The 72,089-nt window shown below is 44.4% G+C and overlaps 2 protein-coding genes across 2 annotated transcripts; both read left to right on the plus strand.

Annotated features, from left to right (window-relative positions):
• Positions 1-4,388: 4,388 nt before the first annotated feature.
• LOC142803083 (membrane metallo-endopeptidase-like 1) lies at positions 4,389-30,927 on the plus strand. Its single transcript, XM_075888190.1, has 10 exons — positions 4,389-4,443; positions 5,228-5,404; positions 11,410-11,502; positions 15,705-15,901; positions 17,542-17,721; positions 18,349-18,435; positions 22,102-22,232; positions 29,280-29,511; positions 30,358-30,468; positions 30,922-30,927. The coding sequence occupies exons 1-10, from the start codon at positions 4,389-4,391 to the stop codon at positions 30,925-30,927; spliced, it is 1,269 nt and encodes a 422-aa protein (XP_075744305.1).
• A 1,203-nt stretch (positions 30,928-32,130) lies between these two features.
• On the plus strand, positions 32,131-57,685 carry LOC142803460 (phosphate-regulating neutral endopeptidase PHEX-like). Its single transcript, XM_075888573.1, has 10 exons — positions 32,131-32,204; positions 32,274-32,383; positions 38,294-38,352; positions 41,642-41,693; positions 42,391-42,458; positions 45,348-45,478; positions 46,862-46,927; positions 49,000-49,107; positions 49,431-49,507; positions 57,500-57,685. Exons 1-10 carry the CDS (start codon positions 32,169-32,171, stop codon positions 57,621-57,623), a joined length of 831 nt encoding a protein of 276 aa, XP_075744688.1. The 5' UTR covers positions 32,131-32,168; the 3' UTR covers positions 57,624-57,685.
• The last annotated feature ends 14,404 nt before the right edge of the window (positions 57,686-72,089 follow it).

Raw genomic sequence — 72,089 nt, forward strand, 5'->3', positions numbered from 1 at the left:
AACGATTCAAGAAAAACGAGTATTTGTTTTAGACGAGAAAACAGGAATGGTATTTACAGTTTTTAGCAGTACCAATGACGTGAAAATATTCTAGAAGGTATTATCCCACTAGCACCAATTCAATGGCGTTGTCAGCAGTGTCTACATCATTCATGGCTATTATTACCCATGCTTTCAAAAGGTTCTGGTGTAACGATATTGGTAATTGTGACGGTCTTGTGATGGCCATAATTTTGACCTAACTTTTATATCAACTGTCCAGCTCTATTTCAGAAAAGTAAATAAAAGGTAAAGTAAAAAGGCATATTTCTAATTATTCGACTCTAACACATTCAGCTATGCCGTGGCACGATATCTCGTAGTTGCAAAATGTTCCTCACGTTTCTTCGCGCAAATCACATGCCAACGAGCCTTCATGTGTTTGTTTGATGTTAAGCAATTACGCACCGATGAAAAACATTTACAATCACAGCTTTATCAATGTGAAACAGGGCAAAGAAAACGGCTTCGGCAAAGCCGACTGCCCAGTCAGAATAACGGAATTAACTGAAGAACACAACAAAGTGAACAATGCAAGACAAACCAACAAAGAAGCGTGCAATGCATCCATGCATCACGTTCTCTGGCATTGCGTTATAACATGCACACAAATCCGCTCGCTCTGTCAAAACATCTTTCTTTAAAAAACTATTCGCCGTTTCTTTGAACACGCATAGAATCTCAGAGAAACATGTGAAGCTACATTAGTTAAAATTCAGGGTATAGATTCTTGATGGCATCTTTTAAGCTGCTAATTTCTGTCTCAAACAATGCCCTTCTGCGCGGCAGGCGCCAGAGTGGCAGCGGTGCCACGACCGACACCAAGGGCCACTCGAGCGGCACATCGTACTGGTGGTTCGTGGTTGGCGCCGTCCCAGTGGCCACATTCCTGCTCGTCACCATACCCATCGCCGCTTTCCTCAAGAGCTTCGTGGGTGAGTGCCAGAAAATGGCGTCTTATCATCGAGCATTGCTTATTTGCAGTCACGCAGTGCGTTCCTAATAAATATTTCTAAAAGTTCCTAATGTTCAGATGTACAAGCAAACTTTCAGGCATTTGAATAGCTCTATGTGTATACTGTGTAAAGCTATGTTATAGACACCATAATTTTGTTTGCATCACTCTCCTCTGCGGCGTCACTAACCAACACTTATAGGCCTACTCTTGCTCTGAAAAGAAATAAAGAAAAAAATACCTCTTCACAAGGCGCTGAGGTGTGCGTGCTGCAAAATAGCCCCAAAATTTCACATTTTGGACGTGGTGAAAAGCTTTGGGTCATAAACGAATTTAGGTAATTGATTTTTGTCAATTAACCACGTATTAAAATTATGTCATTAGAGCAGCGGAGAGCGCCTACATGGCCGGCAACTCCATAGGTGGTTTTTGATCAAATATCCAAACGCGCCTGTCTACACCCACTACTAACACCCTGTTAGTCATGAACATAGCCTGCGAGGGGGGTGGGGTGGGTTCAGCCATTTTTTTTTCTTCGAAAGCTTTCAGTGTTGCTTGCGCATATATGCACGCACACATAACGCCTGCACGAACATACGCATAAAGTATGGTTGAACCTACCGCCGAAAATAATTTCTGCATACGCCACTACTGTGTGTTTTTTATTCGTCATTGCATAGCGGCAGTTTCGCTGCGTCATGATTACCACATCTCCGCAAGCTGCCTGTTTCAGCCATTTTCAAATTTGTTGGTATAGTGTTTTTTGTCGCTTGATTGGTTGTACTTGCGCAATCACTTCGTCTTATCCTTCGGGCTGCCTCCTGCAGAATCTCGTCGCGTCTTATTTTTGTTTATGCGGGACGAAACTTACTGATGGCGCACGGCAAAACGTAAACTGTGGCTCTGCTTCTCGCCATGATTGTTTATTTTTTGCACTAAATTGGGGCTGCCTGATATTTTCCTTGATTCAGGATTCGACAGAGTACGAATATGCGAGAGCCGGGCTTGCAGGGAAGCCGGTGAGTAGCGTTTTCTTTTTTAAGTCACTACTTAAGCACTATATTAGTGAGGGTCAAAAGAAGTCTATAGCTTTGTGCGTAGTAGTCTGAATACAGCTAACATTGTTAAAATACTGTCGTTAATGTGGCACTTTTGCAAGAATTCAGCTTATGCAATATGATAAACACCTCAATTCGAAAAACATTCCGCATTGTTGCAATCGCATTCATTGTTTTACCCTTGACGTGATACAAATCAAATTTATGTTCAATACTGCTATTTTATGAGTATTCTATGCAGCTTTGTGCTAAAACTTATATAGAATATGTTTTTATCAAATAACAAAAACTCATAACGAAAAGACGTTGCGTATTTCAAAAATTTAGCGCAAAGGAACAGAGAAAAAGGCAAGAAATCTATACAACTAGCAAATAGTCGCAACTCGAGTTTTCTTGATGTGAACGTAACATATATATGATTACGAAATGAGGTATGCTAAAAATATCTCATGGTGTAAAATAATATTTAGAAGTGCCAAAATTACGAAATATACTCCCGCGAATACCTGGTACAGTGACGAGCAGGGTGGGAGGGTGGATGAGCGAACATATTCATATTTAGTGGATGTTTACAAATGTTTTGATTTGAAAGAAAGTTTCTCCTGTACACATCTCGCATAGGGGTCACTTTTTAAGGATATTCGGCGTCTTGATTGCAGCAACATCTTCCTAATGAGTAAATTGTAGGCGCTATTCTTGAAGTGTCCCGTTTTCAGTCCGCAGTTACGTTTCAGTCCAAGGTGTCTGACAACAAAAAAGGGGTGTCTCACAACAAAAAAGCCTATGATAAGGCTCGTCTGTGTAGCTAGCCCTAACAAATCGTGATCAGTCACAATAGAAGGGACAATATTGCGAGCACCCTATAGCAATACTACCGAGTGATCACGCAGTAAAAAAAATAAGAGACAAAAAAATCTCATGAGCCATCCACGAGAAGGTGGCGAAAGCTCAATGGGCCACGTGTTTAGTACTCCTGAAATATAACATCGCCTAAGCAGGGCAGGAATTTGGCGAACAGTCCTGTTTTGTCGAACGTTACTAATGATTCCTTGCATTAGAAAACTATAGCAACAACTATACGAATTGCGAAACAAATGGCACATGAATGAACGCTACTGATGTAGCAGAACACCGTATGTTCCGCTGATGTTTCAAGTGCATGGAAGAAGAAAAAGCACAGTATAGACTGCGGACATCAAGAAAAGACCTAAGCCAATGAGTGTATCGGCGGGTCTTTTCATTTGTAGGCTACGATTGCTTGCTCCATATTTATAGAAGTAATTTATTCTGGGTTTTTATGGGCTTCTTTCTATTGTTTTCAAACAATGCGCAGGGCTCCTCTATTGTCCCTTATCTTTCACGATGGACAAAACTATTCACAACATGTCTTTGGAATGTCGTGTATGGTGCTTATTTTCATTGCTGTCATCATTATGCTCAAGGTAGTGACTTGCTGCTTGTTTTCTTCATAACAAAAGAACATGAAAGACAAGCTTACAACCATCAATCAATAGCCACAATAATCAAGCCACGCGATTGAATTCTTTCTGGTCAGTCGCACTCCACGATGCTTTTCTAGGGAAAATGTAAATGTTGGATATTCGAAGGCTATTTTTGAATGATTTGTTTTTCCACAGTTGTAGACTAGAGATCTTTTACCCAAAGCATTTGATTAGTCTGACTGTGAGCGTTTTTTGTGACATGATATTTGGGGCAAACTTTACTTAATGAAACACACGAGAATCTTTCTGTAGCAGCCAATGAAACCGAGGTAAAAGAACGGCACGTGAAATCACACTTCACTGAACGCCATTAGCACCTGAGATCACCTGCCCGCATGTAGCCGACTTAATTCACTTAAAACTCGGTCTTTCTTTTTCATGTACTAGCTTTAGTAACCAAAATAAAACTACGAGTTTTAGGTAAATATATGTGAGCAGGTTGGTGTTGCCTACTAGAAGGCGTTACGATGCGCAAAAAACACAATAAAATAGGAGGCCGTATAGGATGAACTAGCACCAACTGCTATAAGCTGAAGTTTAATAATGGAAACACAGAAATCTGCTTGTCAAAACTGACGTCACTATCATCACGTGCTCAAACTCTATTGCAACATGAAGATAATCACGTTTTGTTCAAGGGCTACTGACGTGTCAATAATGAAAGTGCTTTTTGCGCACGAAATTCAAAGTGCTTCGAGAATCTTCCTCTCTAATCCATAGGTGAAATTTGCTGAGAATTTTGCCCAATTAGAAGTTAGAAACCCGCCTCGGTGGTCTAGTGGCTAAAGCGCTCGGCTGCTGACCCGCAGGTCGCGGAATGGAGACCCGGCCAAGATGGTTGCGCTTTCAGTGGAGGTGAAAATGCTTGGGGCCATGTGCTTGGTTTTAGGTGCACGTTAAATAAATCGAGGTGGTCGAAATTCCCGGAGCCTGCACTACGGCGTCTTTCATAAGCATATGGTTAATTTGAGACGTTAAACCGAACAATTTTACATTATTAGGAGTTGGACTGTAGTTCCAGCGCTTACAGGGCTCAGCCAAATGCCCGCCAGCGTTTGGTTTACTGCCTAGTTGCACTTTTGCGCCCTGTCATTTAAACTTGGTTTGCGCTAGTGTGTTTTAAGTGTTTCTTTCTACATATTTTTGCGTAGCATTACATCTTCCGATTTAAAATATAACTCCTATACAAACTCAGTCACGAAGTGCACCAGGAACTCTAGGTGGTAATATTTGATAACAAAATTTCTTGACGTTGCCTGCACCAAGGCTTTTATTTCAAGACAGTTTGACTTGCCCAGAGCGTGGGTTTGCTTATGTCATGTCGTGTCATCACTGACTGGTGGATGTGGTAGCATGAAAGCATTATTCTCAAGCACATAGAAATGATCAAACTACCTCAACTTCTTCGCAAGTGCATACCTCCAGCAAACCCGTATCTCTGTAAAGTGCCGCTTCTATTGCGCAGCCAGTGCCAAGTACGAGGAAAGTTTGCCTGAAAATGTTGTACAACTTTACGCGCGAGCGCATCAGCTTGTGAAAGACGGTGCACCGAGCTATCCAAGCCTCGATATTGCCGCACTAGTGCTCCTTTGTCAAGTTTCGTTATCACCTGACAGTATAATGGCGGATCTCTGTACCATCTCTCAATAAATACTGTTTTTTTTTAATTGCAGCCCAGTTCTATGAGGCGATCATAGAGCGTGGACGCACGGACCCGTGCGAAGACTTCTACTCGCATGTGTGCCGGAAGTGGTCTCACAACGCGCGCATTCCCCCGTACGCGAGAAAGTTCTCGTTCGACGACTGGATCGTCTCGGACATCGAGAAGACGCTCTTCGCGGAGATCGAAGGTAAGGCGCTTCTACTGTACGGACGGGTTCACGGGTAAAGGGAACACTTTCGTGTGCCTCATGCTCAGATTTCGCTCCCTGGTCAAAACACAAGTGGCTTAGATTTGCCTTAGACTCCTGTTGGTTGGCTTTCCCCACTATTTTTATTAAACTAGTACTAGTCACAAAGTATTTTTGCTCGCCCACAATGAGACAGATGCTCATTAGTGTGTCCCCTTTAACAAATGCTGGTACTGTGCCTTTATATCTGTGCCGCAGCCTGTATCACAAACTAGACAGTTTAAAGGCACTGATGCATACTTGCTCTGCTGATGTTATAATCGGTACTGAAACCTGGCTATCCAGCGACGTCGCGGACAGTGAACTAGCTCTGCACCCGTCTTTTAAGATATTTCGCAAAGACAGGGAAAATTCTCGAGGAGGCGGAGTCATCATTGCTATCAGAGGAGATTATAATCCATCACTTTTGATTGTCGATACTCCCCTAGAACTAGTTGCGATTACCGCGCGTATTGGTCATGCGCAGTGTGTGATTGTTGCATGCTATCGCCCGCCTGACAATCGGTCAGACTTTGTACACTTATTTAATACCGCCATTGAACATATTTTTTCTCAATATCCGAAATGCATTTTGATAGTAGGGGGAGACTTTAACTACCCTTATATCGACTGGTCAAACTCTTCTCTGAAAGAAAACAGCAATAGATCTGAATGTGTTAATTTCTTGCATACTCTGCATTTTCATCATTTATCTCAAGTTGTACAAAAACCAACACGAGGCAATCATATCTTAGACTTAATCTTGACAAATCATCCAGAATTCAGTGAAGTCCGAGTGCTTGATCCAATAAGTGACCATAATGTCGTGCACTGCTCGTTTGCACTGAAATCCACCGTACAAAAGAAAATGAAGAAGTGTATTCTCAGTTACGCTCGCGCTAATACTGAAAAAATGATTGCCATTTTAGCACCATTTGCCGCAGACTTTTCAAATGAATTTCAAAATAGATCTGCAAATGACAATTGGTGTTTGTTTCGAGACAGACTGAAGGAAGTTGAAGCTAACTGTATACCTAAGATAACCATCACCTCAAGGCAGAACGACCCCTGGTTTAACCACGATGTAAAAAAATGCATAAACAAGAAAAAAAGAGCTTTCAGAAAGTTTTCTCGGACAAAGACTCAAACAGACTGGGAAAACTACAAGAACATATCACGTCTTACAGAAACAGCTATTGCTAATGCCAAAAACGAATTCTTCAACTCTATCCTTCCAAATATGCTGAAAACTGACCCAAAAAAGTTTTGGCAAGTTGTTAACCCCAAACATAATCATGCAGCTCCCTTACTTACTGAAAATGGCGTGACTTTGAGCATTATAGATAGCGCAAACAAGTTTCGTAAATGTTTTTCCGACGTTTTTACTAGGGAACACGCACTTCATGATGCTCATATATCTCATCAACCGCTCATCCAGTACCCTTTCTTGCCCATCGTAATATCACAAAATGGCATATCTCGTGCCATTGACAGGCTCCCTAATAAAACCAGCCCCGGTCCGGATGGTATAAGCGCCAAACTTCTAAAATTTACGTCCCATTACTCGTCTTTATTGTTATCTTTAATATTTCAACAATCGCTGGATACAGGATGCGTACCAGAAGATTGGAAATCTGCCTTAGTGATTCCAGTTTTTAAATCAGGTGACTCCACAGATCCCACCAACTACAGACCAATTTCTCTAACATGCATCTCCTGCAAACTGCTTGAGCATGTCTTGTATACCCACATTATAACTTACCTCAACCAAAACAACTTGCTTCTTGACAACCAACATGGATTCCGTCAACATCGCTCATGTCAAACTCAATTGTTCGAACTCGTCACAGATATTCACACTTCAATAAACAATCAACTTTACATAGACGCCATCTTCATTGACTTTTCTAAAGCATTTGATCGCGTACCTCACAATCGCCTCAAACTTAAAATCAGAAATTTACAACTTGATTACAACTGTACGCGATGGATTGAAGAATTCCTTAGTAATAGATTTCAGGTAATCAGTTTGCAAGATTGCTTTTCTACCCGTGCTGACGTCATCTCGGGAGTTCCCCAAGGCTCCGTCCTTGGCCCATTACTATTTTTGATATACATAAATGACATAGCCGTTAATCTCGCATCTCAAATACGCCTTTTCGCAGACGATTGCGTCATTTACAAACCCATAACCAGCAACAGTGACGTCATTTCTCTACAATTAGACCTAAATAGGCTAACAGAATGGTGCAACATATGGCAAATGGAAATCAATATTTCAAAGACTAAACACGTGCAATTCGCTTCAACTATTCGCCAGAACGCTAATCAATATAAAATACGTGGTGCTAACATTGGCTCAGTATCCTCGATTAAATACCTTGGTGTACTTTTTACGTCAAACTTAAACTGGAATGCGCACATTGAACACGTCACCTCCAAAGCATGCAAAAAACTAGGATACCTTAAACGACGCCTACATGTCGCAAACACTGATACGAGGCTTCGTGCGTATATCTCACTCATAAGGCCTTCTTTGGAATATGCCTCTATAATTTGGCACCCACATCACGCTTACTTGGCCAATCTACTCGAATCAGTTCAAAATAAAGCAGCCCGATTTATCATGTCTTCATATTCTCATTACGTAAGTGTATCTGACTTGAAGAAAAGGCTAAATCTTGTCAGTCTTGGCTCACGCAGAAAATTTGCACGTCTGGTGTTTTTTCATAATCTTCATCATGGAAACTCCACATTTGCTCGAGCTAACCTTCTGCCTGCTCCCAATGTATCTACTCGGCGAGACCATGTTCATAAAATAAAACCAATATTTGCGCGAACGAACTTGTATCAAAATTCGCCGCTAGTGTTATCAATTACAGAATGGAATTCCTTGCCCTCATCTCTAGTGTCGCTTACAGAACCAACTCTATTTCAAGTTGCCCTAACAGTGTTTTTCGATGGAAACCCTCCTTAGCCTAATATATTCGCATATCTTGTAAAAAAAAAAAAAAAAAAAAAAACTACAAAAACATCGCCCACATTTAAATTGCCTAAACGCAAACTTGTCACTACTGTTGTATTTGCCTTGTGTATTTTTGTCCCAAACTTTCTCGTTACCGCTTCGCATTGTGCTCTATTTTTATAATGTCACTTAAAGTATTTCATGGTTTTGTGTGCATTTTTTACCATTATATGTACACACCTCGTTTTTGTAAACTCACTTGCATCCCCCCCTATGTAATGCCCTCTTTGGGCCCTTAGGGTATTTGTATAAATAAATAAATAAAATAAATATATAGGAAAACAACTCATAGTATAGGCGTGTACGAGGAGAGAAGGGAGGCTACTTTTTTTTAGAAAAAAAATTATCTTTGTGTGCATATTTCATGATGATCGCGCGCCCGGCACCAATTGTTTCAATTTTGAACTTATCGTCAAGCTCGGTGATCAATATCTCAAACTACGTGCAACATTTGCGATTTCTTAAAAAATATGCATGCATAAATTAGCACGCGCTACATCTTTGTAGTATAGGAGTTACCCTCAAGTTCCTAGTCAACAAGTTAACAAAGATTTTGTTAATTTACTCGCAACACTCACGCTAACTGCGGCAAAGTATTTCCGTATCGACATAGAGTGCGCGCTCGAATACGAAAAAAAAGCCTTGCTGTCACGTGATTACAGGGAACAAAAATACCAGGTATATGTCGTCACGTCAGCAGCCACATTCGGAACTCACCTCTTGGTATTTCGCGAGTGTCGAGTGAAAAGCAACGGTCTTTATCAGAAGTGCAGCACATATGATGAACAAAAAACCACAGAGCCAATTTTCGCAGTAAAGTTCTTGTCTATGCCTAAAAATAGGTAAAAATAATTCACAATTTCCACGGGCCGATATACAAAAATATTTTGGGCAAATGGTTATTACTTCTTGTAAAAGAAGTTATTTGCATGCTTTTATATCTTAAATGTGGCACTGTTGACTGTGTCTGCGCTATAGGTCCATAACCGTACACATTTCTGTGTGGGACGTAGAAGCCTCGCCAGCAAGGTATACAATTAGGCAGCCTTAGCATAAAACTTTCTACATTTTTGAGTTGCCCCTTAAAACCTACAGACAAGGTTGTTAGGGATGTATTGGCACGGCCCTAATCGTAGCATAGTCTGCACGCGTATTAAGAATATTCGTATTTCGCTAATTTACCAAAGAAATAACCGTTGTATCCTTTCCTGTGAATGTTGAATAATTCCGAAAAATATTCCGCAGATGCTCAGCTTACATTATGGTGGTTTTGAAGGTAGGAAATGTGTATAGTCAAGAATAAATAAATGAAAAATTTAGACACCGTACTTATTATCAGTCAGAACTGTATATCGTTCAACTGTACTTCGGTGCATGGAACTCCTTGAAACACGGGTCTGGACACCGCGTCTTATGAAAGTCTGCACATATAAAACGCGTCACGTGCTGTGTTGGTGCATACGCAAGGCATCTTCTCTGCATTCGGCTACCTTGGAATGAGTAAACTTAGTTAATAAGGATAACGAGAACACCCCGTGAGTTTCAGTGAAAAGCAAGGAGCAGTGCGAATAAGGATGGAAATAGGTTCCGGCACCCCTGCTAAGAAGTATCAATAACGCTAAAGGCATGGCTGATCCCTCTCTCTTTCTCATTCATTGGAAACTTCATAACACGGAAACGAAACACAGCTTCGCAGAATTAGCTGAGCATTCATTGTACCTTTTTTCGCCTAAAGAGAAAAAGAATGATTACCTTAAACACTTAGCACAACGAATAGTGTTTTGAGGCGCAGAACGGCAAGCAGCTACAAACATGCCATGTCCTTCTCAATCAGCAGGGGCATGCGGGATAAACATACACAGAAGAAGCGTGAATGAACAGACCTCATAGATCGACACCTCAAGCGCGCTGCTCTACCGCAAACTATCCGCCTGAAATTAAGGCCCAGCTATACCAAGGATGAGCATGGACTTAAAACTGTTACAGTTGTTACTCCTATGTCTGAGTGGCGCGCTCTTTTCGTAAAAGCGTCCGCTAAAGTGAGCGAAGTGACCGCCGTGCACTCTCGAACTTGCTGTGAGAGCACAATACGTAGGAACTGCTCCCACCATGACATTATAGCGTGCGCCCATGGCTAAACGCGGGGCAATGTTCTTTAAAGCGCGCCCTTCAAGCCCATCGCGTCATCTCGCTAGTGATGAAGAAAACACGCTGAGACCAACGAGCTTTGAGAACCGCCGACAGCAAATGGTGAAGATGAATGGCTTGCGGTTAGTATGCACACAAATGCTCACTTTATGGCCGAGTCGTTTCACACCACGTGTTCAGAAGTGAGAGGTCATAAGTTCGACTACTGGTGGCAAAATTTTTTTAGTATTTTCTTGGCCGTCTGCTAGGGCATATGTTACAACGTCTTATACGTGACGGAAATATGTCAGTAGAGCTGTAGCGGACTCCGGCATAACACACTTGTTAAAAATAATGTATCGCGTGCCACCGTTTTGATTACGCAGCGAAACTGAAACAACAAAATGGCGTTGATCATTGGCCTCACCGTCATCCACGCGATGAGCTGAAACTATAAACAAGTTCTGTTTATCTCCACATAAAGTTATTGCAATCATTTGTAACGCTTTTTTGTTCCTGGGAAGTAGCATCGCGTCCCAATGATCATGCATCATTACGGGGTGATATTTAAAAGAAAGGTTCGAAGATTCACCCGAGCAGCAAAAGCACTGCAGAACGGAAAACCGCCGCCGAACATACACGGCAAGAACACTCGAAGGGTTAACTACACGCATTCGCACTGCGACACTTCATACTTGCAAGGTACATGTCCTCTGTTACGATTCTATGTCATAACGCAATCAAACGAAGATTGCGCTCAGGATCAAATAGAAAGCATTCAGCATTATTTGTGCGTTTTTGTCGCGTATTTCAGCTTCTATTACGGAGCAGGGCCAAATCATGAACCAAATGACTCACATTCCCGTCCGGAAGTTCGAGGCGATCTTCGCAGCATGTCAGAACGCAGGTAAGGAAAAGACCGAAAAGCGCTTTCTTGAAGTGTTGCTCTATTTTTTTTTATTATGAAACCTTACTGCCGCAAAGTAAGTGGAGATCATAACCTCGCACCGAAAATGACAGCGCATACATACGTCAGATATTTTATGAAAATCAAGTGACCGTTTGGTGTACACACGTACCTAATAAAGTATATAGCGATGAAAAGTTGACACAAGGCAGGCGACAAATTGCGGAACTACTATCAGATTACACTTTGTCGCGTTCCACCTATGTGCACAAGAAATCCAACAAAAGTATAGTAAACGATACGCAAAGATAATAAATGCGACGGACCGAGCCTACACGCTTCACATAAGAGCGTACATAGTATGTTCTTCTTTCAATGTGTCATATTTGTGCGCATGCTCCAAGACTTTCTTTCTTGAATATCGGCGTGGGACGTAGCAGAACGCTTTCAGCTACGAACAGCGCCCGATAGCATTACTTGAATATCGCAGTTCATGCCACATGGACGTCACTGAAGACAGAGAGAAGGAGCAAAGACAGAGCAGGAAAAAAGATTTTTTTTTTCAACACTGCTTTGAGAACCCTCCGTTCTCTGTGGTGTTGAAAGAGAAACAATTCGGCAGATCCCACGTACAGTAGGAATCGATTATATGCGAAGCACGAATGAAAAACGATTATATGTCACTTTAAAATCAGCGCAACGTTACGAGGTGGAGGTCACTTATGCCGTACATGACTTCCGTGCCATGATTATTATGTTCGGATGTGTCGTTTACCTTCGTCATCAATTCACGCCACGTGATACCAAATTTAGTATATGTGGAGCTAGCGAAACGGCCGCGAGCATGCTATGAGCGTGGTATGTTGTCATGTTCTTACATGGCGCATGTGTCAGGATTATTATGTTTGCACCAGTCAAATATTTCGTCATCCATTGACGTCACGTAACACCAAATTTGGTATATGTGGAGCTAGCAAAACGGCCGCGAGTGCATCATGAAGGGCTCAATATACTCCAATGTAGCATTGACGCGCACGCACGCTGGGCAGAGCAACGCAACGTTAGCAAAACGCGAGCGCTCTATAGTCTGACGCCAGGCGCGACCACGACAACCGTTGCGAAATGCGACATGCTGCATTTCGCACCGCTGCGCTACCCAGACAACACTGCGTCTCCCTCATTTCATGACGGAGGGCTGCCGGACGCGCTGTAACGCGCATGCATCAAAGCAACGCAGCGCGGCGCGCGCCAGCGAGTAATATGGCAGGACCGGCGCCTGGCGTTGCAACCCCGGCGTTACGCGACAAAATGAACGCTGGCGAGCGCGCACATCACGTCACGTCGAATCGTATTGGCACCTTGACTGCGGCATGTAGTCATGTTTTCACATGATACGCATCTCATGATCATTACGTTTTCACTATTCACATACCTTCATCCTCCATTGGCGTCACGCAATACCAAAATTTGGCACACGTGAAGCTAGCGAAACGGCCGCGAGCGCATCATCAGTGTATCATGTAGTCATGTTGTTACACGACACGCATATCCTACTTATTATGCTTTGATGTTTCGTTTACCTATGTCGTCTGTTCGCGTTGCGTAATACCGTGTTTCGTACATGTGGAGCTAGCGCAACATGTGAAGCTAGTGCAACATGTGAAGCTAGCGCGAGCGCAACATGCACTTAGCATGTATACTCTGCTTTAGAAGTTCCGTGCAGCAGAGCCAAGGCTACACGACTCTCGAACGCAGGTTGTTGCGAAGCGAGATGTAGGGCCCCGTATACGTAGCCCATTGTTTGTCCTTGTGGCTTTTGCAAGTAGTCTCGTTGGAGGATTTTTACTTGAAGGCTTCTCTACTCTCTTAGTCAAATCTTGGCTAGACTACACACCCGCAGACAGGAAATCAAGCCAAATTATCGCAGCTCCTAGGCGACTCCGCTGCCATGTTCCAGAGCAACCGGCCCGGTTTGTAGTGGCCTTCAGAAGAGCCGGGACAAAGATTAGCCGGGATTTTAGGTCAAATTTTTCCTCGCAAGATACGGCCTGCGGTTAGGCGTGATTTCCGTAGGCGGCCCGGCCCTGACGCGGTGGCGGAAAAAAGTATTTTACGCTTTTCAGAGTGTTTTTTTTCTCTTTTTTGTCTGCGCTAACGTTTGTGGCTTAACGGTTCTGCGTAAGTTGATGCCGGCTCCTGACGCCAGGCTAGTGCGACGGAAACAACGGCTCTCCCTTTTTTTCTTTTTGTTTTCTTTCTTGCACCTGCTCTCACCAGCTGTATGCGTGACTTCCGTGCCGCGTGGATGTCACAGGTATTTGTTATTGCTGGGCTCTTTAAAAAGAGGATTTTAGTCAGTACGCAGGAGCGCGCCGCCTATGTGCCGTTCGTTATCCGGCACCTGACTTAGAGTGTAAGTTTTGTAGCTGTGATTCGCACGACGATTTTGTCGCATTTTCAGCAGAAAACAATTTTTGTGGCTCCATAATACTGAAAAAAATGTTCTTGCTTGTAAGTGTTACAACATGCAAATGACGAAAGAAATAACGCTATTGTGGCTCGTCTGTGTCATGTTTTTACTTATAAAGTACGAAAGATTGGTACGACAGTGTCTAAACTTTTATAAGTAGTCCGCACAGCCCGAGCATTCACACCATCGCGGAGGACCCAGTCTTGGGTTGTGATTAGTCCGCGGTGGCAGATTTGGTCACTCCTGTCAAAATGGCGGAGCCTAGTTCACCTGTGCAATATCGTACCTGGATTAACCTTTAGGACAAGGGAGCGAAGCAGTTGGCTCTAAATGTGTTCGAGACACTGCGGAAGGAGGGCGTCAGAAGTGCAAGCAGGAATTCTCCCATTAAGAGAACGGCTGCGTTCACCAACGCAAGCGAGCGTGCGCTGTACAAGTGGGTAGCAGAGCACGATAAGCACGGCGAGGTATAATAAGCACGGCGAGGCACCGGGAATAGAGTCATCATTTGGTATCGAACGCGAGCGCCGCCTCACATGATTTTCATGTTAGGGTCTGTCACTTGTGTTAGTCATACAATCATGCCATACCATACCAGGTTTGCAACATGCCATGTTAACGAAACCATCGCAAGAGCTGCAAGACCGTGGTATGTAAATTATGACATTTATGACATACATATCAGAATTTTCATGTTATGACTAGTCGAATATGTTCTTCATACAGTCATGTGATGCCATACAAAGTTTCGTATCGATATCATTAACGAAACGGCCAGGAGAGCTAAAAGCCGTAGACGGATAGATTAGATAGATAGATAGATAGATCGATAGATAGATAGATAGATAGATAGATAGATAGATAGATAGATAGATAGATAGATAGATAGATAGATAGATAGATAGATAGATAGATAGATAGATAGACACGCTTGAAGTCACCGAAGTTCGCTAAGAAATGCTCCGCATTTAAAAAAAGAAATCGCCAGTATCATTCGTAGCATATACCACGTGTCAGAGAGCACTTGTACTTACAGTAGCTACGTTAGACATACACAGGTGCCAGCATAGTTATAAGGAGCCAAATAGTGAAGCCTTTCTTTTATCTCCTGACCGCAAGCGTCCATCACTGTGATAATCAGGTTGGTCGACCAGCAAATAGCAATCGAGGTTATTTAGTTCGGAAAGAACTTGACTAAATAACTGACGCCCCCTTGCTTTGTCAGCAATATGGGGCGAGGGAAGCTTTGTGGACTCGTGTCTCACAGGACTCTTTTCTTTTTCTTTTTTCTTGCTTTCATTGTTTCTCCTTAACAACTAATATGAATAGGTGTGCAGTTGACCCACGTATTGATTTATCAGAGGGGGAAGAGGAGAGGGGCTGCGAGGAGCCTACACATGCCCTGAAGGAGAACCCTGCGTTGGTCAAAGCTCGGCCGATTCCGGAGGCAGTGTAGCGCTACATAATGGGCATAAAGCCTCCCCGTGGGCGGGGATCGAATTTGTTATGTTTTGAAACAAGACTTGTCTATTGTGGTAGAACCTAAGCTAGGCCAAAGTGTGTATCTTCAAGTCCCTTTGGTGTTAGCAGTGGCAGAACTCCCCTTTTTTTTTGTTCTACTCCGTCTGGCCGCAGTTCAAACTGTACTTTTTTTAGCCCACATGGTAAGCGACATTTATTTGCACAGTGTCGCTTATGATAAAATCTCGGACACTCAAAATCTACACCGCAGAACGTAACAGCAGCATGGACGACATCAAGAAGATGCCACGCATTCTCGGGCTGGAGCACTTCCCGTCACTAGACCCTGAGGGCGACCCAAAGATCTCCGTGATTGCTGCCAAGCTGGCCAAGAACTTCGGCCTTTTTCCCCTTGTTAAAGTCCAGATGAGAGTAGACCCTGACGATTACTCAAAAGTGATCATCTACGTGAGTACAAAAAACGTGCGATGCGAGAATTTGTCAAAATTATCAGTGAAGTACCACAGTCATCTTACGCACTGTATTATACACGTAATTTATAGTTGTAGAAACGACTCAAAAGCATACCGAATTGTAGTTGTGACATTTCTTTTATGGCGGAGCCGAACGTTCTGAAAAGAGTGATGCTTTAGAGTCGTTTTCTGGGTATATTTGAAACATCCTTTTGCGCTTCTTGTGACCGATATTCTGGAACTACATTGTATTTCGTTTCGGAATTATTCAGGAAACTCTGTACGAATGTTAGCCATACTTTTCATTCACAGACTGTAGACATGGTACTTAGGAATGCTCATTTTGGTGGCAGCTGGCTTAAAGAATACAACCCGATCCCAAAAAAGCGCATTGGACATTATTAGGGATAGCTGAACGACATGCACAAAAAGAGGCGAAATTGCTGAGTCACCCGAGGAAATTTTGATTATTTATTCAAAAAATGACCTCTTCCCAACAATAATAAATCGCAATCTTTCACGAAAAACGCTTACCAGTTATGCGCCAGTAATGAATAACGTCAGAGTTTAATACTGTCAACTGTAGCGAGTTGCAGAAGATGATTCAAAATTACTTAACTATCTGCGTTAACTAGCAGGTCCCTAGCACAGTTCAGTGAACGATTCCATTATCGCAGTGATTAGTAAGTGTGCTGTTGTGATGCATTGATAGAGCATTGGCTTTAAGCTCACGTCTATTACTCTAAGGTTGAGGCATTCATATTAATGAAGCATCTTGTAGATGGCAGCAATCTTATTGCACTTGATACATGCTTTGGTTTTTTAGATGCGGAAGCATCTTATACTCGCGCCTTGTAGTGCGCCGTCCGCACCGCTTCTTGAACATTCGACAGCTGACGCGCGCGCATGCGCCGTCGCGCCGTTGCCCACCATCTGTGCCGCGCGCGCTTCTCCTTCGAGAACATTCGACAGCTGACAGCGCATGCGCCGTCGCGCTGTATATATACTCAAGGTCGGCGCTCGCTCGCTCAGTTGCCGCTCGTCGGTTGGTTTGTACGGCGCGTCGACGTCCAAGGTCGCGGTGAAATGAATTCCAACGAATCCACAAACACAATAATCGACGTCCCTTCGACCAGCGCCGCCCTTTCGCATACGTGTGTACGTGTTCACTCATTTACCACCCCCTCCTACAACCACGTTAACCAATTTAGCCATCGACCCAAGTAAGTCGCAATTTAACACCCCATTTCACAACCACGTTAACCAATTTAGCCATCGACCCAAGTAAGTCGCACTTTAACACCCCGTTAACCAATTATATGCTCCGCATCCTCCTCAGTGTTCCCCCGAGGGAAGCTGCGGGCAATTTTTTTTTTCTTTTTTTCAGCGCGATGCACCTGCACAACTTTTTTGACTTCATCTCACTTAACATTTAGTGGTCATTTAGGGTCTACCAGCACGGTAACGATGGGAATGCGGTCGTCGCGGTGTTTACCAAACACTGAAATATTGCTCATTGTTTACTTCAGGAGCCTCTGTAGGCTGTCCCTACATTACTAAACAAACCTATCTTTTTCTTCATGCTAAGAATCGACGCACTTGAACGAGTCACTGTTCATCGTTCTTTACTTTCAGTTAGACGAGCCTGAGACGACCGCTCTGCCCAAGTTCATTCTCTCAACCACGGAGTCATCAAATTGGCTTCGACAAAGCGTTTGCGACGCCATGCTGTCTGTGTATGGCATCGTACCGACGAATGACCAGTGGGACACGCTATGCGACAACATTCAGGCCTTCGACATTGAACTCATAAAGGTGGGTGCACATTGTAGAAAAGTGTTGCTTGCCACCTCGCCCGTCTTTTAGTTTATGCACATTTAATACGCAGATATAGCATACTATTTGCAGTAATGCAAGTTTAATTTTAAATATTTTGCCACAGTTGCTTGCTCTCATAAGTTTAGACGGTCACGGCATTACAGCTCTTCAATTTAGGCTCTTCATTTAGAATTAGTAATGTGCGTGCGAATGCAATTCAGTATTTATACGTCAAAGTGGTAAAGTCCCCTATGGGGTTACAGAGATTATGAGGCTCGGCTGCTGACCCAAAGGTCGCATGTTTGACGCCCATGCACAGCGTGATGCCAGTTCACATTAGAAAATGCCAGATGGTAGAAACTGATAAAGCCCTCCAAAAATGAGCCTAATTTTCATATCACTGCCTTTAGCTCGTAAATCACCAGATAATATTGTCGGGTCACAAACATGTTACAACGCTGCTCTACTTAAAGTCCGTGCAACAAAAGCTTAACGTTACGGAAAGAATATGTCTTTTATTTCAACAGCATGTACTATAATGAGAACTTGAAATAGCCCAGCCACCTGTGCAGCGCTTGTCCGCATTCGTAGCTCATATGTATACATTGTTTTGCGTTTCTACAGAGGCTGAGGTACGCTGAAGGTCACCGCACTGGCGTGTACTACGACAAAAAAGTGCTGAAGCTGAAGGACCTTGACAACTCGTTCTACGTGAGTGTATTTGTTGTCACCGCATTGCGTATTGTTGTCATTTTGATGCAGTTCTTTCTACCATAGTCCATCGCAGTTCGCGTGGACAACGCACGTGCTTGTTATGTGTCATATGTGTTCATGCTATTGAAACAATAAATAATCATATGGGATAAACCGTCTTTATGTAAAATATTAGGCAAACAGGGTGCATGTATTTCACAATGATGTTACGCTCTGAACACATAAAGTTTCATTGCTTCCGTGGATTACCAGCACATCGGTACGTACCGTCGACCACAATATGCGCCTGCAGTTGGCAACACCCTATGGGTGTACTGACACGTTCCCGGTTTCTACAGCTTAGGCACCCCACCGCGGTGGTATAGTGGCTAAGGTATTCGGCTGCTGATCAGCAGATAGCGGTATCAAATTCTGGCTGCGGGGGCTGCATTTCCGATGAAGGCGGAAATGCTGTAGGTTTCGCGTACTCGAAATTGGGTGCACGTTGAAGAGCCCCAGGTGGTAGAAATATTTGCGGAGCCTTCCCCTACGGCGTCTCTCATTATGATATGGTGATTTTGGGACGTTAAACTTCGTATTACACTTATACAGCTTTCGCAGGTTGTCTGTACGCGAACAAAACACGACCACGCAAGCAATGAGGAATTTTTCGGGTTAAATAATATAGTTCTAGGTCCTTAACGTAGCCGTGTTAAGAGCACACGTGAACAAACGCGCACGCTCAAGTTTATAGTTATACACGAGTGTGAATGAGATAGCTAACAGCTGAATGAGTCAGCGTCGCTGGTACACGGCCGGAAATCGCGTCACGCTACTGCCAAGGGGGGGGGGATGAACAACAAGAAAGAAGGCAGGGAGGTTAACCAGGCACATGCCCGGTTTGCTACTCTACGCTAGGGGAATGGAAAGGGGGCATAAAGGTGAGAGAGAGGGGAAGAGAAGAGAAAGAGAGAGAGAAAAAAAAAGGATTGTCAGTCTATCGGCTGGCGCGTATCCAGCGGTTGCACTACACAAAAGTTGAAGGTTGTCACGTAGGCCTGTAGTCCTCAAAAAGCACAAGAAAGCTTTGACTACTTTCTTAGCCGACGAAAGGCAAGGACGGTGTTCCAGTAGCATCTGCATAGAGAGTGGCCGATCGTCCAATTATCGCAATGCGTCCGAAAGCTTCTGTCTTTCGGAGGCAAATCGCCAACACTCTCACGGTTGTCGTTAGCTTGGCAAGAAGCGCAAGTGATTTGCACCGAAGACAAAGAATGTTTAAGTGTTGTGAAATAGGCATAATAGGTCATGTACGTCTTTGCCAGCAAGACAAAGCTTGACTTTCGGCAATGATGAGCAAATGCCGATGCTGAAAACATACTTATAACAACTCCTCCGCACGCACCACTCCATGTCTCGGGCGTCATATATAGCGTCTAGGTTTTGATGGAAGCGGGCGTCACTTTCTTTCACGCGAAGTTACTTACATGAACTGGTTCATGGACACTCGATGGCGGATGCCTGTGCTCAATGCAGACGACACCACTTTTAATTGAGTTTGTGCTAGGCGAGGGCTCACGCTCAAAACTTCAAACCTCCGAAGCTTGTTTACACTCGTTCTTGCAAAGTCTATCAGCTATCACAGATCAAAGCAAAGGAGGCAGTCATTGCCCACAGTAGTCCGGACAATGTTTTCACTCAGCAGACAATCGAACTCAAGCCTGCTGCAAGGGCAGCCGGCAGGCATTCGCAGGATTTGTCGCTCGAGCTCGGCACGCCACTGCATACCAGGGATCACACTGGATGACGCCGAGGGCTTCAAAACATTTCCACCGTTGTTTTTTTATTGCAATAGCAGTAATATGGACACACTCAGCTGTATTTTGCCGATGGCGTCGATGTCGACGTGGGCGTCAGCGTTGATGTCATGCACCACATATGTATGCGTATCTATATAAATGAAAACTCAAGAAAGAACAAAACATAAAAACACTCTGGTGCGCAGAATCGAACGAGGAACCTATGCGTCGTGAAACCGAGGTATTAACCACTGAGCCACCCAGAAGCACATCCTTCACCATTCAAACGGCAAGCTACTTATATATCTACCACTTTCGCTGCTCACCAGTATCTTGGAGGGAAATTGTGTTTTCCGCATTGCCAGCAAGGTGGCTCCATGAGCGCGTGGCGCCACATCGCGTGGCGGAGCCCGCTTTAATCTCCTACGCGTACTTTGCCCGACTTAAAAATTAAGATCGACGCTCCCTCACGCGTCCTTATCGCGCGGTAGCGAGGAGCAGAAGGTTGTACGCCTTGGCTGGCCTCGGTATTTACCAGGATCGATTCTGCTGTAGTTATCGGGTGCACAAAGGTCACTGCAATCATTGCAGTTTCCGTTTGCGAAAAGCGCACACTTTTCAGACACAGCAAAGTAACAAATGAGACACTTATTCGCGTGTATCCGTACCTGTGAGTACGTTTTGTGAGTCATTTGTGCGTGAGGAATGCGGGGCATGTTTCGATCTGCTTTCCATTCTGCGCAAGACCTTTCAATTTGTTGCTATCGCATTCGTTGCTTCGCCTTTCCGGCAAAGCTGTGACTTTTTTTGCGATTGCTTTCATTACTCGGTAGTATCTTGGAAGCCTTCGAACTGACCGGCGTAAGGTATCGAGATTTTGCACCCTTTGATCGGTTGGTGCTGCCCTACGTTTGGTGACATAAACAAAAGCTTGAGAAGTCCCTTGACTCCTCAGACGTCGAGGCACTTCGTCGCATACCCCTCTGCGACTGAGCCTGAGAAATACATTCGAAGCTGGGTTAGGCTTTCATAGTCGCAGCTGATGCTCGAGCGACTCATGAACCTCTCGCAGTTTTTTAAAGTTCCTAAAAGATTATGTGAGGATTCTACTCTCTGCTTGCGTAGCATTGTACTACACAGCTGGGGCGTGGAATAAAGATATCCCGTGCGCCCTCTGTGCAACAGGCATCGGTCGGCTCCTTTCGTCACTGCTTCAGGCGAGTTCGTCGCCCCCTCTCACGCGTGGTTTACCTGCGCATAGAACAAGCAATACGTAACTAAATGTTCGCAATTTAAACCTCAGACATAACTTGACAGTGACGGTGAAAACCTGTCGAGAGTGGCATTATAACTGGTATTGCGATGAAACGTGTGAAATGTTAAGCGTGCTGCAGTTTATGCCTTTTTATGCGCACCCTATGGTAAATATTGTTGAATACTAATAGAAGAAAGAAGACAACGAAGTGCGTGCGCAAGCGGAGTGCTTGTGGCTGGTGTACACCAAAAGAACGTTTGCCGGACACTGGGCGCGCTTGTAATATCTCTGAGCCTTTGTTTTCGCTCACTCCACTGGCAAAGACACCTTTCCTCTACGCCCTACATGTGAACATAAGTGGCTCACTATTTCATATTATTGTAAGTGTGGCTTCTACATGAAAAGTTTTGGTTGTTAAACGTGCAATAAAAGAGCAAACGTTTGGAAACACCTACCGCAGGTAGGTGTTTCAAAATGTCTCCCAATGTCCAAAAGTTACTTCTGTAGGCAGCGCCTGGCCAATGATACGTTACTGCTGTAAATCTAAAGTTCTGAAACATTGTTCTTCAAGGTTGGGCTGCTGATTTTCATGCACTTTACTTCACACTTTTCTGTTCATTTTTCATGCAGTGGAACTGGATGACATTTTTGAAGACTATATTCGAGGGATCATCCACAAGCATTGGTCCACAGACGAAAATTCTTGTGGGCAACGTGAAATACGTCTCCGGCTTGGCGCGGTTCCTTCAGAAGCAGTCCAAGTAAGCCTAACAGATTTTTTTTGTAGATTTGACGTGTGAAGACTCGGATATCATTATAGGGTAAAGCTACCCATTTTTCTTGAGTCGAACGTGCGAGCATCGACCAAGCATGATAATGTGGTGTGTAATGCAGCATAGCGGTGAAATGAACGAGAATACGTGCGTTCGCATGACGAACAGTCTCGTGCAGCTGTCTTCTGCTGAGCTATTCCGGCAACCGCACATCAGCACACCCAGAAAAGGCGCTTACAGAGTCGGTGGGTGATACTTGCGTGTTCAGCCAAAAAATAAAAAGGTGGCTGTGCAACGTAGTACACAAATGAGATCAGATTGAATATTAAGTTCGGCTTGTTTGTTTTTCATCAAAGAAAACTAGCACTACTGTACGTTTACAATTTATGCACGTAAATGAATGCGTAAATAATACACCTGACACGTCGGCAAAGCATGGGGTGAAAACGATGTGCAATATTTTGAAATATTGTTTATTGGGGTACTCACTATCTACAAGCAAGCGTAAGCATCCCATTGATATCATTTGCTGACATAATTGTATTTCTCTCAGGTCTTCTATCGTAGTCACGCTGGTCTTGTGTTTTGAAAAGTTAGCGTCGCTCCGCTGCGGTGGTCTTGTGGCTGAGATACTCGGCTGCTGATCTGCAGGTCGCGAAATCGAATCCTAGCTACGGCACCTGCATTTTCGATTCAGGCGTAAATGCTGTAGTCCTGTGTGCTCAGACTTGGGTGCACGTTAGAGAACCCCAAGTAGTCGAATCTCGAGGAGCCCTTCGCTACAGCGTCACTCATAAACACATCCCAAACATATGGTTTTGGGATGTTAAACCACACATATCAATCAAATCAAAGTTAGCGTATGTCCTCGTTTGTGTCCGCATTTGGTCCTTTGTGCTAAATAACATCTGTTTTGAGTCTTGAGTAGTTCTGAGCTCTCGAGGTTTTTTTACGGTAATGTAACCCCACAGCGCAATGGTAGACTTTCTCATTATCAATAACCGCGCAACACTGCGCACAAGAACTAACACATAATAGGCAATTGTAGACCTGCGTACTTCAGTTGCATACGCTAAGTTTTTCTTTCGTTAAAATGCATCTACCGTAGTTGGGATTCGCGCTTATGTCGTATGGCTTGTCGACGCAATACCTGCAACACAAAACTGCCCCAACGAATACAAGCAAGCAGTAACTTCAAAATGTTTGCTATATGTAATATTTAACAAAAGGCTTGTCAATTACTTGATGTGCAACTTTAAGCGTAGCCTTTATGTTGCTTGGTGAAATAATTTGCTTGTGTTCTTACAATAAGCGATGAAGTGAAAAGTGAAATATCGCGAAAAAGATGTGGTTCGTCCTCATTCAAGACGCTTGTTTTCAGGAAATATCGTAATATGTTGGCAAATGAACAAATACTTTATACAAATGCTTCATAAACGTCCTTGCTTGCCATATATCTTAAACAATTAAGGTATCGTTTTTTCATGGTGGATTAAAGTACATAGTGAGTGACTCTAAAATGAATATTAGACACCTGAATAAAGGTTTTGTAACCAAAAATACTGCCCAGCTAATTGATGAGATGTACAGCCAAGGTATCGAAATCCGCTAGTTTCCTGCTCACATGGGGTCTGTCGACCGATCCCGGATGAGCTTAAACGAGTGGGCTAACGCAGCCACACGAGGGCTTCCTACCCGTGAAGTACGAGACCAGGATCCAAATAACATACAATAGCAGGACAGATACCGATTGTTCGCATAAAATGAATTTGCAAAGCATTACTACATGAGAAGAAAACATTTCCAGTGCCACACGCTCAGCTTAACAGATAGCAAGCATTGCTTTAGGATTGCTACAAACAAGAACTTTCTGAAATTGAAGTTTCATTAGCAAAATATATCTGAGCAGAGAGGTTCAAATAAATTAATAGGAGTGTAATGGCATTCGTCACTCTGGACCAAATGCTTTGGCAATGTCCTGCAGCCTCCACATACTGTTACAAAGAAAGCGACTGGTGGTAAAGAGTTCTTGCCAATGAAGATCTTTCAGACCAAGTACAAGTCACCCAGAAGGCCCACAATGCGACAGTAAGGTTGAACGTTGTTGCCCCCCTTGAGAGCCACATGCGTCAACCTAAGCGTGGATCATCAGGACTTTAACAAAGTTTACCATACCATACCACAGTAATGTTCGTGTGATTTCAAGTTACTTTAACAGACCTGATAATTAACAAAATTTTTGTACATTCCCGAGGTCTTCTGCGCGAAAGCAAGCATCTGATATATATATATATATATATATATATATATATATATATATATATATATATATATATATATATATATATATATATATATATATAAACTTCGAGAATAGTGCAGTATAGGAAACAAAACAATAAAATATTTATTTATTCCTAACAGTTTCGGCTGGTCCACCAGCCTTCTCCGGAGGATGTAAGTGAAATGATACAACTTCCCGTAGCAGAGGGTCACCCTCACAGTTTAAAGACCCTCAAAAAAAAGGACAAACGGGCGAACGAGGTAGCAACAGACCTCGTTCGCCCGTTTGTCCTTTTTTTTTAGGGTCTTTAAACTGTGAGGGTGACCCTCTGCTACGGGAAGTTGTATCATTTCACTTACATCCTCCGAAGAAGGCTGGTCCACCAGCCGAAACTGTTAGGAATAAATAAATATTTTATTGTTTTGTTTCCTATACTGCACTATTCTCGAAGTTTATAACTTTTATTACGGTAGCCGTAAGAAACTCTGATCATCTATTTCATCTATATATATATATATATATATATATATATATATATATATATATATATATATATATATATATATATATATATATATATATATATATATATATATATATATATCTAGTGTCTAGCCTTCATCAGTATTGAGGGTACAGTTTGTTGGGCCTCAGCTTTATACAATCCTAAATCAGAGGTGGATAGAGAAAGAGGAAGAAAAGAAGAAAAGAAAAAGAAAAAAAAGGGAGAATATGACGTGGACTTCCCCGGGCACCCCCTTTCACTCTTCCTGCCCATTGCCCCTCCGTCTCTCTCTCTTTTCTCCTTTTCCTCTTTAGGATGTCAGCGGTCTGTGTATCTTTCCTTTCACTAACGCATTGTTCTCGACAGGACGGCGCCTCCTTGCTTCGGCGGTTTAGTCTGGTCGAAAAGAGCTCAGTACACAGACCATAGTACACAGGTCATAGACAATCTAACTACCAGATTTCTCTTCCATCGCAACATTGACGAAGATGGTCCTCGAATTATATTCGTTAGAATTTAACCAAAAGTACAGTCGACAAATCAGCGGAACCGCTATGGGCAACAAAATGGCACCCTTTATGCCAACATATTTATGGGAAAGCTAGAATCGCAGTTTCTTGCACAGGGTTTCTTGAAAACACTGTTATCCAGAATATGCATAGACTACATCTTTCTTATTTGGACCCACAGTGAGGATGAACTTATCAGCTTTATCGACACTTGCAATACTGTACATCCAAACATACACTTCACACACACCTACTCGCAAGCAACCGTAAATTTTCTTGATGTCATCATACCGATAGAAGAGAAGCTCTCTACAACCCTATATCGCAAACCAACGGATCGACGACAGTACCCCCATTTCCAAAGCGATCACCCGCGCCACAGTAAAAACAGTACTTCATACAGCCAGGCTCACTGGTTTAAGCGAATCTGCTCAAGAGACGCTGATTTTGACACGAGCTCACAGAAGCTAAAAGAAATGCTCGATAAACATAAATACCTTCACATGTAATTGATGGAGCCATTCGAAAAGCGAAAAACTGAAGCGTGATGACTCACTTATGAAGCGACCACCGCAAGAAGACCCGCAATGAACAAACTTTCGCTTAATTTACAGCACAAGTTTACCAAATGTAAAAAAAATCCTTAAACGACTTTACAACATTCTGGAACAAAGTGAACGTCTGAAACGCGCCTTCCCATCTGCTCCTGACGTCGTTAACGACGACCACGCAACCTCAAAGACACACTTGTCCACTGTCAAATCAATACCTCACCCCCTAAGAATTCATGCCGACCTTGTTTAAATTCACGATGTCTTGTATGTTAAATTATGCGAGAAACACACAGAGCAACCAGCACGCAATCCAAATTTTTGATTAACATAAGAGGAAACCTGACATGCGATTCCTCAGATGAGGTATACCTACTCGAATGCAACGTGTGCAGTATGCAGTACATCGTACAAGCAGAAACACCATTTAAGGTTCACTTCAATTATCACAGAGCCCATGTGAAATCAACCCCAAATCTACTCCTATCAAAACATCTCAATCTTACTGACCATGCATTCGACCAACTATCAGTAACGCTATTAGAGACGGGATTTAAATCAAACCGAGAACGTGAACAACGAGAGTCATATTTTATCCACCGATTTAACACCCCAGGAATAAATGAGAATCCGGATACACTAGCAGCAATTAAAGCATTCGAAAACAATAACGGCAATAATGAAAAAAATAACTGAGTGCACGGCACTGCAGCTGCGAAGGGCACTGGACAAATCAAATAGTTCCAAGTGTAACTACTCTTCGTAAGTACAGCTGTCGCCTGTTTCTGTTTTTACTTTACTATCCAATCAATTGTACCAAGCATGGCATGCTCAACAGCAACCTTGTGCACTATCGGGAGGCCCCTAATGCACGCGTAATCCAAAAGCGGGCAAGAATTGCCATTGCACCCGCTTGCCAGCCTCTGCGGCAATACGCGGCGCCCCTCTTTCTACGACGAGATGTCGACGAGGCGCTGAATAGTTAAAGGCTTACACTTCTTAAAAAAGGCTCTTTTCCCCCCACACCGAACTGCCAGACCCAGGAGGCGCTGTCTGGTCGGAAGCAATGCGTTAGTGAAAGGAAGGATACACAGACCGCAGACATCCTAAAGGGGAAGAGGAGAAAAGGCAGAGTTATGGAAAGGAAAGGGGTGGAAGGGTGAAAGGTGGCGCCCGAGAAAGTTCACCTTATATTCACCTGTTTTTTTTCTTTTTTTATTTCTCATCTTTTTCTTCTTTTCTTCTTCTTTTCCTCTTTCTCTCTCTCCCCCTCTGATTTAAGATTATAAAAAGCTGACCCCCCACAAACTGTACCCTCAATTCTGATGAAGACCAGACTCTAGGCCGAAACGTAGAAATAAACCACGTTGTGACCGTTATGTAGGCACGTTGCAGAGATGTCATCTATATATACATTCACCGGCTTTTTCGCTCCTCCCGACGCCACCAGCACGCACTTAAAGCGCTTAAGCCCTCCCCATTCACTTGTCATACACTTCAAAGAGGAACGAGCCGCCAGCGGACTACACCGAAAGGTGAAATACAAAAACGGCGGCTCCCTGCCCACTTGGGGAAGTGTGGGTGCGGGGGAGGTATTGTTGACAATGATGACATTCCTCATCTACCACTGCCCTACTCTGTTGAAATGCTGCCCCTTTCTAATTACGCCTAGTCGGTCTTGCTTCTTCTCCTAGATTTTCTATATTTTATTTAATGTTTGTCCTCCGGTTTCGCTGTTTCTTCTTTTTTTCTTCTTTTTTTTCTCTCTCTCTCAACTGACCCCTCCCCACCTGTCTCGACAGGATATGAAAAGGCACGGAACATGTGTAAATAGTATTATGCCTTGAAAAAGACAGGGTTCCTGTCGAAACGTCGGCACAATAAACAGTTGTTATGTGAAAGCGCATCTACTTTTATATTTATATATATATATATATATATATATATAGATATATATATATATATATCTGTCGTAGGTTTGAATCCTACTCATAGCAAGTTATTTTTTCACCGACATTTCTTTCTTGTTATTTACATTACATTGGTTCTAATAACTGTCCCTATAAATTTCTTGGCATTATTGCCAGTTAAATCTCATTATTATTGCGTCAAAACACAGAAAAACGAGAGTTCTTAGGTATACACCTCTTTCCCTTGTATATATATATATATATATATATATATATATATATATATATATATATATATATATATATATATTTATATATAGTTGTAACGGACAATAATGCCAAGGAATGTACAGGGGAAGGTATTAGAACCAATGTAGTGTAAATAGGAAGAAAGAAAAATGGGTGAAAAATAACCTGCCCTGAGCAGATTATTTCACTCACTTTTCTTCCTATTTACATTACATTGGTTGTAATACATTCCCCTGTACTTTCCTTGGCATTATTCATTATTGTCTGTTACATTTCAAGAATATTGTGTCAAAACACAGAAAAATGAGCTTTAGGTACACACTTCTTTCTCATATATATATATATATATATATATATATATATATATCAACGAACATACTGCATTTTTATATGCTTCATTTTGTACACTGATATATATAGTTCACACAGCTCCCTTTTTTATATTTGCCATTTGTCAGAAAGACTGAAGCCGCTCTCCATTCTATCGCAATTGCCAGATGTAATACGTTTCTTATTTTTCATACGGTATTTGATTACGCAGGCTAAATGACACATCAGTGTGTATATTTCTCGAAGGCAAATCAGCCAGGTACCATATATGTCTTGCTACAAGACGATATTGAGCCAAAACAAAAAAAAAGACTAACACTCAGTATTCTTCAACTTCGCAGCGAGCGTCATTCACTGATGCTCTCAGTTTAGCCATAACTAACTACGCAAAAAAATGGCCATGAGATGGCCGCCATAACAGCATAACTGTATGTTCACTTTAGTGCAAGGTGAAGATTTTGAGTTTGCGTCCCCCCGGTGACAGGTTTCTGTTTTCCGCTTTCATTGTCTTTTATCTCTCAACTACCATACTTTCATCGACAGCTTCGAATAACGGTTCTTACGTTTTCGTTGAATCAAAGAGTTGTCGAGTTGGCGTGACGGTAGCGTTTGACCGAAGGAGCTCCCTGAAATGTTGCTCTTTTTAGCTTAAAGTTTTTGGTAGAATTCCTTCCATTTAAAAGGAACGACGTTGTAGGGACGTCATCTACAACTACCTGGGCTATCGCGTGCTGCTGCGCCTTGGTCTGCTCTACCGGACGCACGAGAAGCACGTGAAGACGCTGTTCTACCGCTACCACCTTGGCTACAAGACTGAGCCCGAGCGGTGGCGCCTCTGCTTGCGCTATGCCGAGAAGAGCATGCCTACAGCCGCATCGTGGATCTACCACATGTGGATTAAGAAAAAGTTCGGCCTGAAGGGCGACAAGGTGCGCGTCTCATAAATGTTATAAAAAAACCCTTGTAGACAATTACGTGGTTATCTCTACCATGTTGTGATGGACAATTCGATTAGGAATGAGGCTTGCTACAATGATTTATTCCACTCTTCATGTCACCAGCACGCGAAGTGTCAGCACCATTTCCTCCTGCAACCTTAATGTAAGTTAGAAAACGCGCGTAAAACCGCTTAAGTCTGAAATGACTATAAACAGCACAAATACAGCAACTTTGTTATTCACTTCATTCCCAGCTGAACCTTTTCAAATACATCCATTACAAGTAGCGTCGGTTTACTGAAAATTCTAAGCACAAATTATGTACGTGAGCACGCAGTGTTACTCCCGTTGTTTTGTGCGTGTGTTCTTTTTGGAAACTTATAGGGCTGTTTCGACATTTGAAAAATATATACGTCAGCACACTCCACGGTGTTGCAAGTGTAGATGCAGTAGAAAAATTGCATTTTTTTCGCATAGCTGTTATTAGGCGTCGTTTATTTAGGCTAAGCAAAACAATTCTGTTTTGATGCGAAAAAATTGACAAAGGAAGATATTGCCCCTGAGGTAAGAGGAAAGACAACGTTTTGTCCATAAAATGGGAATGTAAACTTGGTATAGCAATGTTTATTTAATTCCTTGGTCACATGTGTAAAATAGATTCAAGATAACTCAACCTGATGTGTTATATTTAATTATCACATCAGCACTCGTTCCCTTCTCCTGACAACGTTACAAGTTTGCTACTCTAAACAAAGCCACTTATATAGTGTGTGAGATATATTTGAGACTGTAACGTGATAAGATGTGATGATCTGAGTGCGTATTTTCACGTCGCAGCTTTGGATCAAGTTCTTCAACGTGTATCGCAAGATCTACGAAAGCGTGGACTACTCTTACGCATACAGCTACTTGACGACGGCAGATGCTAGAGTCGAAGCATACCGCAAGGTTGGTAAAGCAACGTACTTCGTTACAACTTATCACGCATGTGGAATGTTTACATGCAGCAAACACAAAAGAATCAATGTGGTAATTTTCTTTAATGAAACTAAACACACGGCATGAAGATATTTGGATGGGTGCTTGTCCATTATATTTTATGGTGTAAGTTTCCTTTTTTAGCTCTTAAGTATTCAGAAACGAATCATAATCATGGATTCCCTGTCAGTATGTATGTCGATTACGGGGCCAACAAAATCGATGGCCTCAAAGACCAGCTATGCCAAGCTTTCCAAAGATACAGCTTTCCAAAGATACAAAGCAAGGATAGAAAAACAGAAACTAGTAAACGAAGATGAAATTCTAGCCTGCTTCAAGACGCCGACGAGTTAATTATGAACTTTTAGGTTTACGAGAGGCTGGTGGTTCTGCGTAGTACATGGTTAGACTGCCCATGTGCAGCGTTAGATGTCGGCCTTTTCTATTTAATGGCTACAATGAAATAGAATCTCAGCTATGAGTGGCATTGTACTCCAAGGCCGAATATCATGTTAGTACTCAAATATGGAGGGAGAATGAACGAGGCTTAATTCCACAGTAGGCTCTAAGTATAAATATAATTTTTAAGTACGACTTGTACTTACATCTATAGCAAGGTGTAGTTTCAATTACTTGAATTTACCTTCGCCTTTTTATATTTGATATCTTTTTTACGTTAACCGGGCTTTCCGCACACCTGGAAACTCCACCACAACATATCAGTATACCTCAGGTGTAGTATGCGCGTATATTATGTACGCACTATTATAGAGGCAACATTTATAATTCGAAGTGCTCACAAGCATGCACAAACCAAGAACAGTCAGTGAATGCTTAATTGGGCATTGACTTGTGAAAGAGAAAAAGGAAAAAGGAGTCCTTTAATTTTCAGTGTAGTTTTCACGCTCAATCATGCTGTAAAAAAAATCCAGCCAATCTTACCTCTTGGCACAATATTTGCGAAGACAGTCGTTGAATGGTGAGGAGCACATGTAAAACAACATCTCATAGAAGAAGTCACAGGTCATCCAGAAAAACCTTGGAATTCACTTGAACTTGACTTTTTAATGATTAAGACTGTACGCAAGTCAAATATATGTGTGTTTCTAAGAAACTATTATCATTATCTGACTCAAACGAGGTACGTAACCCCTTGTTAACGCCTTCGGCTGGAACGAATGTCCACCGCAAGCTTTAAGGATGTGAAAAAGTGCTGTTCAGAAATTTAGCTACACAATTCCTAGAAAGAACCTATAATCTTATACTTTCTAAGAACACCGCATAGTACCCTTCCAGACGACCAGAGCGCCGAAGCCGATGACGTCCGCGACTCAAAAAATACTCCCACTTACGCCTTCGGAAATGTTTCCTAAGGTTCGCTAGCCGTCCGGCTCATGACGTCAATAAAGAGTACACACCCATTGGCCTACGCTTGTGTGCAATCGCTTTTAAAGAGGAAATGCCACAAATTCTCATTTATCCGACCATACAAACATATAGGTTCCAAAAGAGCCGGTTTTTCATCTACAAGATAGATTTGCTAAACACGTCATTGTGTTCTTAAATTCAATAGCCGAGCTCGAGACGCGAGGAGGCTTCGAAACTGATATCTTTCTTTGATGTTCCAGCTGAAGGATGTGCGGCTACAGCTCTTTTTTATTAACGCCACCATGACAGATCCACTCCTGAAGCTCTACGGAGGTCAGGTAGGCAACCAACCGCGTCTGAAGAGTGTTTTGCCTTTGCCGAACACGATGCTTTCAAAAATGTTTCAGGAGACCAAAATAAATGTCAACGCTCCGGTTCCAGGCATCTACCAGATGACAAAACATTACTGGAACAACTACTTCTCCATTGGTAAAAACAGTCGCGAACTCGACATTGCGTAAGTAATATTTGCGTATGGTCTATGTTTACAGACCAGTGCTTTACGATTGCAGTCATTCTTTGTTCTTGACAGCATATAATTGGAGACTTACTGATTGATTTGATAGGAAGCTTCTTTCATTGTAACTGCTAATCAGCCATGGAAACTTCTCTACGTAACACATATGGAAGTCGGTTCACAATTATAAACAGCAAACATATTGTCACGTACCAAGAGCCGTAGAGAAGGAACAGGAACAGCGGGGCAGAAAGACACGAGCGTGTATCTTCGAAACGAGCTAACCACACTTCTTCTTCGTTCTCCTTGCCCTTTTCGGCTCGCTAGGGCTTGCCGGCTCACAACTCTAGGTGGCATTATTCCCCCTCCCATTAGAGCATCGACCCGATGCTCATACACAAGGGGACAGCAGGGTCGGTAAGGGGGGAAAAAAGAGAAACGGTAGCTATAGTGCACAGGGCATATGCAAGTGCAAAAAAATTGTCTGAGGTTGGTCATAAGAGAAAAAAAACCATTAACAGAGTTCACAGTTCGTTCGAGACCCAACGGGCAATGTAAAAAAAACGAAAATGTTCGCTGCCCGGGCATAATAAGACGAGTATCACCGCGTAATATAAGGTTTTAGGCGGACGACATGCACAATCTCTGTTCGTGGAGAGCGGCGCTGTGTCGTTGCCGAGCCTCCGTCTGGAATAACTTCATAATTGACCTCGTTCAACCGCCGTAATACTTTGTAGGGTCCGAAGTACTTGCTCAGGAGTTTTTCGCTCAGACCTCGCCGTCTAACAGGAGTCCAAACCCACACTTGGTCGCCAGGTTGGTAGGAGACTTGTCGGTGGTGGATATTGTACCTTCGGGCGTCTTCACATTGCTGCGATCTTATGTGCACGCGAGCTAATTGACGTGCTTCCTCTGCACGCTGAATGTAATCGTCGACATCGGGAGTTAGTAGCTCGTGCTGGTCGATGTCACAAGGAATCATAGCGTCTAGCATGGTTTGCACGTCTCTACCGTAAACGAGGCGGAAAGGTGCGAACCTTGTCGTTTCCTGGGTTGCGGTGTTGTACGCAAACGTTACGTATGGCAGGATTTCGTCCCACGTTTTATGCTGCACATCCACGTACATAGAAATCATGTCCGCCAGCGTTTTGTTCAGCCTTTCTGTTAAGCCGTTACTCTGGGGGTGGTATGCGGTCGTCTTGCGGTGGTTCGTGTAACTGAGCTTGAAGATGTCGTCCAACAGTTTTGCCGTAAACGCTGTCCCTCGGTCAGTGATGATGAATGACGGGGCACCGTGACGAAGCACAATGTGGTGCATGAAAAACTGGGCTACTTCAGATGCTGTACCGCGTGGCAATGGCTTCGTTTCAGCATAACGCGTCAAGTAATCAGTTGCGACGATGATCCACTTGTTTCCGGAGTGAGACATAGGAAACGGTCCAACAAGGTCCATCCCAACTTGGTCAAACGGCGTACGCGGTGGATCGATGGGTTGCAAGAGGCCTGCAGGCTTCACAGGTGGTGACTTGCGACGCTGACATTCGCGGCATCCTTTCACGTAGCGTTTGACACAAGCTGCGAGTTTTGGCCAGAAATATAGCTTTCGAACCCGGTCGAGTGTCCGTGAGTATCCCAGGTGGCCGGATGTCGGCTCATCGTGGCAGGCTAATAGGATGTCATCACGAAGGTCATGAGGGACGACTAGAAGATAAGATCTGCTGCCAACACCAGTGTTTTTCTTGTATAATATGTCGTGTCGTAAGCAAAATGACGGCAACGTACGGGAAAGGGGACGAGGAACAGACGCGGTGCTGCCTTCTAAATGATCGATGATGGGTCTTAACTCGGGGTCCGCTCGTTGCTTACTGAGGAGGTCCGCCCCACTGAGAGTCCCCAGGAAGGTGCTGTCGTCTTCTACAGCTGTATGGTCGGACTCCAGAGGTGCTCGTGATAACGTGTCGGCGTCTTCATGCTTTCTACCCGACTTGTATACAATGGTGATATCGAACTCCTGAAGTCGCAGACTCCATCGTGCTAATCGCCCAGAGGGGTCTCGGAGGTTAGCCAACCAACATAAATCGTGGTGATCACTCACAACTTTGAATGGGCGCCCATATAGATAAGGCCTGAACTTTGTAATCGCCCATATTACGGCGAGACATTCGTTCTCTGACGTTGAATAGTTCGTTTCGGCACGTGATAGAGTGCGGCTCGCGTAGGCAATCACACGTTCAATCCCATCTTGTGTTTGCAGCAGGATAGCTCCGAGACCAATGTTGCTTGCGTCAGTGCGCACCTCTGTGTCAGCGTCCTCATCGAAATGACCGAGTACAGGAGGGGAAGACAATCGATGTTGCAGTTCCGCAAAGGCAGACGCTTGTTCGTCAGTCCACTGACATGGGGTGTCGTCACGCGTAAGTCTGATCAGAGGCTCCGCAACCTTAGAGAAGTTTTCAATAAAACGGCGATAGTAGGCGCAGAGCCCCAGAAATCGCCGAAGACTTTTTTTGTCTGTCGGAGCTGGAAAAGAGGCCACAGCGGCAGTCTTCTCGGGATCGGGCCGAACGCCTGCAGCGCTCACAACGTGACCGAGGAACTTCAGTTCATTGTAGCCGAAATGGCACTTCTCTGGCTTGAGGGTAAGGTCAGCGGTTTGTATGGCTTCAAAAACACTCCGAAGGCGATGAAGGTGCTCGTCAAGCGTTTTTGAAAAGACAACGACATCATCTAGATAGACGAGGCAACTTTTCCACTTGAGGTCAGCGAGAACGGTATCCATCATTCGTTGGAATGTGGCCGGAGCGGAACAGAGGCCGAATGGGAGCACTCGGAACTCATACAGGCCGTCAGGAGTTACGAAAGCCGTTTTTTTCGCGGTCACGTTCATCGACTTCAATTTGCCAATAACCACTTTTGAGGTCGATGGAGGAAAAGTACTTTGCTCGCCTCAGCCTGTCAAGAGAATCGTCCACTCGAGGCAACGGGTACACGTCTTTCTTTGTGACGTTATTCAGCTTCCTATAATCGACACAAAAGCGAAGTGTACCATCCTTCTTCTTTACAAGGACCACTGGCGATGACCAAGGGCTACTTGATGGCTGTATTACACCGTCTTGAAGCATTTCCTTCACTTGCTTTTGAATCGCGCGTCGTTCGGTTGGTGAAAAGCGGTAAGGCTGTTGCCGTATAGGGTGCGCGTCGCCGTAGGTGATAATACGGTGTTTGGTATTCGATGTTTGGCGGATTCTCGATGAACGTGCAAAACAGGCGTGGAATTCTATCAACTGGTCGTTAAGCCTTCGTTTGTTTTTGTCAGAAAGCGCTAGATTTATGTCGACGCCCCGGAGAGGTGCTTCGGTATTATCGGTTGCCTCGGAAGCAAAACACTCAGTCACATTAGTTACTGGGTAGGCATAGGCGATGACAGTACCAGGGAAAAGGTGTCGGCGCTCGTAGCTGAAGTTCGTAACAAATACCTCGCAATGGCCATCCTGAAGGTCTACTAGGCTTCGTGCTACGCAGACACTTTGGGAAAAGAGCAGGGATCGATTGCTCTCCGCCACCATTTCACCGTGTGCTGATTTGTTACCAGCCACTTGAACCATAACACTTGAGCGCGGTGGTATCGTCACAGCATCGTCAATTACCCGCAGACATACTCGATCGTGGTCGGGATTATACTCTGGTGTGGCGCTTTTTGTTGAGAACGTGACGAGGCGTTGTCGAATGTCGATGATAGCACCGTGCTCCCTCAGGAAGTCCATGCCAATGATCAGGTCTCGAGAACACTGACGGAGAACGCTCAAACTGATAACAAAGGTTGAACCACGAATCTGTATTCGTGCTGTGCAAACGCCGAGTGGCATGACGATGTGCCCGCCAGCAGTACGAATTGGCTTGAGGTTCCAAGGCATCGTCACTTTCTTTAGACGAGCAGCCTGTTTTTCACTTATTATAGGAAAATCCGCACCCGTGTCAACTAAAGCAGTGACTTTGCGACCGTCGAGCAGCACTGGAATATCAAATGAAACCTTTTCGGAACCAGCTGGTGTCGTCGTCGTCGGGGAATCTTCAGTTTGCGGAAGCGTCGGTAGGAGGCCTTGAGCTTGTCCAGTATGAGCGGCCTCACCCCCGAAGGTCGCTGTGGTTAGTTTTCCCGGCGCGGACTGGGGGACCGACCCTGCGCCACGCTCGAATAGGTGCGGCAATTAGGAGAAAATCGCCGCGGCGACGGGGAGCGTGACTGGTGAAAGGATGACGAGGTTCCGCGCTGTTGAGCCACATACTCTTCAATATCAGGGGGCCGCTGACCGAACCTGGGTGGTGGTGAGTTTGTCGAAAATCCGCGTAGTCCAAGTTGCCGGTAAGAACAGTGTCGGTAAAGATGCCCAGCTTCGCCACAGTGGAAGCAGAGAGGACGTCGATCAGGCGCAAGCCAGACGTCTGATTTTCGCGGGATCGGGCGAGGTGCGCTGTAATATGGCGCCGCTTGGACCGTCTGCAGCATGGCTGGGGCCACGGTGGGATGCGGGATTGCGGGTGTTACAGGTTGCTGCAAAGCTTGAGCATACGACATGCGGGGGAAGTCACCGGGTGGTTGATAATCCCGCATGCAAGATGGTTCTCTTAAAGCATGCTGGACTTCATCTCGGACAACGCTGGAGAACGAAGAGGTAGGGGGCTGCGAGAGCACTGACAGCTTCTGGAGTTCTTCGCGGATGACTGAACGTATGAGCTCTCGGAAAAAATCCATTTGGCCACCGAAAGCTCCAAAGTAGTCCGTAGTTGAAGCATTGACGTGCCGCTCGTATGACGGGGCCCGGTGCCTAAGGGTGCTTTCGATGGTGACAGCTTCCGTGAGAAATTCTGACACAGTCTTGGGTGGACTGCGTACAAGCCCACCGAAAAGTTGCTCTTTGACCCCGCGCATGAGGTACCGTACCTTCTTTTCTTCTGGCATGCCCGGGTCAGCTCGGTGGAAGAGGCGCGTCATTTCCTCGACATACATCGCAACCCCTTCATTTCGTAGTTGTATGCGGGACTGCAGATCGCGCTCAGCTCTCTCGCGACGGTCAGGGCTTGCATATGTCGCAAGAAGTCGGCGTTTGAAGTCTTCCCATGATGTAAGAATACCTGCCCGGTTCTCGTACCAGACACGTGCGCCGTCCAAAAGACTGAAATAGACGTGCCGCAGTTTGTCTGCGTCGTCCCACTGGTTGTGCACGGCAACGAACTCGTAATGGACAAGCCAATTTTCCACATCCTCAAGTGCAGTGCCATGAAAAGGATTTGGCGTTCGCGGTGTGAGTAAGGTGCAGTGGAGCGGCGTTGTTCCGTTCGTACCGGTTGGGTTGGTGTCGGCATGGCTGGTCGGAGCTGCCATGTTGTTTGCGAGCAGTCCAAACTCAGGGGATCGGCCTCGGATCCTTCTGCTGGCGCGGTGCACAGGAGTGACCACCGGTACGACGCTTGTGTTCCTGGTATGTGGAGGGGTACGGTGCATAGATCACCCAGCACTTCCACCAGTTTGTCACGTACCAAGAGCCGTAGAGAAGGAACAGGAACAGCGGGGCAGAAAGACACGAGCGTGTATCTTCGAAACGAGCTAACCACACTTCTTCTTCGTTCTCCTTGCCCTTTTCGGCTCGCTAGGGCTTGCCGGCTCACAACTCTAGGTGGCAATATTAAGAACGGTTCAGGCACGAAATTTAGATTTAGGGGATAACGTTTGTGCAGAGTCCCGGACTAATTTTTAGCGCTGTAGCATTAGCATAAAACTCAAACTAACAATACCTGTATATAACAAAGCTGGTTGCGACTGGCTTTAACAATTTTGCGTGCGATTGTGTTTTTTTTTTCTTCACACCTCATTTCACTTTCCTTAATTTTATTGTCCGCTTACGTTTTCAGGTACACAGGGTCGATCTTCGACATCTACAGCACGTACCACTACGACCTAAATTCTTTGTGTAAGTAATACAAGTAAGCATGTAGAGATAAATAGAACGTATATTTTCTAACTATACGCGGAGTACAGAAAACTTTCAGATGACTGTTTAAAACGACAAATAGTAATTACCTCACAAATAAGTATAATTGCAGTGAACTTGTCTCAATTCAGTATTTAGGCGATGTGTACGAAACGTTTAGCAGAAAGGTTCATTATTAAGTTTGGATGACCCAGTCAAAAATGAACAACCAATGGTTAATATACCACGTGGTTACCTGTATTTCGTGTGAATACTTATGCAGCGAAAACGTGGTGAGTTGAAAAATATTTAATAATGTTGTGGTTTCGCATCAGTGATGCAGCTCGTTCACTTCATTAAGGCGGGAGGTTTAAAGCATTCACTGAGACAAAAAAAAAGTGAACGTTGAAGATCCACCTTTTAGAGTTCAACGTGATACCGATATTCTGTTCCTATACTGCGTACTTGAAGCGCTTAATGTATGAAATCTTCCTGTGCACACTCTACGTGGCCTTAGGGCGGAGAAGCGTGCGTGCCTTTTTTGAGTGGGAGAATAGCTTTAACTATGCAAATATTAAGTCATTATGATAATCTCATGTTCGGACGCCTAATGGCATTATGCCCTCGTGTCATTCATTATTACGGCAATATTTCATGTTGTATTGTGGAATACAAGATGTGCGCGTTTGTGAAGAATGAAAGTTGCTTTCACTGCATTTACAAGCAGAGGAAGCTATTTTGACCGAATTCGCAGGCATAGCGATGACCATAGTTATAGCTCGAGAACAAAATGACGACACAGAGACAAGAAGGACGTGAAGGACACGAGTGCTCGTGTCCTTCATGTCCTTCTTGCCGTCTTTTTTTTTCGCGCTATGACTATCGTCATGTCATACAAACAAGCGCAAGCTGCCACACGCAAGCATATGCGTGGCTGTAGGGTAGAACACTCGGCTGCCGAGCAAACGACCACGGTTATTCTCCTCTCATACGCAGATTTTTATTGTGTATTTTAGTAGCACCTGTCTTATTTTTCGGTCATGACTTTGTTTTTGCTCACAACAAACGATACCCACGAGAACGCTGGAGTTTCTGCGAAACGAGCTATAACGATATAGCGTTAAATGACTGTAATCTTATATCGCAATACGCGAATGTATAAGAGATCCCGTGAGCCTTCTTTTTCTTGCATTTATAAACTGGTAACCCAGACGAGCCCGTGCGTTCGGTATTGGATGCAGGTTTGTAATACTTACGCCTATTTTCATACTTAAAGAGAACTAATGTTATTTGGTTTAATATGTTCACGTTTGTTCTTTGAGGTCCACGCAATAAATTTCGAATGGAGCCAGTCGAGAAATAGACTGATTTCACTACTCCAGCATGTGTAAGTCCGCAACAAGAGAACACACAATTCGTTTATTCAGCCAATATGACATCAGAAATTCTTTAGGGTGAATAAAATGAGGCTGCACGTTTCATTTACAATAACTACATTCATCACTAAAGCAAGAAGCATAATACCATCACTCTCTAAATTTCCCATTTTGATCACTGAGACTAGTTGCAAGATTTTAGACTGATATTTCACAGCATAGATTGAAGAGAAAATTTTTCAACAAAGAACGGTGGATTGCATTACCCATTTTAAAATATCTTAAAAAGCTCGTGCGTCAAGTTTTAACTTCGCTCTTGTGCTCCGCTCAATCCCACTGTTTCTTTACCAATACAGCGTTCAATTTTCAATCATTGAATTTTTATGACGATTCACGAAAGGCTGCACAAGCACATGAGGCTGTAGACTTATGTCCGCGGAGAACATTTACTGGAGACAACACACACTTTGTATTTCAGATATGTTTCATTGCACGATAAAAATGAGTGTATAAATACGAGGGTCTTTTGAAAAGTTGGGGCTGGTTGGGGCCCGAAAATTAAGTATTCGCTCATCAAGCCAATAATATTCTTTCGCGAATAAAGGCCGGCCTGGTTTAGTACAACCACAGTTCACATTTCAACATACCCAGCATGCACTTTTAAGCATTTCTTTGTAACACTGCACCTGTTTTTTTACTCCCTCTAAATAGCAGTACGCTACCTGCAAATTTTTTGCTGTTTGAGTTGCTCGGTGAGCGCTTGTTGGTGCCCTGCTTGTACACGCTGTGAATTTCAAGCTTTTCAAGTACAATGGTATTAACCGTAGAACGTTAAAAAAAGTAAATCTATCCAACACACTACAAACTTCCAAGCATCAGCCTAGTTGAAATTTCAAATATATTTGTGCTGATTGTGCAGCAATTTGAGAAGTACAGATATCATTTTTGACGTTTGATTCTCTTATCACGTTTCAAGTCCATTAACTAGGTACAATGTTCCGTGGATCTGTGAAGGCGATAAGTCAAATCGTAGCTCGTATTTTGCAAGTGGTGGAAGGAACTATTCTCGCTGGCAGGCACTCTCATCTTCGCTGCTTGTCAAGCGGATGTCAACTAAGCCAGAACAATAATTTGACCGCCTTGCTCAAGATCGAATAGGTGGACTGCATAAAGGCATCGTTACGCTGACGCGCAAATATTAGTAACCGGCTCTCACTTTTTAAATATCCCTTTTAGTGGGGACGTCAATGTGCCTGTAATATACAACATTACGCATAGCGTTCGCAGTTCTTGCCTAATAATTGCAGTTCAGCGTATGAATGTCTGCCAATCAAATAAGTTTTTAAATAGCCCTTTTCAGTGTCTATGTCGTGTTTTGTTTCCAATCTGGCTGCGGAAACGCACATACTCACAAACGCAGACGGGCGAAACTCAATAAGTCCAGTAATCTGTGTTTTCCTTATTTTTCAAGAAGACCTGAAAATTAATTTTCGGTGCCCACATGATAATTGCAATCTTGCCCACTCAAGCACATTTCTGTATTTGTTGGCAGTGTTTAAGTTATTCCTAAGCGTTATTAGCTAACATCCGTGATAGCCAATTTGTCCTGAGAAATGTATGAGATACGTGGTGTAGCCAGGGAGTAGAGCACCCTGCCCGTGATCCTTAGTTCTCATTTTTGTACCACAGCATACATAGCAAAAAATGACAACTCCACCATACCTGCCTTCCTAGAACCCACTTGAAACAAAGTGGTGCCTCCCCCCTCCTCTCTAAAAAATTTTTTTCCCACGCATGGTTCATATGTGTGTCTGTTGGTGTTTATTTCTTGTGTGCATGTCCTCTGCTTTGGCATGTGCTTGCGTGTTGTTTTTATTCAAACAAGGCCACTTTGCCTTATTTTTTTGTTTCAGACATTTCTCATGGCGCGTTTCATGGACCTATGTATGCAAGGGACCACCGCCTGTGAGTAACCCTGTCTTGTTCCTAAAACATTCCGGAAGATTGTTTAGCATTCACAATGAAGGAATATTAATGGGGGCACTGATCCCACTTATTTTGTGATATCATTTGATTGCGGCTGAATGTTCATATGCTATATATTACGTCATATTTAAAATAATCTATTCTTTAAATGCGAAATACGTTCGCAGTTGCAGTTCATTAATGTTACATTCGATCTAGGCGTACCATGTTACTAGTATTTTGCAACGCCTGTATTAGCATACCACTCTTCGAGATGCGTAACTTATGTCTCGGTGGGTTTAAACGTGTATGATGCGAAGCAGAAAGAGTTACATACATTTTGCTAGCTAGTATTCTTTTGAGTACTATTATGGTGCCACCCTTTAATATTTTAAACAGTGACACTAGAAAAAACTCTACAAACTGCGCCCCTGCTGGCAAACACTGGTTTACAAGGACAAATCAGCGTACTTTTGTTTTTGTGTCCTCGCGTAGTACCATGTTCATTACATAGGAATAATGAACAGTGCATAACAAACGTTTACAATTGGTGCATTTCACTCACTACATCAGCCAACGTTTGTTTTGATTACTCGCCAAAACGCCTAATATAAATGACTTTCTAGGTCGACAGATTCCTTTCGGAGAACATGTCGAGTTACGCGGCAGTCTTTGGTTCTATTTCTTTTTTTTTCAGACTTCTCGACTTGGTGAAGAGTGGCTACAGAATTGGTAGAAACCTGCTTAAAGCAATCGATGAAAGAGGTGAGCAAGTCATGCGCAAGTTGTCTTAGACAACTTTACGCTACATTTACTGCAGTATTTCCTGAGAAGCAAATATCGTGCCGTTCTGTTTTGTCTTCCTCACCTGTAGGTACGTGATGGTTGGAAGAATTCAACACATCTCTTTGTCCAACTGTTAGAAGTTCAGGTGATACTGGCGTACGGGAAGCCCATGTGCCCTAAATGAATCATGTGCATGGAGGAAATGAATGAATGAGTCGTCAAACACACACGTGTACTTCTGCCTTCTGTCATACGAAAACAAAAACGCACATTTCGCTTTTATAATGTTAAATTGACGATTTTCTACTCTCTTTCACTCCCCACAAAAAAAAAAGGTCAGCTTCCTGTCAAAACGTCGAATACATCTTTTGTTTTTTTTACGTGCAGCTGCAGTTATTACTTTTTGATCCTCGCATCGAAGGAAACTGAGCTTACGTATATATATATATATATATATATATATATATATATATATATATATATATATATATATATATATATATATATATATATATATATATATATATATATATACATATGTAGTTGTACCAGGCAGCATACGTAGCATACCTAGCAGCCTCTTACTTTACTGTAGAGTAGTGGGCCGTTCATCTTCTATTGTCAGATTACGTCTAAAAAGTATCCGGTTGCTCGAGTGTAACTGTGCGTAAAATGTGTTTTTTTTTCGTGTACGACACTGTAACCATAACGCTGAAGAACGCATTTTCGCTGTAATTCAAAATAAAGCATATACTATATTGAAAGTAAAGAAGTGGGGTGTGGGCTTTCGGGAGTCGAGATACGTAGAGAACGCAAAGAACGAAGCAGGGAAGGCGTAGCGAGCACTGATAGAGTAAATATCGTGTTATGAACTACCCCCATGGGCGTGGTCCGTCCTGTGCTGCAATGATGTCTGCTGAGCGTCTTTGGTAGGTGCGTGGAATGATCAGAGTCAGCAACTCATGAAATATTACGCTCCCGACAGAACTACTGCAGGACTCAGACATCGAAGAGAGTGCAGCCGACAGGCAAGTCACCATTTTGATGACTAGAAAAGCTGAGCTCCACCAGTTAAACAAGCAGATCCTCGATGTAACTGAAGATGAGGTAGTTTACCAGCTATTCGAGTATGCTGCACACTACCGTGAGAAGATCGTGCAGGCAATCACTAAGGGACAATACTTCTAGACTAAATGCGAATAGTCTCTTCAGCCACGCTACACGGGCTATTCTGCTATTTATAACATCAGACACGATAGTGCAAACTACAACAGAGCTGCTTTGGGCACAACAGTCAACAACTGTTACATCATATCTGAAGACATGAAAAGAGATATCACAAATTGTGAAGGTCCGCATTCTAAGCAAGAAAGTGGATTTTCTATGCGAGTGCAAATTGGGATGAAATCGATTTCATCGAAGTGGGAGGCGCTAACACCGAATCGGTGGTGACGACGTGCAGAAACATGGAGCCATCGAAGCAGCATCTAAAGAGCGAAGCCTCTTTTAGCGATGGTAAAGCGGTGAGAATGTGCGAGACCGGGGAGCTTCACCAGCAATAATTTGAATAGGGAACTCATGAACAGCTGTTACACTATTGGTTAGGCGACAATGAACCCCTAGAGCAGTTCGGTGGCGCTTCGTAGTGAAAAGAATAACCAAGAGAACAGTATAAAGCGATGACCGATCCCAAAAGTGCAGGTGGAAGCCGAAGTAACCACGGAATCTGTGGCATGAATAACAGATTGAAGTTGCGTCAAGGGGCTAACTGACGATGAGTGCCACCAACAATGACCTATCCAATCGCCTGGTCGGTAGAGCGAGCAGTACTACCATGTTTTTTGACATTTCCTCGTCGCTGGATGCACCAGGTAGACGTGAGAACTTCGTCCCGCTCAGCTTCGAGAAACTCGAAGAAGCCGGGACAAAACAAGGAGACGGTTGCCTAGTAAAAAAAACTGGAAATTCTGCTTCTGCATCTGCGAGTGAGGCTGAGGGTCCTGAAAAAGAGCCGACGCAGAACCACCTCCGTGCGAACCAACAGTGCAAGCATCACAGCAAGAATATTCCTATGGGCGAGGAGCGAGCAAGGCTCACATTTCGGGCCGAAGCGACAAACGTCGCTACAACTATCCAGGCATTTCATAAAAAACAATGCATTGAACCATCTACAGAAGAACCTGAATGCGCAGTACACCCACAATGCCACACCGAGATGGAAACGACGGACGTGGAAGTGGGTGCATCATTTACGTGTCGGATCAGCAGGATGCCGTAGCTGCATCACGGACGAGGCAATGTGGTCACGGCCAGCTCCGCGCGTTCTGCAACTGACCTCGTGTTGAACCAGCCGGTAGAAAATTTGTACATGTTGTAAGTGACAGAGTGAAACGTATCACATGCGTTTCCGCTCCCTAGGAGGATGTTGAAATTAAAGTGAGTAATCGGCTTCTCGGGAGATGCGAGGGAGAGAAAGAAGGGGAAGCTGAAATGTGGAGCCAGCCCTTTTGAAGTATACACTTCTTGCAGTGCTGTGACCACAGGTCTTTCTCCTTGACATATACTGTGCATCCCAGGATTTAGGGAGAAGTTTGGGTTATTGCCATCACGTGAAAATTATCTGATGACTACGGACAGTTCTCGAAAGTATTCTTCATAAAATGTAGAGATTTCAATTTCATACCACGCTAATCAGGTGTTCTGTTATTACGGTTATTGTAAACGACGCCTGCATCTTACTGACAGAATCACTACAGAACACAGTGACACATTTCACAATAGGCGTTCGTAAGACACAGTACAGAGTAGTTAAAATATACTATCATCTTGGACTCGATATTCATCTGTCTGACTGTTATTCATATGCAGGCGGCTACATTGATTCCGAGCACGCGCGAGAAGACTGGATGGGCTACTACACCCGGCAGAGGCTATTGGCAAACAAACAGTGCGTCTTCAAGCAATACACCAGCAAGAGGGTCGCTGAGAGCCGCCTTAAGGTAAAAAAAAATTTTCAGGTGATTTTACATACCAGATGATTCGAAGATTGCTTCCTTAAATCCTAAAAAAATTATGCAGCGACCAGACATGGCAAGCTGCTTTCATAATAAGTTTTTTGTTAGGGACAACGTGTTTCAGTGCAACGTTTTTTCTAGTGCAACACACTAGTGCATTTGTGATGGCTTATTGCCTATGCGTGTAGATGCCTCGTTGTCCTCTGTTTATTATAAATATGAAATAAGGAAAATTAGGCAAAATACTTGCGCACCAATGATCCCTGTTTTTCCCCACAGTAAGCTTAACGAAGTGATGCCCAAGGACCGGAAGGTGGGCTAAATCGTCGTTAATATCCGTTCAGCGAACTGGGAGCGCATCGAAACACACAAAAGACAGAGAAGAAACCACACTGCTCGAGTGCTAACTACTGATTCATTTTCACGTTCGAATGATTTTATGTATTTACAAAATTGTGCATGTCAACAAGATTATGATGAGAGTTGAAACTACCACTTGACAAAAGTTTGTTAACCATGTAAATTTGTATAATTTCATTCCGTTATAACATACACAGCAGCAGTCTTTTCAACAAGCCAATCTGAATGTTCAGGATTGTGCTGTCGACCCGCGCTGGAGCAGATGTTATGTTTCTCGCCCTTTGACCCGAAAGTTCCGGGTTCGATCACAGCCGCAGTGGTCACATTTCGATGGAACCAAAATGCTATAGGCCCGAGTACTGTGTGGTGTCATTGCACATTTAACACCAGATAGTCCAATTGTGGGGAGCGCTCCACTGCGGCGACACCTCACATATAGTTGTTTTGGAACGTGAAACACCAGATATTACTTTTTAAACATTCTGCTACCTACCGCAAGCAGTTTCTATAAATTAAATAAAAATACTTCATTACCTAATTTGTCTGTTCTCGCAATCTCTTCGTACTATTCTTCATTCATATTTTTTTGTTTTTAGGCATAATTTTTTTCACCCAATGCACGCCGTCTCATGTATCATCAGCGGTTAATAGACAGTCAGAATGCTTTTCTCAGAGTTCAGTTATTCTATTTTTGTAAGCACACAATACACGCTTTTTTGTAAGACATAGTTTTTCCAAATATCTAGTATCCATTATGATTGTATTAATATGCCACTTGCGACTAACAAATGCTCTTGGCGGTCTGGGCCCCGTTACTTGCATCTGTCAAAGGGAGAATCAAGATAATTTTATTGTTATAATAAATATTCCAAACTCAATCATGCACTCGGACCGTACGAAGTTGGGACTGCTCATTAGGCAGTGAAGTATCATAATTCATTTTCCTATAGGTTAGTATTAGTGCTTTACATTTAGCGACATCATCCCTGTGCATTCCATTCCTCGCAGCTGAACGCCAACGCAACTATCGATGAGGACATGATTGACGTCGCCATCGTGACGCCGCTTTTGAGGGTAAGCTTGATCTCCCTTACGTGTTCATATGTACGTCTGCATTGTGAAGCAAAGTAAGTGCAGCTCGTCGCGTGGCAATCTTCTTTGTGAAGTCATACTTTGTAAAAGATGAGATACCTTTATGAATAGCCGCGTAGACAGGAGGAGGCACACCAGGCCCGTACTTCCCCGAAAAGTTTTTTCGCCATGGCATACAGAGAAAAATATGACCGTTTTGAGCAGGTGCTTCCCCTATACCAAAATCATGAAAGCAAGCTCCCTCCGCCCGCTTCCTCCAAAAAAATTATATCTATATCCTTAATTGTAACACAAAAAGTGCTAAGACGATTTTTAAAAATACTTTGAATGGCAGCAAAATTGAATTCAGCGCTACTCTGAAGCTTCTATCATTATATATATTATATAAGTAGTTATAACAGAAGAAAATAAAAGCGCCGAGCCGTAACTGTCTCTCCTTACAAGGACACCTCAGCAGGTCAGCACAGGAATGGGGTATGGGGAATAAAAGATATAGGGAGGGAAAGATTAGAAAAGAGAAAAAAAACAAGGTCAGGGTCATTCGATTTCCTTCCCGCAACAGACTCACAAGCCCCCACACGCCATGCGCAGCTGACTAGGGAAGCTCCCAAGGGCCGGAGAGGTATCATCATCGAGAGGAGGACAACAGGTTGGATTGGCGCGTCGTAGAAAGCGCGTGAACACTCGCGGAAGCGCGTAATCTCTGTACGGAAAAAATTGTGGCCTGTAGCACTCACTAATACTGTCGAAGCTTCTATCAAAAGAACCACGTTTGTGCCAAATTTGTAGCTTGTATGTTACGCTGTCGAGATCAAGGACAATTCCACCATCGGTAAACTTGACAACGAGGATGATAATGGGTAGCGTAAAAGGCCGTTGATCACATTGTGTAATTCCGTGGGCTTTAATCACGACAATACTTTGTATCAGCGACGGGATCTGAAGTCTGCGTGAACATGAAGTAGTTAGACATTCTGCTTAAAACTATATATTTTGCAGAAGTTGCCTAATTCCCTGACAGCTCCACCACCTTCGCTCAACTTTTTTACGTTTTTTTTTTAACTAACCATCTTCGAGTTTAATCTGTGCGCTGGCCAGTGAACGCTCCCAGCAGGCAGACGTACCGGTGGTACGCCGAGTGGTCACCTCAGCTACTCACAAGGGCAGAGATTCTCTCCCATTGTCATTCCAAGCCATTGCCTTTTCCAACTTGCGCCAGTCAGGAAGCCTAATTTGCCTTGATTGACCTCGGCACCATATGGAGATCGCTGAAGCCGGTGATGTGGACAAATACCCACTTCACCGGCGGCTGCTCAACCGAATTTCACGTGATCTTTAAGTTTTGAACTTTATCTACTCAAGTCTGCAGTGGGAGGAAGGTGTGTTAGGTGTATACGCCACTTCTATGAGAGTGACTTGATATAACGCCAGCTTTCAGACAAACTGTTTTGAATAAGATTGCTTTGGCTCACACAGTTTTGCAGGTGCTTATATTAGGCAAGCTAAAGATCCATGCCTTCTGTGGATGAAGAACTTTAAGGAACAGTGGAATGGCTAAGTGAAATAGGCTTATATATGAATTCATAATTTCTTAACAAAATAACAAAATTCTCAGAGGCTACAAATATAATTCAATGTCTTTATGCGAAGTTCTTGACACAAATACGTACTGAGTACATGCATGAAGGATAGCTTAACAGTAAATTGTTATTCAACAGGTGGCTTTCTCAATCAATAACTAGCTCGTTCCTCCACTGCTTTTGTAAATGTCTTCACTTCATGTAGATTTTTCCCTGCTAAATTGTTTCCTCGAGTTCTTTCCACTAACCAAAACTATGTTGTACTGGTTATGAATATATGAGGACTGTAGTTTTCATCTTGTCTACGGCACCTCCTCCTTGCCTCACTGTCATAAAACGTGCTGATTTAAAAAGACATCTTGCCATTAAACTGCTCCTTCATTCTTCGGGTAAAAGGAAACTTTGAAGTCTCTGCTATATTAAGAACAACAAACACAAAAGTGGATTCACTGCTCACTTATGGCTGACTTGCAGTTCTTCAGGAAGCTCATCTACGAAAAAGCCTACCCTTTCCCGGACTACAGGCTACAAGGTCTCCATCACGTGTCCTCGGACCAGCTTTTTTTCTACTCCTTGGCAGAGGTGAGTTTCAGCCTTTCTTTCTGAATATTGTTTGACCATCTCTAATAAAATGTGTAGCTGGTGCATCTTACTAGGCTTTCACAGAGCTTGTAAAATATTTAAATAAAACTGCCTGTGTTACGAGCTACTGACATCATCACCTATTACGCAGCACAAAATACACAATTCTTATAGTCAAGCTTAGAAGTGGCCATGCAAAATTACTTCACATTGATGGGAGTCGAATACATCAAGTGCACGAGCACACGCGAATGCTATTTTGTGAAAACCGTGCCGACTATCAAATACATTCAAGTAATCTGCAGACGGTTTTTAACTTCCAGTCTTTCTGCGAGAAGACGACGCGCGAGGCCGTGGACGAGCTGATCAACAACGGTACCTTCAGCCCCAACAAGTACCGGTAAGAAGCTGTTGCTCATCTTCTTTATTCCGCGCTGATCTTGGATTTCTTAAAATAAACCTATTTTCTTTAAGACCAGAGTAAAATAGGAGGCTGTAACAATGAAATTACTGGAAAGACCACTGGGTTTCTTCTCTATGTATGTGGGCATGAGGATCATTTCATTTCTGAAAATGAAAGTGATGGTACACTAGCGTGGACGGCCCGAACGAGCCACCACTGACCTACATTAGTCAAAATTTGACAATTTATTGCACAACATTAGTCATTTGGTCAAGGTGTGGTACCACTCAACAGTAAACAATAGTAGCACGCCAACAGTACAAAATATTACCACTGTGCAGCCAAGATTATCGATGACTACCCGACGTAGCCAGCGATAACTAACGCTGAGTGTATCTTAATAAATATGCCAGGCGAAGACGCTAGTCGACCTTTTGCGTTCACCCTTCTTGACTAAAGCGGGCAGAGTAAAGGAAGCGTTAAAAGCTTCTGCGTGTGGTAAAATGTATAGTACCACTAGCACCACTTGTCAACAACATACTGCAACATACTGCTGATCACTGAGTACGTGTATATAACTAGTGAGCTTTCACATACTCATTCCTAGTCATGACACGACTCTTCGATGTACGATGCTTTCGTGTCATCACGCATACTACGGCGCCACTGTGCGTGTCGCCACACCAAACTTTGCAAGACAGCGGAGGTCTGCATACCTTATGACATAAATCTCTACAAACACGCTTTACCGATTGTATGGGCAAAACTCTCATGCTGCGTAGAAGCCCAGTGATCAGTGTTGTGCCCTAACTTTTTATCAGAGTTTTACATCGTGGTCTAACATGCATTCAGTGACGCATTACTGGAACCGCAATAACGTCGACGAAATTCACACTACTGAAATTGCTCTGACAAAAATGCGCTACTAGGAGCCCAACTCATGAGCTCTCGGTCCGCGATAGTAGCAGCGTGGCATGCCATCCACAGCACCACGGTACCACCCTGGGGAGGCTGTAGGCATGCGCTTTCCTACATTACATCTCAGAGAGCCCTCGGCCGGGATACTTAGAAAAATATACAGAAATACATATATTGCAAGACATCGCGGACTCGTCGAACTAACGTTTTCTGGCAGGCTCAGTCTGCATGATTAACCGGGGCATCTCATAACGCCACCAACCTGGTAGGCAATGTGTTGCAAGCAGCACTGTCGGAAAAGGCATATTGCCACCAGCACGTAGTGGGTCGACAGTAAGAGCGGATCTCAATGTGGAGGAAAAAGAAGATCACGTGCTTCTTTCTCTGCTCGAGAGCCAGCCACGACTGCCGCATCGTCCTAGAGATTGCTACCCGGTGGTTTAATAAATCCCCCAGTACTTGTGACTCATCGTGACAAACTGGTGGAGGTGCTGGGTAGTCTCACGGATGCTGCAGACCCCCCCCCCCCCCAGGAAGCCGTGATACGAGTCCAGTGCCAATCAATACTCCCGTGCATCGGACCAGCCGCCGAATCAGGGGATCGCCTCCGGAAATCGACGATACTGCTCCAGCCACGTCGACAAACATGACCAGCGCTTCGGTGCGAACCTCGTCAACAGGCACGGGCAGCACGACGTCGAACCGCTATACGTTGGAAAGCCCACGGGCACCGGCGACGTTCCATGGCACGGAGCACGAGGACGTTGAGGACTGGTTGGCGGACTTCGAGCGTGTAGCCACCTTGAATCAGTGAGACGACGTGGCGAAACTGGGTCGTGTCTATTTCTATCTCGAAGACGGGGCACGTACGTGGTATCAAATCCGAGAGGAGCAGCTGACGACGTGGCCCGAATTCTCTCGTAGACTTTTGCAGACCTATGCCAGTGCTGATCGCCAAGAACGAGCTGAACGAGCTATTCTGGCCCGCGTCCAGTTGCCAAACGAAACTGAGACCACGTACGTCGAAGACATGACGCGCCTCTTCCGACGGGCTGATTCGAGAATGACGGAGGACAAGAAGTTGCGTCACTTGATGCGCGGTATCAAGGACCAGCTTTTTGTCGGCCTCGTGCGCAGCCCTCCGAAGACGGTCGCGGAGTTCTTGTCCGAGGCCATGACAATGGAAAAAATGTTGCAGAAGCGATCCAACCAATACGACAGGCAAGTCAGTGGCATGTCTACTGCCGACATTTTCACCACCACTAGAACCAGCAATGACCATCTACGTGAACTCATCCGTGATATAGTACGTGAAGAGTTGCAAAAGGCTGGTGTAACACCTCATCCTACGATTAGCTCAATTGCAACTGTGATAAAGCATGAGCTGCACCAGGCCCTCCGGAACCCCTTGTCTCCTCATACAGCTGCACCAGCTCCTGCTGAATACCGCCGTGAGACAACCTACGCGGAAGCCTTGAAACGCCCTGCTCCATCGCCACCATTACTGGTCCATCCTGTTCCTGCTGTTGCACTCCAGTCAGCACAGCACATACCGTACTACGAAGGCACGTACACGCCACCGCGTTTGCCCTTTGTCCCTGGCGCTCCTGTCGCCCATCGTTCGGTGCCACCAGTTCAGTACATCGACGATCGGCGCACGTCTCCTCGGAAGTCTGATGTTTGGCGCACACCTGATCGCCGGCCTCTGTGCTTTCACTGTGGAGAAGCTGATCACTTGTACCGCCAGTGCCCATATCGCCGTCTTGGGCTTCGCGGCTTCTCTGCGTACTCACCGCCACCCCGTTACGGCTAGAGACCGCGAGAAATCGAAACCTACCTCGCCCAGCAGCATGCACCACCGTCTGCCGGGCGCCAGTCGCGCTCGCCATCACAGAGGCGATTTTCATCAACGCCCCAGCGGTATTCTACCACACGATCTCCCAGCCCCCGCCGGGAAAACTAGCCCAAGCGACCTCTGGGGGCGGGGTCACTGAACGTCCAAGCGCTGAAGACCTCCTATTAACGCAGAACTGTACAGAAACCGGACCGATATCACATACTGCTGCAAAAGATGGCCGACTTTCGCTCGACATAGCAGTGACAATTGATGGTTGTGCAGTTAATGCGTTAGTGGACACCAGCGCCGACTATTCCATACTGAGCGGGAAACTGACAACGCAGCTGAAGAAAGTCATCACGCCGTGGCACAACTCGCAGATTCGGACAGCTGGTGGCCACGTCGTTACTCCACTGGGTGCCTGCACAACTAGAGTACACATCCAAGGGTATACATTCGTAGCAAGTTGCCTCGTTCTACGCGAGTGTTCCCGTGACGTCATCCTGGGACTTGACTTTCTACAGGAAAATGGAGCTATCATTGATCTGCAAGAGCGCCGCGTCACGTTCTCAGCCCGGCGAGCAATCAACGTGCAGGATGACGGAAAGTGTGTCGACGTACTCTGTATTTCTGAACAGAGCGTGACGCTTCCTCCACGAGCAAGTGTTCTAGTCGACGTAACACGCTGTGGTTTGGGTGATGGCGATGTTCCGGCCGAGACAAATTTAGAACACCTCCTGCAGCAAGGCATTTGTGTAGCTAGAAGTGTAATACACCTTCTTGATGGCCGATCTGAATGGCTCGTAACCAACTTTAGCAACGAGCATTGACATCTGTTCCGTGGCACTTCGATAGCGTTTGCCCACGAAGTAGCAAACGTCACCAACTGTCTCACGTCAGAACTAGGGGATACAACCGACACGTCAATGAGTAATGTTGACATCAATCCTGATCTGTCCACCAATAACCAGACTGCGCTACGAGCGCTCTTGTTCGAGTTCAGGTCTTGCTTCGCAAGTTGCTCGAAGATCCGCCAGACGTCTATCACTCAACACAGGATCATCACGTACGAGGACGCACGCCCGATACACCAGAACCCCTACCGCGTGTCGGCTAAAGAACATGAAGCGATACGTACGCAAGTCAGCGAGATGCTTGGCGATGGCGTTATTGAACCATCTAACCGCCCATGGTCATCTCCAGTCGTACTTGTCAAAAAGAAGGACGGGTCGCTACGCTTCTGCGTCGACTACCGAAAGCTTAACAACGTGACCAAAAAGAATGTGTATCCGCTGCCACGTATCGACGACTCGCTGGATAGACTTCGTCGTGCCAATTATTTCACTTCTTTCGATCTCAAAAGCAGGTATTGGCAAATCGAGGTAGATCAGCCAGACCATGAGAAAACAGCCTTCGTGACTCCAGACGGCCTATACCAATTTCGAGTGCTCCCTTTTGGCTTGTGTTCAGTGCCGGCAACTTTCCAGCGAATGATGGACACTGTCCTCACAGGGCTTAAGTGGCAGACTTGGCTTGTCTACCTTGATGATATGGTGGTCTTCTCTACCACGTTCGAGCAGCACCTTCACCGCCTGCGCAGCGTGCTGGAGGCTATCCGATCAGCGGACCTCACACTAAAGCCACAGAAGTGCCACTTCGACTATAAAGAACTAAAATTTCTTGGCTATGTAGTTAGCGCTGAAGGAATCCGGCCTGATCCGGACAAGCTTGCCGCTGTTGCCGAATTATACCAGCTCCTGTCGATAAGAAAGCGGTCCGGCGCTTCCTTGATTTGTGCACCTACTATCACCGGTTCATTCATGGCTTTTCACAGATAGCAGAACCTCTGACTCGTCTCACAAGGGACGACACGCCGTTTGTCTGGGAAAACGAGCAACAAGCAGCTTTTGATGAGCTGCGACAGCGCATGCAATCAGCGCCCGTTCTCGCCCATTTCGATGATGATGCTGACACGGAGGTCCATACCGATGCTAGTAACAATGGGCTCGGTGCAGTGCTCGTTCAGCGTCAAGAGGACGCCGAAAGAGTCATAGCCTACGCCAGCCGCTCTCTATCGCGTGCCGAGGCGGATTATTCCACTACGGAGAAAGAGTACCTCGTCGTCGTGTGGGCAATCATAAAATTTGCCCGTACCTTTATGGTCATCCCTTCAAGATAGTGGCGGACCATCACGCGCTCTGTTGGTTGGCAAGCCTGCGTGACCCTTCAGGATGGCTAGCACGGTGGAGCTTGCGGCTGCATGAATTTGATGTCACCATCGTCCATAAGTCCGGCCGTAAGCATGAAGACGCTGACACACTGTCACGCGCACACCTTCATGTCGTCAGTCAGGAAGCAGAGGAAGACGAAGGCTTCCTGGGCGCCGTTAGCGCATCAGACTTGAGCAAACGGCAGCGAGATGACGCAGAGATTCGTCCAATCATTGATAATTTAGAGGGCCAGGGCGCTATCATACCAAGTCATTTATCCCGCTCGTTGACGTCGTTCTGCCTGCGAGACGGTGTGCTGTACAAGAAGAACGCTTGTTCGAACAGTCGTGCATACCTTTTGGTGGTTCCTCGAGACATGCGAGACGACGTCCTCTTCGCTTGCCATGACGAACCGACATCCGGTCATCTGGGCTACTCAAGGTCACTTGCCAGAGTGAGCGAGAGGTACTATTGGCCAGGACTTTCAGCAAGCATCAAGAAGTACGTCAAGAGCTGTCGGGAATGTCAGCGCCGCAAGCAACCATCTGTTAAACCAGCCGGTTTGCTTCAGCCCATCGAAGCACCCTTCACGCCGTTCGACCAAGTCGGCATGGACATTCTAGGGCCATTTTGCCTGTCTGCGGACAGCAACAAATGGGTGATCGTCGCGACCGACTATTTGACACGCTACGCTGAGACGCAGGCGATCCCACGAGCCACGGCTTCTGAGGTAGCACAATTTTTCATGCGCCACATTGTGTTACGACACGGTGCTCCTTCCAGTGTAATAACGGACAGAGGGACGGCATTCACGGCGCAGCTTACGGACGAAGTTTTCAAACTCAGCAACACCAAACACCGAAGGACATTGCGTACCACCCGCAAACCAACGGACTTACCGAGCGACTGAATAAGACCCTCGCAGACATGATCTCAATGTACATCGACGTACAGCACAAAACATGGGACCGGATCTTACCTTACGTGATCTTCGCGTATAATACCGCCGTGCAACAGACCACGTGATTCACGCCATTTCGGCTTCTCTACGGCCGCGAAGTGCAGACCATGCTAGACTCTATGCTACCGTGTCAAAACAAAGACGAGTTGGCAACTGACGCGGAAGAATTCGCAGAGCGTGCTGAGGAAGCCCGGCAACTCGCGCGACTGCACATCGGCCAGCAACAGCAGGCAGACGCACGACGCTATAACACCCGCCACAGAGAAGTGTCTTACAACCCCGAAGATCAAGTTTGGGTGTGGATGCCCGTCCACCGCCGTGGCCTTAGTGAAAAGTTACTGAGCCGGTACTATCGCCCATATAAAGTGTTACGCCGTGTCATTGACGTGAATTACGAAGTGGTTCCGGACTCAACACCCCATGCACAGAGCAGGACACGACTGAGGCCGGACGTCGTTCATGTGTTGCGCATGAAACCATTTATTGCGCGTTGCTCGTAACTTTTCCTTTACCGTACAGCACTCTTTGTGTTTTTTGTTTATTTGTGTGAACTTGCTTTCTCGTTCATTGACGTTTCTTACAATGGCACGCTCTTCAATTTTTACTTTCACTTTATCCGATTTTCCCATTTCTTTTTCACGTGTCCATGTAGTAGCATCGCGTTGATGCTATGTACTTTTATTTCCTCTTTTTGGGACTTGTTTTTTTTTCTTTTCGGAAGGGGGGATAATGCCACCAGCACGTAGTGGGTCGACAGTAAGAGCGGCTCTCAATCTGGGGGAAAAAGAAGATCAGGTGCTTCTGTCTCTGCTCGAGAGCCAGCCACCACTGCCGCATCGTCCTAGAGATGGCTACCCGGTGGTTTAATAAATCCCCCAATACTTGTGACTCATCGTGACAATATGCAGTGCGCAGTTCTCTCATACGCTTTTGCCCTTTTTACCGCGAGATATTCTTGAAGACCAATGGCTTGAGCGACGAAGGTACCGTGTACCACACACAGCTCTAACCGGGCGGAACTCTTATGACTGGCGCCGTATACAAACACATATCCAAACCTTTTGTTGAAGCATGGCATTCACCCTGTGATGTATAGCGATAGTAGTCCGTGGAGCGGAGGCAGGCCCACTCTCGCCCACATAACGTGGGATTGTCAGAACAGGCCAACCAAAGTTCACACGCCGCAAATAGCCGGCTGAATTTCCGCAAGGAAGCAGTGGGAGAATTTGCTCGCCAGCAAGGATCTGAGGGTGCAACTATAGCAATCCTCGACCAGGCGCAGCGGGCCGCTAAAGCCAGTGGAGCCCTGGAGGGGCCCCACCCACATGCTTCCCATATCTTTTTTACCTTGTTTCTTTTTCAAATAAACGTTTTGATATGTATCTCTCACATGCCTTGCATCTCAGCAGTTTTTTCAATCCGATTGTGGGCGTCCCTGCAATCTCTGCTTACCAGAATAAGTAGAAGCAATAATTACTCCAGCTCACATCTAACATCCAAAATTTAGTTTACAGAAATTTCAATTTAACATCCAAATTTCGTTTACAAAATTTAGTATACCTATACAGAATTTTCATTGCACTACTTATTGTTGGAAAAGTTATGTTTACCTCAAATCATTAAATTTCTGCTCACCTTTACTTGCTCGAGCTACATTGACTACAGTTAGGCGAATTCAGAAAAGCCCCTAAATTTCTTAATATTTATCAAATTATGTCGCACGAACTAACATCTGTGAATGGAGATGGTCGAGTGCCTTCTCCAGCAAACGTATTTGCCACGCGCGTAGGAGGATTGTGGCCTAGATTGTGGCCTATGTTGATATTTCCTCATAGTAGCTCGTATAGTCGGAAGTTATTTGAGTAGACAAGTATTATGCTCTACAGATGGTTCATACCTGTACGAACTGTAGCGAAAATATTTCAAGTGCAAGTAGTGATGGTAGCAAAATACGCCTATCAAGAAGAACGGCAATCCCAAAAAATTTCCAACCACATCGATCGTATCCTTGTTACAAGGCGTGCTAACTCTGTGGTTTTCTGTTGTTGATTTCTCTTTTACAGTATCAACAACCCACTGCGCAACTCTCAGCATTTCACAAAGGCCTTCTCGTGTCCCGACACAAGCCAGATGAATGCCGGCCGGGAGAGCTGCGACTTCTGGTCCACGTTTCGAAAAGACTTTTGACCTGACGCCCGCCCCATCACAAACCATCGCTGTACAAAATACAGCTGTGCATGACACTTGAACACGTGCTTCATTCTTCCTTTACGGCGTAATTGCATAACACACCATGTTTCCAACCCTAGCAAGATAAATGGAGAGTTTTTTTTTTGTCGCTGTGCGGAATTTTTGGCATTTTCCTTTATTATGCCTTGGATAATTTTCTGGGTCAAAGTTAGGTAATGTATTGAAAGTTAAATGTTGGAAAATAACTGTGATCGGCTTTCAAGTGTACACGCACAGGTTTAACGCGGAAGTGTTTTAGACTGGGGTCCAACAAGATTTCAGTTACGTATTTCTGTAAAAGAAATAACGTCGAGGAAATCTACACAAATAAAATCGCAAAGACAAAAGTTCATTACTATGAGTCCATGAGATGAGCCCTCGGTCCGCATCCCGGCACGCTATCCGCAGCGCCACGGTAACACCCTATGGAGGCTGTTCGAATGCGTTTTTTACATTACGTATCTGACAGACTTGAGCAGAAAAACTTAGAAAAGTATATCGGAATACATATATTGAGAAATTCATTAAGCCTGGTGTATATTTTAAGGGCTCATTTTATGTTTGATAGACACATAATTTTTCAGAACTAACGAATCCCAAAAAATGTATAGGAACCTTTGTTGTAGTGTACATCGAACGTTAGAAAGGAGATTGGAAAATTTTCCTCGAGCCAGGATGCAAACCTGTGGCTTTCAAATAACCCGTCCAATGCTCTACAAGGGAGCTACAGTAGCGGTCATGTCTCCGTCTATTTTATAACGTATATATGTGCGCGTAAACATAGGAGTGCCAGTCAGCGCCACCTGTTGCCATTACGGCGAGTGGGGGATATTTTTTTTTGCCGGAGATGGCAGCTGATCAATAATTCTTCGTACACCACCTCAAAGCATTATGTCTACCAGAACAAGACCTTCGCTATGAATGGAGGAAAGTGTAAGTTTTGAACCCCCCCCCCTTTATTTTCTAGACCCAATATAACTGAGAACAAACATACAATAATGCCAAGAAACACAGCCATCAAAACATTTGGTTACCCCGGAACTGTTACAAATTTGGATGATTGAATACACTGCCAGAAGAGATAAAATGGCAAAACACAATGCGCGAAATTATCCATTTGTAAAACGATGAAAGTTCACTTTTGAGCGAGTTGATGTTTTGATGTACAAAGCATTGTCAGTAATTATGTTAAAAAGAACTGTACCTGTGTTGGTTCAAGTATCGCGCTTGTGTTGTGCCCTAATCTTTTATCATGTATCGATCGCTTTTTACCTCATTGTACTAACAATCACAAATATCTCAAGTAATGACTATGTGTGTAAATTTCAAAGTATTTTAAGAAGTGTCTAACACTGCATACGCATGCACTAGAGAGTTCTTAAGAAGTAAGAAAAATGAGGACGGATCAACATTATCTTTTGAACAGACAGAAGGTGCGCTTCGGTTCTTATGCCCGCAAATAACTTTCATTGATTACCACGTGTCTAAGGCCTACTCCCCGCGTGCACAGAAAGAGCTTCTTCCATACAAATGGGCTCATTTCAAGACGATAGAGACATCACACTACTGTTTGGAATCTGCGCTTCGGAAGTCGTGCGTTCACAATGTCCAAGATGGTTATGATCTACAAAATGAGAGACGTTTTTTTAGCTAACTACCCTGGGTCGGTCATAATGTGCGTTGTTGAGGTAGTTCTTAAGAAAATGAAGCACGGAGAATCGAAAGATGGCATGAAGACCATGGCCGACAGACAGAGGCTAGAAGTGGTTTCGTGCATACACAAGGTCACACACAGCTTGAAAAAAAGTGGTATTTGTGTTGAACGTGCTGTTGGTTTTCAAAGCCCTGAAGAAGCTTGTACAGCTCAGCCATCGCACCGCCTTCATGAGTGGAGCAACAAGAGAGCTGTTAAAGAACCATGAAAAACGTCTTGTCAAGTTTTTATGTCTTTTACGACATTGCCCTGTCCACTAAAAAAGTCTTCATCAGCCAAACGGGGCGCTGCGTAAATGACTGACTCGGGGAACACAAAAAAGTCCTAGTAACATGGAAAGAAGTTAAATTGTTGACCTCTGCGTGGTGTGCTAGTACTGGAAGCTAGGATTGCCATTTGTGAACATCCTAAATAGCAGTAAACAAAAAGCGACGCACGATAAGTTCGAATAATTTATTAGGAAAACAGACAAGGGAGTCTCTGAGCGACACATACAATTCACTACACTGTGTTGAATTTCACTTTCTTTCGTGCTTTTTTTATATTTTTCAACTATGTTGGTTTTTGGGACGGTGCGCCTATGCAGCTTGTTGATGTATAAATGTACAGTTTGCCTTCAATAAAACCAGTTGTTAGCGTTCGCCTGTGCTCGTTTGTTTCTTCATGCCTGTCCCGTTTAGTCACGCTGCCCATGAGGGTTTCAAGGTCGTAAAACGAAATCATGAGTAAGAAATGAAATACATAGAGAGAAGAAATGCTTTGCCTTGAGGAATTGAACGCGATAGCGATATTCTGTTGCCAATGCGTACTAGGAACACTTACATGTATGAAATATTTTGCACTTGCTATGCACCCACTACGTGGCCTTAAAGGTGCGGTAGCGTGTGTGCCTTTTGTAGTGGGTGAATGGCTTTAAACTATGAAGTAATGTTAATCCAATGTTCTGACGCCCGATGGCATTGTGCGCTTGTACCACGCAATAATACAACAATATTTCATGTTATATTGTGAACACACAGGACACCTAAGTTTGTAAAGCATAAAATTTACTTTCATAGCATATTCAAGCAGAGCAAGTTATTTTCACTGCATTCGCAAGCATGCAGAGGCGTAGCTCAGATATTACGCTATTAGGCTCAATACGCTCTGCAATTACGCTCTGCAATTAAGCTCAATAAACTGAAACTGAATAAACTGAGTGGCAAAAAACAGCTTGCCACCATACGATGCGGGTTCTATCTCCACCCAGACCACTTTTTTGAATATTTACTTTATTTGCATCGTTACGATGGTTTAATCACGGAAAAACACTCAATTTTTCAGTCACCCAAGATGATGATTTTTCTCGCACAAACAACGACGCCAACGCGATGCCAGCATTTCTGTGAAACGAGCTGTTTAACGCTATCCCTACATAATAAAAATGTAAAACGAAACACTCGGCAATTTTAACTTAAAAGAAAACTCTGAAAAGTGATTTTGAAGTCATAAGTATTAGTTATGCGTGTGAGTGATGCAGGTAAATCATTCCAATCTCTGCTCGTTGTGGGGATTGTGCAAAATATCAGTGAATCGACATTTACTTTCAGGAGCGTTAGCAGTTTGACTGCTAACTTGTTAGCTGAGCGAGACCCCTAAACACTTGACATTTTCAAGATGCGATACACATCATCTGTACAACTTACAGAGGTGACCTCACATAGAGATAATGCTTTTCAAAGTAGACATCAGGAAAGTAGCAGTAGACAACAGGACAAGATTTCATTTAGAATCTGATGTGGAATACGTCAGCAGGTACGGTGTCATCAGCAAAAAAAAAGAGTAAAACATGCAAACAAAGCCCTCTTAGCCTCGCGGCATCTGTTCGTGTCACTCGTTTCGCTTGTCCTAATTATTCTACACAGCGCATCGCTTATTGAAACAGCTAAAAATTGTTCTATTGTCTACACTGAAACCAGACAGACTTAGTAATTTACCTAACACAAAGCTCCATTCGCAATGACGGCAGGCTCGCATACAACTAGGTGACAAGCTTCCTTTCAGTTGTGAGGTGCAGTCCTGCCCTCAGCCAGCTACCAGGAAATGCTGGCAAAGGGAACGGGCTCTTACGCATCGTTGAGAACGAGGAAGACTGATTAGGTAAAAATAAAATGTGAGCAAGCATTTAAAACAGTGGCCTTGGGATGCGTACACTCCTACAGCGTGGCGCTGCATTGGTACTTTCGTCAAACTTCCAATTAATGAAAGAAATTTCGCATAAGGTCTATTGATCTGAAAAAAAAAAACAATAAGTTAATCTGGTGTGAACGTGAACACGATCCATTAAGGTTGTTGGTATGCCATTTTTTACTTACCGCCCAGTTGATGGCTATCACCTTCACTCAGTTAGTGTCTTAAGGAAGAGGATGTCACCATCTGTGCCGTCACTTGCGCCATTGGTGAATTCGCGGATGACTAAAAATTACACAGCAAAGGCCACCACCCGCCAGTAGCACCAGAAACTATTTGTAAGCGCCCTCGTTTGTTCAACACAACAATCTGTATAAGAAAACATTCGTGCATGTTGAATCCAATGAAGAGAAGTGGTTGTATAGAGTAGTGGTCGTATGACGCGCTCGTATATTAGCAATTACTGTTGATACTCTTGAGTCCTTCTCTTCCTAAAGAGACGTTCCAACCACAAAGCAGTATGCTTTCATCTCCCGTTGGCGTTTCCCTCATCGCGAAAGAAGAAGACGAGGAAGCGTTTCTCGCCTGCAGGCGCCCGGGCGCTGCTTGCGTTCCCGATGGCGTGGTAAAACGTCGTCGCCGCCGAAGGCGAGGCCCGGTCGTGCCGCGCGGGAGGTCCGGACGCCGGGGGACGCCTCATGGTGCCGGTGATGCAGTGAGACTCGCCTGCGCGACGTTCTTCAAATACCGCGATGTTGGCCACAAATGACGTCGGAAGGAGGATGTCCGAAATGTCCGGCCGGTCCTCGCAGAACACCGGTAGGTGGTGTAAGATATATTCAAACTCTTCCAAGAACGAATATGCAGCTGAATCAATCGCAGTAATCAAACGTATACAAGCTCCTTTTTAAGAACCTTAGAGTTTCAAAATTATTCATGGCCATTTGTAAAGAGTGACAGTTGTGCTGAGCTGAATGATTAGCATTACGTAAGTATATGAAGCACGAGGATGGGATGTTGATTGTGTGTCAAGCATATATCAGCGTGAGCGATAATGCGCGGGCTCATAGACGAGTCAGGGCCCAAAATTTATGTGCTATTGGAGTGCTTCCTTCACTATAACACGCATATTACTGTACAGTATGGGAGCTCACAGTAAATTATTACGCATTCGTTTCACAATTAGACATGTTTTTCCCATTTTTCGTTCGGGACATATAGAAAAAAATTTTTACAAGCTTCCCCTAATTCGCTAGAATCTTACGTGAATTGTGAATAACATCGCATTACCTTTCAGTTCATGTGCCTTGATCGGTGTTTATATTACAAGTACGTGTTAATAACAGTTTTCTAAGAAAAAAAAGCCGTAGAAGCAGCGTGCCCTCTTAGCAATCTACAAGCAACGCGGAGTGTTGAAATCGGCGAACACAAAGACAGGGTTCGTTGCAGGCACACTTATTGTCGTCTCTTAATTGAGGGCCGCGAGAGGATAGCATAGGACACATGCGCACGGAGATAAACGCAATGAAAAGCTCTGCGTGCCCGTTTGTAAAACTCTCTGCAAATATTTTCACGATGCTTAAACTGTCAGATCGCATAGGCTTCTGCCACCCTTTACGCAGCTTCATACTTCAGATGCGACGCTGTCGAACCTATGCAAGGAGTTTGGTTAGCAATATGTGTGACTACGCGGGTCTCGCACTCCGCTTAACGCTCGTGCGAGACAAGCACGAACGCGCACAAACAGCGTGCGAAAGGCTACAAATAAACATCAAGAAATGAAAACCAGCAGGTACTAAGTAATCCAGAACAGCTTACAGACAGCCGTGTAACGGAGAGTCTTTGTTTTTGACGCACAGAGCATATTCGTTTATTTAAAAACCAAAGAGGGAAACAAATCATGTCTCAGGTGGAAAAATCACCTTGCTATTTCTTGGCGTGAACTCATTCAATGCAAGTCTCGCTAGCCTTTCCAGCGTTGCACTTGATTCATTAAAGGCAGTATATGCAAGCATGAGAACGAAGAAACTGCACTTGCGATGCTCGCATGCTGATTGCAGACTCTGAAAGCTACAGCTTTAACTTTACCTGCTGATGCCGGATTCCTGCGTGATGTGCAGAATTATGGTTTCTATTTTTTGCGACATTCAGCACAGACTCAACAACTTCGTCATGTTTTCGCATGCGTGCTTTTCCCTCTTTTTTGTATAACGGGTGTCATCACTGCAAGGTGGCACCGGCACCTTGCAACTTAGTGTCAGCAATTCGGCGAGACAGCAGCCGCAGTCATGGTCAGCACGCACCAGGGCGTTTCTCCGAAATATAATTGAATTTTTTGGTATCGGCTTGTTTTAGCTCAAATGATAGTGGCATCCCAGATATAATGAAGCATGAACATATATTTATCCGACACAGTGGCTGGGCTAGTGTATTCTGCTTCTGACCCGAAGGTAGTGCGTTCAATACAAGCCATAGAGTTCTCATTCCGAGATAGTTGAAATAGTAGAGGCCCGTGTACTGTCGGATTCCAGTATACGTTAATGAACACCAGATTGTCAAAGTTTTAGGCTCTCTCCACTGCAGTGTCTCCCGTAAACATATTGTGGTTTTGAAACGTAAAACGCCGGATATGAGTACTCACATATATTTAAACCTTCGTTTTCTTTTGTTACATTTTATATTGTTCCTCGGTGTATTTGAACTGCCTGGCGTGAAGGGAACACATTTACTAACGTACTTTTATTTGTCCTCCTTATGCAGTGGACAGCCAAGGAGAAAACACACTAGGCTCTACGGAAGAAAACCAGATAATGTGAGAAATTTTTTGTGTTTTTTATCTGCTGCTCCTAGCTCTTGTTATTTGAAATCTCTACCTTGATAATATAACTGTTAGTTCCAGCAGGACTAAACCCTTTCTGCAAGCGTACCTTGATATGACAAGCAGTTTTGGAAGAATAACAAAGCTTATAAAGGTTATTTATTAGCAAATATGGCGACTCTTCAAGCGAAAGTTTGTCTGTAGGGTTGCCACTGTGGTTACCACAACGTCCCATGTTCGGTGACATAGTATTGCACTGATAAATCAATGGAAGTAATCGCAACAAACTCAATTGTCATACAAAGTATGCGCTAGCAGATCTCTCCTTAGGGGTAGAATCTTCCTTAAACGCTACGGAACGCAGGCGTTAGGGAATACGGCCGATCCAGAGACCTAAGAACTTTTCGAGCTGTTTGTCGTTCAAAGGCGGAGTAAGCGGTGGGGTCGCCGCAGGTATACGAGCCATCTACTGAGGTCTGTGTAAAATGTGCTCACGACGGCACCCTTCTAGGATCAAAGTTCGCAAGCGCTTCCCCGCTAACGCTGCTCCCCTCCTTCCTGCAGTTGCCACTGTCGACCCTTATTGCTGCGTCGACCAACTAAAGACGGCCACGCCATTTTCCACGGTGGGCCTCGCCAGTGGCTTAGGCTGATTTTTTTTTCGTTAGGGAGCGGGAGGTGCATTTCTTTGTTTGGAAATTTTTCGATCTGTTTACACTGGCGAGAAAAAAAATTTTGGGGAAAGGGGGTCGCGGATCTGGTTTGCGACCCCTTGGCTACTCCACTGGGCCTCGGATATGGGGCGATCCTCACTACCACCTCGCGTGTGATGGGGCTGGCTAATGTCTGCATTTGCCAAGCCCGTCGGCAGTGGTCATAAGTTTTTATACCTGTATACGTATAAAGTACAAGGTAATGCGTCATCTTGCCGATTTGAAGTCAGCACAAAAAATAACAGCGACGGCAAGAACCCTTCAAGGGTGTCCGCATTATGGCGATCGCCAAAGAAGCATGTGAACGCGTCGTCTTTTCATGCGCTTCCGAAGCAGGGTATAATTAGCGTGAAGTGGCTAATCTTAGCACATGAAGTGTGCACCTCCTCCCGTGGTCACTCTGTCGAGTGGTCAGTAGCCTGCAATGTTTGTAACCCACCAGGTCCTTAATGCGTCCGCCTAATGACTCAATCGCGGAAGACATCAGGTGTAGCTATTTAGCCGAGTAGTTTCCTAATTAGTCATTATTTTTTCGTTTAATTACTTGCTTCTAGATTACGTAGTAACTTAAGCTCAATTTAAATTTACCCATATATACTCCTATTCAAGAGTTTCTTTTGAGTTGTAAAATTACATATAATTTGCATTTACTTTCAGTTCAGTCCTTATAGCTGTAATAAATACAATGTACCTTCTAGTCACACCTAAATACACTGTCCTACTTTACCTAATGTTCCGTTTCTTGTATGAAGTCGTACAATTTGTTTACATCCCGTCTTTTCAAAGCCGATGGTCACTTTTCCTCTTTTCCTATGAGATACTGGCTCTAAACGCGGTGCGAGAGTTCACCATACTGCTACATAATTTTGCGGGGGCTGCCAGCACCGGTTGATCTCGTCGCTTCTAGCGATTGCCCTCGTAGCATCTCCTCTGGAAATGAACATATTGTTACATAGGTGATAAATGAATATTTTTTTACAGGTTGGTTGGATCGTTCAATACTGCAGCTCATTCTGTCTCAGAAAAATGAACAGCAATTCAGCGTGATTCGTTACTTTTGCTATAGCGCTGTTCCTCACGCTAGTACTACGAACGACTGACATACATGGGCATTGAGTGAGACATTTTCATGCATACCTTAGTACACAGGTGAAACCATTGTTCCTGTTAGCTTAACTCCGTGAAGGTTTATGCAAAAGCAGATAACACTACAGATCTCTTTTTGGGGGGTTGGCCACCCACATGAACGGCTCACGCAAACAACAAGCCCTATGGTAGGCTGCCTAGGGAGCCATTAACCCTGAGTTATTATCAGTCATCGTGTATACAGGGTGTCTCATGCAGGTGACGCGTGGAGCTCTCGCTACCAATCCACAGCCACAAGGGCTATCATCATCCTTTTTTTTCATTTTCTTGATATTTGCATTCATTACCTGCCCAATCATATCTGGGCTGAAACATTCTTTTTTGTTTTCGTGGGGCATCCTCTCGGCCACCATAAGTTGATACATCGCCGTGAAAAAATTTACTCTACTTAGGTATTGGCTTCCAAAGTTTGGTCACTTAGAATACCCGCAATAATATGTTGCTATGGGGATCCTGACATGACGCCCCTTAAGAAATGACCCATTTCCACGAAAAACGAATTCTTTAATTGGCAACGTTAGCTCACATTAGCAGGTTATCCCTCTCCTCCACTTCGCTCTGGCCGTCAGGTGAGTGAGAACTCTGTGGGAGTCAATTTTCGTGACCCGTTTTTTAAACTGAGTTGGAGACCTCTGTTGTATATATGAAGAGAAGCAGCGGCGTAAACAAACGGTACGTCCATACGCTGAAAACTTCGTGGGCAACGGATGGCTTGGGAATCAATCATATTTCTATCATTTCTTCGCGTTTCGCATGAATCAGTCATCCTTTGTTTATTTGAGCTTGTCCAAATGGCGTGAAGTCGGCTCTTCGAGTTATAAATTCACTGTGTCATGTCTGGTGCACTTCATCAAACGGAATAAGTAATGCAAGCGTCTCCAAATAAAATCACGAGAAACACCTACTAACGAGTTATCTAGCGACAATGCTTGGATCACAAGTCTGCCGCGAACCTGTGTGTCCGCGCCATTCTCTTTGCGTAATATATTGTGAAAATGTTCAGTGTGCTATATTTATATGTTACCCACTCCTGCCTATGGCTTTACTCTGAAGCCAGCAGAAATCCTGTCAACAAATAAATAAATAAATAATCCCGACGACTTCACTCGTAACTCATGGATACCTTCAGATTTTACGCCAAAGCTTTCTTGATTTCTAAGTCGTTACGTCAAATTACGGAGTTTCAGAAACGCCGTTGGCATTTGTGCGACCACGCCGCGGTGCCGTTGTGGTTATGAAGCTCGGCTGTAAACCTTGTAGGTCACGGGTTTGATCCCCCCATTTCGATAGAGGCAGTATGCCAGAGACCCATGCACTCTGCGATTTCAGTGTGCTTCACTCAAACCAGATTGCTCAAATTTATGGAGCTTTCCACTACGCCATTCCTCGTAATGATATCGTGGTTTTAATGCGCTGAAGCCAAGATATTACGACACTTTTATTTGTGCAACTACGTCCACGCATGTGCGTGTGCGGCAGTAACGTTTATTCACTTGTTAAGGAAGGAGGCGAAATATAACAGCTAACAACCTAGGATGGTAGTACCCAAACACGTCTAGAACTTTTCATAGAAATCGCTATCCCACAAAAGATCACGGTGATTCATCTGTCAAACATTCCCTCGCTCCTCAACAGTTTCAAGAGGCTTCATATCTTGTGAAACCACCTATCTTCTCCTTATCTTTTGAATGTGTCTTATACGATGTGTAGATACCTTTTTTTTTACGACAAGCGGTATTTATGCCATTACAAAGCATATCCGATCGATTGCTTTATCTGAATAGCCCACCGCCACCAGCACCACGAAGGCGACGCGTCCGATGCCTGCTACCGATGCTCTTGGCTATGTTTGTGGTTCTGGTGGGTGTCGTCTCCACGCCTGTGGTCGTCTTCGTTCTCGACGGAAAAGGTAGGGAGACCATACATTCGTCAAGGGAGCAAGCTGGGTTTTTTTTGCGGGGTCCTACAGCGCTCACAGAGTGTTTATGCTTGAGAGAGAGCACTTCGATTTGCGATGTTATCCTGGTCATCATCATCATCATCATCAGCCTGTCTACGTCCACTGCAGGACAAAGGCCTCTCCCATGTTCCGCCAGTTAACCCGGTCCTGTGCTTGCTGTTGCCAATTTATACCCGCAAACTTCTTAATCTCATCTGCCCACCTAACCTTCTGTCTCCCCCTACTCCGCTTCCCTTCTCTGGGAATCCAGTTGGTGACCCTTAATGACCAGCGGTTATCCTGTCTACGTGCTACATGCCCGGCCCATGTCCATTTCCTCTTCTTTATTGCAGCTATGATATCCTTAACTCCCGTTTGTCCCCTAATCCACTTTGCTCTCTTCTTGTCTCTTAAGGTTACACCTACCATTTTTCTTTCCATTGCTCGCTGCGTCGTCCTCAATTTAAGTTGAACCCTCTTTGTGAGTCTCCAGGTTTCTGCTCCGTAGCTAAGTACCGGCAAGATACAGCTGTTATATACCTTCCTCTTGAGGGACAGTGGCAATCTACTTGTCATAATTTGAGAGTGCCTGCCGAATGTGCTCCACCCCATTCTTATTCTTCTAGTTACTTCAATCTCGTGGTTAGGCTCTGCGGTTATTACCTGCCCTAAGTAGACATAGTCTTTTACAACTTCAAGTGCACTATTACCTATCGCAAAGCGCTGCTCCTTTCCGAGGTTGTTGTACATTACTTTCGTTTTCTGCAGATTAATTTTAAGACCCACCTTTCTGCTCTCCTTGTCTAACTCCGTAATCATGAGTTGCAATTCGTCCCCTGAGTTACTCAGCAATGCAATGTCATCGGCGAAGCGCAGGTTACTGAGGTACTCTCCATTAACTCTTATCCCTAACTGTTCCCATTCTAAGCTTCTGAAAACGTCCTGTAAGCACGCAGTGAATAGCGTTGGGGAGATTGTGTCCCCCTGCCTTACACCCTTCTTTATTGGTATTCTGTTGCTTTTTTATGAAGCAGTATGGTAGCAGTTGATCCCCTGTAGATTTCTTCCAGAATGTTTATATATATTTCATCTACGCCCTGATTCCGCAGTGTCTGCATGACGGCTGATATTTCTACTGAATCAAACGCCTTCTCGTAATCTATGAAGGCTATGTAAAGTGGTTGGTTATACTCTGAGCATTTCTCTATTACCTGATTGATAGTATGAATGTGGTCAATTGTTGAGTAGCCTGTTCTAAATCCTGCTTGTTCCTTTGGGTGATTGAATTCTAATGTTTTCTTTACTCTGCTAGCAATTACCTTTGTAAATAGCTTGTATACTACAGAGAGCAAGCTGATCGGCCTGTAATTCTTCAAGTCCTTGTCATCTCCTTTCTTATGTATTAAGATGATGTTAGCGTTCTTCCAAGACTCTGGTACTTTTCCCGTCAGGAGGCACCTCGTAAATAGAGTGGCTAGTTTTTCTAACACAATCTGTCCTCCATCTTTCAGCAGATCTGATGTTACTTGATCCTCACCAGCAGCTTTGCCTCTGTGCATGCTCTCCAAAGCTTTTCTGACTTCTTCTATCATTACCGGTGGGGTGTCGTCTGGGTTACTGCTAGTTCTTATAGTATTAAGGTCGTGGTTGTCTCGGCTACTGTACAGATCTCTGTAAAACTCCTCCGCTATTTTAACTATCCTATCCATATTGGTAGTTAATTTGCCTTCTTTGTCCCTTAGTGCATACATCCGCCTTTTGCCTATCCCAAGTTTCCTCTTCACTGCTTTGACGCTTCCTCCGTTTTTCAGAGCGTGCTCAATTCTCTCCATGTTATACCTTCTTACATCGCATACTTTACGTCTATTAATCAGCTTCGAAAGCTCTGCCAGTTCTATTTTGTCTGTTGTACTTGACACTTTCATGATTTGACGCTTCTTAATTAGGTTCTTCGTTTCCTGGGAAAGCTTGCCGGTGTCCTGTCTAGCTACCCTGCCTCCAACTTCCACTGCACACTCCGTGATGATACTCGTCAGATTATCATTCATTGTATCTACGCTAAGGTTGGTTTCCTCGCTAAGAGCAGAGTACCTGTTCTGCAGTGACACTCTGAATTCCTGTACTTTCCCTCTCAGTGCTAGCTCATTGATTTGCTTCTTGCGTATCAGTTTCTGTCATTCCTTCTTCAAGTCTAGGTGGATTCGAGCCCGTACCATTCTAAGGTCACTGCATCTTACCTTGCCAACCACTTCCGCATCCTGCACGACTCCTAGGTGTGCAGTCATTATAAAGTCTATTTCGTTCTTATTTACGCCATTAGGGCTCCTCCATGTCCACTTGCGGTTTTCTCGTTTTCGGTAGAAGGTATTCAAAATACGCAGATTATTGCGTTCTGCGAATTCTACTAGTAGCTCTCCTTTGGCGTTTCTAGTGCCGATGCCATAATCTCCTACTGCCTGGTCTCCAGCCTGCTTCTTCCCTACCTTTGCATTAAAGTCGCCCATTACTATAGTATACTGTGTTTTCACCTTACTCATTGCCGATTCCACGGCTTCATAGAAGCTTTCAACTGAAGCGTCATCATGGCTGGATGTAGGCGCGTAAGCCTGTACTACCTTCATTTTGTATCTTTTATTCAGTTTAATTACAATGCCTACCACCCTTTCATTAATGCTATAGTAATCCTCTATGTTGCCAGCTATGTTTGTGTGAATTAGGAACCCTACTCCCAGTTCTCTTCTGTCTGCCAAGCCCCGATAGCAAATGACGTGCCCATTCTGTAGCACAGTATAGGCCTCATCTGTCCTCCTAACCTCACTCAGCCCTATTATATCCCATTTAATGCCTTCTAGCTCCTCGAATAATACAGCTAGACTTCCCTCACTAGATAACGTTCTAACGTTAAACGTTGCTAAGTTCAAGTTCCAATGGTGGCCTGTCCGTATCCAGAGATTCCTAGCACCCTCTGCTGCTTTGCAGATCTGACCGCCGCCGTGGTCAGTTGCTCCGCAGCTGGTGGGGACTGAGGGCCGTGAGTTAATTGACGAATGCCTACGGGAGGGGGTGGCCAGGTACTGCACCAGGGCGGCCAATCCTTCTCTGGTGAGATCATCGGTGCGTACCGGCTTTAAGCCGGTACGATCAGATCCTGGTATTCCCATTTTAAGTAGTCGCTGAAACACTGAAGTGCTTCTTTTTTTTAAGTTCACAGCTTTTTAGCTTGCAACTAAAACACACCTATTGGAAGCCACGAAGTCCTATTCTTTGAAACTGAATTATTATGGGACACTGAAAGAACGGGGTCGTTCAATAAGCATTCAACGTAACACCAATCATGTCAGGCAGTCCAGAAAGGCTGGAAAGCTAGTTTAGTAGGTGTCCATGTTTGAAATTCATTTGTATAGCATTATAAGAACAATAGCCTACCCCTGACGTGTGCTTTACCTTGGTGTTAGCGAATGTTCAGAGAAATATAAAACAAGCACTAACAGGTAAAAAATATGGACTGTAAACCAAGCAGGTTGCCACCTAGGTCACTTCATCTGAAAACATCTCATTAAAAGATAAAGATTGTTAGCATTGTGGGTGCAAGGCGCGGTAGTTCCCGTTCATCTTCAAGTTTGTTGAATCGATGCCATGTGTCATTATCACGAATTTATCAGGACCCTTACGTTATGCAATGTACACTTGCAGTTGTGTTAATGTCTAATCTTTCTCATTATTTTGGGCCAGGCGAACTACCATTCTTCGGCAAGAAGAACGAGACCACGGTGGCTGAGCTTAGCTTAGCCGCCATCACGCAAAGTGCTACGCCGAAAGCATCCGGTGCGGCAGCCTCTCCTATGAACGGACCCCAAGACGGAATCGTCGCATTGACAACGCTTTCGCGTCCCAAGTCCTCGCACACATCTCCCGCCGGCTCGGC

This window comes from Rhipicephalus microplus, chromosome 3 (assembly GCF_043290135.1).
Source record: "Rhipicephalus microplus isolate Deutch F79 chromosome 3, USDA_Rmic, whole genome shotgun sequence".
Lineage (NCBI taxonomy): Eukaryota > Metazoa > Arthropoda > Arachnida > Ixodida > Ixodidae > Rhipicephalus > Rhipicephalus microplus.

Excerpts from the sequence above, each read along its gene's own strand:
- LOC142803083 (XM_075888190.1), top strand. The coding sequence starts at position 4,389 with ATGGTTGCGCTTTCAGTGGAGGTGAAAATGCTTGGGGCCATGTGCTTG. Across the intron at positions 5,405-11,409 it reads GCTCTTCGCGGAGATCGAAG|CTTCTATTACGGAGCAGGGC; the intron begins GTAAGGCGCTTC and ends CGCGTATTTCAG. Across the intron at positions 15,902-17,541 it reads ACTCAAAAGTGATCATCTAC|TTAGACGAGCCTGAGACGAC; the intron begins GTGAGTACAAAA and ends CTTTACTTTCAG.
- LOC142803460 (XM_075888573.1), top strand. The coding sequence starts at position 32,169 with ATGACAGATCCACTCCTGAAGCTCTACGGAGGTCAG. Across the intron at positions 38,353-41,641 it reads CTACGACCTAAATTCTTTGT|ACATTTCTCATGGCGCGTTT; the intron begins GTAAGTAATACA and ends TTTTTGTTTCAG. Across the intron at positions 45,479-46,861 it reads TCGCTGAGAGCCGCCTTAAG|CTGAACGCCAACGCAACTAT; the intron begins GTAAAAAAAAAT and ends CATTCCTCGCAG.